Source organism: Drosophila innubila, assembly GCF_004354385.1.
Source record: "Drosophila innubila isolate TH190305 chromosome 3L unlocalized genomic scaffold, UK_Dinn_1.0 0_D_3L, whole genome shotgun sequence".
Taxonomy (NCBI): Eukaryota; Metazoa; Arthropoda; class Insecta; order Diptera; family Drosophilidae; genus Drosophila; species Drosophila innubila.
In genome coordinates, this window is record NW_022995376.1 from 8,867,376 (window position 1) to 8,939,464 (window position 72,089).

The 72,089-nt window shown below is 39.2% G+C and overlaps 4 protein-coding genes across 6 annotated transcripts; 3 read left to right on the forward strand and 1 right to left on the reverse strand.

Moving 5' to 3' along the window:
- The first annotated feature begins 6,490 nt into the window (after nucleotides 1–6,490).
- Nucleotides 6,491–17,617, forward strand: LOC117786746 (FK506-binding protein 4). 3 transcript variants are annotated; one of them, XM_034625107.1, is made up of 8 exons: nucleotides 6,491–6,585; nucleotides 11,244–11,482; nucleotides 11,791–11,943; nucleotides 12,008–12,298; nucleotides 12,788–12,889; nucleotides 16,123–16,366; nucleotides 16,549–17,236; nucleotides 17,332–17,617. In XM_034625107.1, the coding sequence occupies exons 2-8, from the start codon at nucleotides 11,257–11,259 to the stop codon at nucleotides 17,479–17,481; spliced, it is 1,854 nt and encodes a 617-aa protein (XP_034480998.1). In that variant the 5' UTR covers nucleotides 6,491–6,585; nucleotides 11,244–11,256; the 3' UTR covers nucleotides 17,482–17,617. The 3 variants fall into 3 exon arrangements, with proteins under 3 accessions (XP_034480998.1, XP_034480999.1, XP_034480997.1); XM_034625108.1 differs by lacking the exon at nucleotides 6,491–6,585 and adding an exon at nucleotides 6,709–6,790; XM_034625106.1 differs by lacking the exon at nucleotides 6,491–6,585 and adding an exon at nucleotides 6,715–6,894.
- Nucleotides 17,618–21,079: 3,462 nt separating this feature from the next.
- LOC117787374 lies at nucleotides 21,080–59,675 on the forward strand. The gene is made up of 8 exons (XM_034625882.1): nucleotides 21,080–21,146; nucleotides 24,533–25,019; nucleotides 50,525–50,742; nucleotides 53,044–53,254; nucleotides 54,205–54,342; nucleotides 56,403–56,530; nucleotides 56,971–57,139; nucleotides 57,660–59,675. The coding sequence occupies exons 2-8, from the start codon at nucleotides 24,983–24,985 to the stop codon at nucleotides 57,980–57,982; spliced, it is 1,224 nt and encodes a 407-aa protein (XP_034481773.1). The 5' UTR covers nucleotides 21,080–21,146; nucleotides 24,533–24,982; the 3' UTR covers nucleotides 57,983–59,675.
- LOC117786611 (antigen 5 like allergen Cul n 1) lies at nucleotides 40,242–41,321 on the forward strand. Its single transcript, XM_034624948.1, has 3 exons — nucleotides 40,242–40,448; nucleotides 40,508–40,908; nucleotides 40,968–41,321. The coding sequence occupies exons 1-3, from the start codon at nucleotides 40,242–40,244 to the stop codon at nucleotides 41,227–41,229; spliced, it is 870 nt and encodes a 289-aa protein (XP_034480839.1). The 3' UTR covers nucleotides 41,230–41,321.
- LOC117787373 (allergen Tab y 5.0101) lies at nucleotides 54,505–55,678 on the reverse strand. Its single transcript, XM_034625881.1, has 2 exons — nucleotides 55,531–55,678; nucleotides 54,505–55,474 (listed from the first exon to the last, which is right to left on the reverse strand). The coding sequence occupies exons 1-2, from the start codon at nucleotides 55,645–55,647 to the stop codon at nucleotides 54,842–54,844; spliced, it is 750 nt and encodes a 249-aa protein (XP_034481772.1). The 5' UTR covers nucleotides 55,648–55,678; the 3' UTR covers nucleotides 54,505–54,841.
- Nucleotides 59,676–72,089: the final 12,414 nt, after the last annotated feature.

Genomic DNA, 72,089 nt, shown 5'->3' on the forward strand with positions numbered 1-72,089 from the left:
AAATTCAATGAAATTGCAAATGATTGGCCAACAGATAGGCTGTAAAAATTTAAATAAAAGCAACAAAAATGTAAGCAAATAAATAATACTTTATATTAATATGATTTCTTTTTTTTTTTTAATAAATAGTAGTCAATTCAGATAAATATGCAGCTGCTTAAAGTATACCCTGCAACTCTCATTTTTTGTAGGGTATAATGAATGCTTTACATGCAAATGCGAAAGTGCCCAGCAACTTGGCCTAAAGCCATTGCGACCTAAGGCCTGTCAGTGTCAGGAGAGTCCAAGTCATGCACTGACTGGCGGGCACTTCTCCCATGGTAATTGCTGGACGGTAAATGTCTACAACAACAGACAAACGACGTCCTGTACAGCGACGTCCTGTTCTGATTTGTGTATCCACTCAAATTTCAGGCAAATATTTGCGTTATTAACATTGCGGTCCCTGCTCACGTAATTTTCACACGCCGCCCAAAAGTATGCTACAAAATGTTGAAGCCACAAGTTATGCTAATGCCTGCGTTGGACAACAGGGGGCGCGGCGAGTTTGTTGGTGTTAATTCAAATGACATTATTTAATGCACAGCGCACGCAATATGGCGTTAAATGTGTTTGTGTTTGTGTGTGTGTGCGTGAAAAGAAAGTGCTTTTAATTAAATGTGTTAAACGAATTTGGGCTTGCATAATAATTCAACGCAAAAAGTGACAAAATGTGAATTTATGTCTATTCGAAACTTTTCAATTGCGCAATGGGCCAACACGGAGCTGGCCAAGAGAGACACAATAAACAATTACTCGCATGTGTCTAATAATAGTCTGCAGTAACTGTAAGTTAATGTGTATATGGCAATTAAGTGTCTATCAACAGTATCATCAACATCACCAGAGAGACAGAGACCGAAAGGGAAATTGATAGAGATGAGCAAAACGTATACGCCATGTTGTGTGTAGTCGCTTTTGCCAACAGTTGAAAGGCAATAGTTGATAGTGCATAACAACAACAACATCAACAACATTGAGAGTGACAGAATGAACAACAATAAAACGAGCAATATTTACAATGAATATCAAAAATTTTCATGTAATTTTACACGAACAAAATTTGCATATTTATTAAATTTCGTGATTGAATTTGATAAGCTTGGATATGCAGCATGAAGGCAACAGATAACAGCATGTCGGTGTGTAACTGTGTGTGTGTGTGAAAGAGATAGAAGAAGCAGCTGCGTATACGCAATAGATTAAGGTGATGCCAAGCTCTTTCAATTGCTTGTGTGGTTTAATATCCAAGCAAATGAATTAGTAAATTGCATAACAGATCTGAATTCATTGGATTATGTTTGTCATCTGTCTTACTAAAATTAAACTATTAGTGACTAAATTTCAGTTAAACCGAAACGCCAAATTAGTCATGACAGCTGACAATGCCAATGTTAATGAGTCGACTCAAAAAAGAAACCCCAAAATGCTGCGAAATTCCACAGAAACTGTCAAATAATGAAAGTGAAAAGGCTTTAAATATGTAAATTGAGCAATTGCTTCTCAATAAATAATTCGTAATATTGTTATCATTAGAATTCTACTGAATTTTATTATTATTTTATAGCCTACAATTTCTGAGAACTAAGCACGCAAATTTAAAGCTAAGCTGACATTGATTTGAAATTTTTTCTGACATTAACAGTAGTAGATGTAGTCAAGCCGACACTTGAGTCTGACAGTTTTATGAGCAGAAATGGCATTTTGTTAAGTGTTGTAGTCGCTGTAACCACGCCCCCTGCAGCCACTGTGACGCCCAAAGCAGTCGCTGGCATTCATTTCAATGCCTTAAAGTGTCAGTTACCAAGAGACGTGGAGCGAACTGATTCTCATCCAATAATCAAATACAAATGGGTGTGTGTGTGTGTTTGTGTGTAAATTATAAATTGCTTAGAGGCAGAAACAACAACAACAACAAGTGTAGAGACACTGGCAGCAATTGGTCTATTTATTTTTTATTTGCTGTGGATGTTTATCGTTGATTTGTGCTTCCCTTTTTGTTGCTGCTGTCTGTTATTATTGTTACCTGTTGTTGTTGTTGTTGCTGTGGGTATTGCCGTTATCGGCAGTGAAAGAAAGAGAAAGTGCCGCTAGCCAGTTTTTGGTATTTTCTCGTTGTTGCTGCTTTTTTTATTTTTGGTATTTACTTATTCGAATTGCCCGTGCAGTGTGTTTGCTGTGAGAGAGGAGGCAAAAGAATGTCAATTTCTGGCTGTAATGTTCATGTAGAGGCCACAACGGACTTTTGCTTTTCTTTGAAGCTGTGAAACAAGCCTCACATTAACTCACACACACTCTCACACACTCACACTCGCACACTCTCACACTCATACAGTTGCATACAAAGTAACACGTTCGTTTACAGCTTTCCCTTCCTGTGCGAGAGTCGCTTGTTGTTGTTGTTGTTGTTTGTCGCGATGCTTCTTCCACTTCCACTTGGCTTGACTTGACATTTATTTATTTATTTATTTTGTTTTTGATAGGCTTTGTTCGGTTTTTAGTTGATTGGCTCTGATCTGTCCCAGGCACTAAAGCATGAAAGTAAAATTGGGCATCACCTAATGACGTCGTTGACAACTTTTTCTTTTGGTAGAACGATTAATATGCATATGCATATATTTAACAATGTAACAGCTACTTCTAAGCGAGACTTTCGCTAATTGAAAGAAAACGAGACAAGTTTTCAGTTAGAGCACTCTCTCTCTCTCTCTCTCTCTCTCTGTCTGTCTGTCTCTAGATATTCATTGCAATGCGGCACAATTAAGTCAGGTAGGTATTGAGATGAGCATGGTCTGGTAGCCATTGCCATAGCCATCGACTTGGCCCAACCCAAAAGTCTTCCAAGTTAACCGCACAAATTTAGAAAACTTTTTGAGGGCACTTTCATTTACCATTTTTTTTTTTCGCCGATGCGTATTGAAATTGCTTGACTCGGCTTTCGTTCGATGGCTGGGCCGCTCATTGAATGCGAAATGAGCAGCACAAAGTACAGGAAGACACTTGGAGCTTCATGCTTGCCACTTGCCACTGGCATAACGGTCAACAGAATCGCCGGCGTTGCCATTGTCGTTGTCGTTATCGTGGAGTCACTGTACGTGAATGAATTCATCAAAGAACCCCCAACAACAACAACAGCAACAACAACAGACAGTAGCTCTAGTGTTTTTTGGGCAGTGCCAATGCACAGCATGAAAAATTGAATATAATGTGCAAATGAAATTCAACAACAACGTCAAATCCAATTCCAAAGCCAAATCCGAATCCAAATACAAATACAAATACATAGACAATTGCTGCGGTTTGGCTTATGCATATTTCAATTTTCAACAAAATGAAATTGTTCGCACGCATTTCGCATATTATAGATGGCAGTAACAGATGAAGGTGCGACTAACTAACGACGGCTTTGAAAATCGATTAGTTGGCATCCACACACATTTCATTATATTGACAACTGTTGTGCCTCCCCTCTGCCACCCTCTCCATAGTTAACCCTGCTAATTATTCCGAGCACAGAGCGACGCTTTCATGCATAATCTCATATAAAACTAACTACAACGACAACACGTGTGTAGGGAGATAAACTCACTAAGGTATTTTTACTTTTATTTCGATTCAAGCAAAAGAAAAGCGAAACTTTTCAGACGTTGACTTGGCATGTACAAAAATTGCTGGTAATCAAATAATTTCTAGCATTTAATTGTCAACGTCGTTCAGTTGCCAGGGGGGAGGAATTAAATGACTTGACATGATGCGGAGACAAGTACCGTCATGAGTGTCAAATGAGCTATTTGAAATGAATTTGGATAATTTATGGTTGGGCTGCTACTTAAGTACGAAATGTAGTTTAGTATTAGACTGATTCAGAAATGAATGAAATGAAATCATCTAATTATCATAAATATTTAAAGCAACTCACAAGAAAATGTAATATTTGATATATGTTTTAAATGTATAATGTATAATAAATGTTTGATTTTTTAAACAACGTAGCAATGAATTAATTTTAAATTTAATTAAATTTTTCTATGCCAAAGTTTAATTTAAAACAATGCTTTAGCATAAGTTGCAGCCAAATAAATGTCGGCTTTGATTTTAGTTAATAAATCACAAGTTTTCTCTGATCTTAAAGTTTTCTGAAAAGTTTGTGCCGTTTGCAGTTCTACCAAGAAATCAAATCTTATAAAGATTTTCAATAATTGCGCTGAAAAATGAGCAATCAAGCAACAGCAAGCAACAAACCAGGAAAATTAATAAACTCGAAAAACTTTTGTGCTAGCTGGAAAAACTAATCAACCCAAAAAATGAGTATTTTCTGCTTTTGCCGGTTGCAAGAAACTTGTGCAAATTAATTAGTCAAACGGAACAACGTTTCCGACTTCAACACGTCTCATTTATTTGTTTATAAGGCCAACATAATAAGAGACATTTTGATTTTGATTAGCTGCAACTAAGCTTTAACTTTGTTGCCTTTTGGATGGCGAAACCCTTTTTCACGGGAATTGAGCTTTAAGTGTTTTTGTTTTTGCAGTTTTTTGACACCTGAGTGACTGTGTCAGTGAGCAAGTCAAACGGTATTTAAATTCATAACAATGTGGCTTCTGAACCGAGAAATCTACCCTCTCTGCTGCTTTGAAATTGCTTTAAAAGTCTTAAAAAATAGTTGAAGTTTTGCCAAACGAAAATTTGTTGCCTTGAATGAAAGTTTTTTTTTTTCTGTTGCGAAATGTTGTTGACGTTAGTCGAAGCTCATCTATTGTTTTCTGTTTTTTTTTTTTTTAGTAAATCTTCTGTTGCCATTTATGTTGTTGTTTTTCGGCACATTACATAAAATTTCGTAACATTCTGCGGCAAAAGTCTGAAAACGTCTGCAAGTCTCTGTCCAGTCGCTGCGTCGAGTTAAGTTTTTAAGTTGAGAAAACTCCACTGACCTGTTAACTGAAATGCTTTGCAAAGACTTGCATACTTTGACTGCTGTCTCAATAACAACGACAACAATAGCAACAACAAGTTGCGAAGAAAGTTATAGACAGTCCAGCTCTTAGCTACAGTAAAAACAACTTTTGCCCAACTAGTACAACTCGAACAATAACAACAATAACAACAACAACAACGACGATAACGACAATAACAAGAAGAGGCCGCTATAAACGAGTAGAACACGTTTTACTGTTGAATCTGCCGACTGCGCTGCCGACGCCACTGCTCTGTGTGTGTGTGTGTATTTGTGTGTGTGTGTGTATGGGAAAGCTTTGGCTTTGACAGTCAGCTAGCTCACTGGACTAACTGTCCATTTTCCTTGGCCCACTGTGTCCCGGACATTGAAAATGAAATGCAACTCAACTTAATTACATTACAACTTGTCAAAGATATGACTAACTTTTTTCTATACATATATTTCTTTTATTTTTTACACAGTTTTTTGAGTGGATTCAAAGCCAACTGCTCAATGGCTTGCGATTTCACTTTGATGTGCCACAAGAGCTCAAAAATTAGCACTTCTGTTCGATGAAGCGCGAAAAAAACGAAGAACTCATCAATAAAAGTCGCACATACATTCATACATTAATGAAAAAATACATACGTATGCAAAATATGTGTATATGTGTATATGTCACTGAATATTTATGAAGTACCAAGTGAGGAAACTGGCCAGAAGGCATGTCAGGAATGGGGTTAGGGCGCGTCAGTCAAAGTAATCACACTTGAAAGGCAAGTGCTTTATAAATATTACAAATAAATCAAACAAATATCAAGCAAGAAGTATAAGTAAATTGAATATTAAATTATATTAAAATGAATTCCTTTTATATCATCTTTTGCTCTTATTTCGTATGCATTAAGAAATGAATTTTTAAGCTAAGCAAAATGCAAATAAAAATCATTTTATATTTTGTAGATGATTTATTTCAGAGCAATAAATAAAAGCTTTTTTCTGCAGAATAATTGTTAATCAACATATACTGAATACCAAAAAAACGTCTTTATTTCCATAGCATTACCATTATTAATGGGAAATACGCTTGATAACAAGTTAAGATCTGACAGTTCCCAAGTTGATGTAGCCAGTTTTGCTGTTAACTGTTATAACGAGCCGTTTACTGTGCCAAATACTTTCCCATAGGAACCGCCCAAAGAGCGCTCAGCTCAAGTCGAAAATTGATTGAAAATCAAGTTGATTCGAGAAGGAAGACAGAGAGAGATTGAGAGAGAGAGCCACTGAGAGAGAGAAAGAGATCGAGTGGGAGAGAGAGAGAGAGAGATTGTTAACGGAAGAGAGCACAAAGAAAGCACAAAATGTAAATGAAATGCAGAGGAGGGAGTACGAGTGGGCGGAGGGAGGGAGGGGCTCTGATCGGTGTCTTCGTCTACAACTATGCTGGTAACTGAAGATTCCAGCCACGATCAGTTGCAGACGGTCAGTCGTGCGAGACAGTTGAGTGCGCGGCGGTGTGAAAATTGCCAACAACGAAGCTCGAACCATAAATAAAGCAACCAGAATCACAATCACAATCACAAACCAAAAACTCCCCCAGCGAGAAACAGGTAAAAGCAAACGTTGAAAAAAAGAAAGTCTGTCAAGAATCGCATGGAGCTAAAAACCATACGATAGAAGCTCAACCAGCGACAGTCTTCAGCGGTTACTCGAGGTGTGAGCTACGGTTACTCAAAAAAAAAAAAAAAAAACTCGAATTTTAATCGGTTATCGTTCAAAAAAAAAAAAACTGAAATATCAACATTAAATCTTACGGTGTGTGAAGCAAGCAAACTCTAACTGAACAATATATATGTACAATATACGATTATACGAATCGAATAATCGATTATCATAATCATCATACACATACATCATAGGTTAGCATTGGATTAACAGTGTTAAAAGCTGAGGATTATCTAAAGATACATATCGAATCGTATCGTAATATATCGTATCGTGTGTGTGCTTCTTCATTCTCCTTGTGTGATAAGCCCAAAGTAATTGGCATGCAAAGCGCTGACCACTGACCGCTGACCTACAAAACAATTCACATACAAATTGTAGCAGTGAAAGCCTTGGCAACATCTTAAGCAAGAACTTTTAATTGATTTTCAGAGCACACAAAGACCCAAACCAAGTCTTCAGCTCCAACTTGGACACGGACTTGGACTCGGACTCGGACTCTTAACTGGCTTGGGTCATAAATTGTATCTGCGCAGCAATTTAGAGCATTCCCCGGTCTTTTTTTTATGTGCTCTGCTCCAAATACAGCTACAGATACAGATACTTTTACAGATACAGATACAGATACAGCTACTGTCCAATGGTCATTTCAGGCCACCCGACAGAGTCTGCTCCATTTTCATGCTCATGCTCATGTGGTCAGCATCGTTGAGTAATCCCTGCTGCCTTCTCTCAGGTTCAGGTTTCTTCTTGCAAACTGACCCACATACTATACAACTATACGACTATACGACTATACCAGTGGCTAATTTAAGTGTTTCCTGGCATGGCAGTTATAGTTTACGCTGTTTACACTGCTTCTTCTGCACTTTGCTGCCAAAACAAAACATTCTCAAGTGTTGTTCCAAACAGTCACGACAACAACAACAACAGCAACAACAACAGCAACATGCACTTAAGCCAAGCAGAAGCTATTAACAGTGAAATATTCGACATCGTCATTGTGGTTTTTCTCTGAAATTTGAGTGGTCCTCCGTCCACACGTTTACGATAGAGAACGGGTTCTTCCAATTCTGTAACCCAAAAATGTTCAACATATTTTTTGTTCTACTCGTCGTCCAAGTTTATGACAACAAATGCAAAAGTTTACGTAGTTTCAAAAGCTTCGCTGTCAATGTAAGGAAAAAAGAAGTATAGAAGCATATTAAGAACAGTTGCCTAACTAAGAAATACCCTAGGAACTGTAATTATGTTCTATTACACATTTAAGTCTAAGATTTGTTCTTTTAATTTTATTTTTGAAATATTCAAATACCAAATAATCAGAAAATGAGCACACACAGCCCATTGTTCCTTGTGGGGAATTCATAAAAAAAAAAAAACTTTGACTAGACTTTGTCCATTAGTTGGTTGAGTTGCAAGTGCATTGTTGTTCCGCCAGGTGGCGCTGACGCGACGATAACAGCTCCTAATTCATGCGACGTGCAAGTGCATGCATAAGCAGAACGAGATGGCTGCATGAGATGTGCGTTTGTCAGACAAAGAGAGTGATAGGAAGGAAAAGAAAAGAGAAGCAGAGACAACTGTGGTCTTCTACTGCGGTTGCAGGTGCTTCTCTTGATGCTGTTGGGCGTGGCAGCTCAAGCGGCACGTGTAAAGCTTATTTTTCCACTTTAGTTCGTTTGCCATTGTCTTGGAAAATTAACTGCAACGGCAGCAAGGGCAACAGCCGGCAAGACAACGACGCCCTAACATATGAGCCAAGTTAAAAACAAAGACATGGCAACAAACTCCAACTGAAAGGAGATGGCAACAGCCTGATTTGCAAATCCTGAGGCACTTTAAAGGACTCGGCTTGAGGCACGTGGCCTTTTGTGTGCGTCCTTCCATATTTATTGATATGACGCTGATATGACAACGCAATAGCAAAAGCAAACGCATTTAGAGCCAAAGGCATCCCCCAAGAGAGAGCATCAAGTGCCAGGAGAGGAGCAGCAGCAGCAGCAGGAGCAGGAGCAACTGCAGCTGAAGGTTGCAGAAGCATTGGCTTCAATAATCCTCCATTGTGTGTGCGGAGCTTAAGTAATTTTGCTGGCTGTCATGCAAGTGCACAGCAAACAGACTCTTCGCAGTGCTTCTCACTCTCACCCACCCTCTTGTTTCCCCTCTCTCTAGCATTGCCATTTCTATTCCCATTCCCGTTCCCATTCACCCCCTCTTCAACACACATGAATATTAATGTAAAATGCACACACGGTTAGCTGCATTTTTCTATGGAGCATTAAAATATAGTGGCAGCAACGTTCCATATGAGTTGCTGCCTACAATGGAGCAACAACAACAACAACTATAAGAACAACCGCCAGAGCAGCAACAACTGGTTGCCATTGGTCGAGGTGGAGAGAGGGGGGCAGGAGGAGCAGTTTACTCAGACTCCTTCCTTCTTCGCTTGTCAAAAGTTTTTCCATTGCATTGTTGTTATATGTAGTTGTTGTAGAATGATGCGTAAAATATTCGTAGATAGGTGAGAAAATGAAAGAACATTGAGAGCGGCTCAAGAAGAGAGACAAAGATTGAGAGGGAGAGAGGCAAAGAGGGAGAGAAGCTCTGACAAGGCGTGTACATGGGTAAAGTAAATGCAATTTCGCAGACTTCAATAACCAGAGTTTATAAGTACCCAAGTGAAGCTGATGCCAAAATGACAACGGCAACAGTGGGCGCAATATGCTAAAAACTAGGCAAATATTCATAAATTAAAATAGACAGAAAAGTAAAAGAATAAGTTTTTATACATGGATAGTTTAATATAATATTTAATTTCTTAAATTACATAAATTTTGGTTTTGCTTTTTCGGCAATTTGCTCCACTGTGCGTGGGTCTAGCGTTGCCTAGCACGCGCCTCAGGCTAAGGCCAGGTGATGTGTTGTCGCCTGCATCCCGCTCTGCTGCCACGCCCCAAATGTCGCCCCCTTTCCCTGGATTCCCTTGCCACATGGCCGTGGGGCTTCAGAGATTTTAATAAACGCTGTTTGAGAGAGGCGCCGCGTAAAAGTTTTAATTAAGCGGAGCATCGCGATGACGCGTTCCCAGAGTCGCGTCTTCATGGCAACCACAAGGCAAGAAACCAAAGACACTTGGACGCCATAAAACTGCGTTTTCGGGGCTTATCAAGTCGCTGCTATCTTTAGCTCCCTTGTGGAGGCCCTTAACGGCAAGTCTTGCCAGCGTCAGAGCGACAGACTAACAGACGGACAGACAGTGCAGCTGCCACTGCCACTGTCACAGCCAATGCGAGTGCAACTTGGCCAACTGGCAACTTGGCCGACAGTAGGTCACTGGGTTTTCACTTTGGTTTATGGACATTTTGCTTATCAGCAGCTAAAGCTGAGCTCGATTTTCAAAAAGCGTTTTACTCATTTTTCAATAAGTGCCCGACTCGCCAGTCAGTTGGCCAACAGCAACAACAGCAACAACAGCAACAGCAACAACAGCAGACACTCAACAAATCGCTGCGGCAACGCGTTTGCCACACAAAACTTGTTCGTGGCAGCGACGTCGACGTCGACGTCGCTTTCACTTGTGGCAGCCACACTTGACAGTGTGACAATAGCAACAACAGCAACACAGACAACAACAACCACAGCAACATTGACGACAACAATAAAAGCCACAACAGCGTTAACAACAACAGCAACAATTGCTGCGGTTGTTTGTTATAGCCATTGGCTGTTGGCCATGCTGATTGTCATGGCTAAAGAGCCAGCAGCAACAGCAATTGCTATCGCAGCAACAATAGCAACAACAGCAACAAAGGCAATGTCAATGGATATGGAAAGTTCAGAATAGTCAAGTAAATGCCAAAAATACTCTATAAATAGCCGGAGAGAGAGAAGAGAGTAAGAAAGAGACAAGTGAGACTTTGACTGTACACAAGTTGGATTTTTGAACAATATTGTTGCAACAGAGGCAACACTTGCAACTGAGTAGTTGTACCTCAAGACATACACTTACTTTTGTCTGTCTCTCGCTGATGTCTTTACCTGCCACTGTGGCGACGACGACGACGACGACGACGAAGGTCTTGGCGCCTGCAGCTGTCCAAAAAGTGTTGTTGTTGCTGTTGTTGTTGTTGCTGCTGTTGCTGTTGTATGTCAAGTGCCAACAAATGGACATGTGGACAACGCCCGGCGGCAACTTTGAGGCGCAGCTCAAAAACATGTTTACACACACTCACGCCACACACTTACACACCACACTCACACACCACACTCACACACACACCAACACAGCACACACACATTTGTAGTTGCTTTCTTTGATGTCTTATTGACTGACTGAGTAACTTAGTGGCCTGACAGTTGGCTTTGTGCTCGATAAATATGTAATTTATCAGTAAAGCCATGAAAAAGAAAGTGTTGCAAGCGAGTGTTGCAAGCTAATTGGGTCAACCGCAAAAGTAAAAGTTCTGCAAAACTCGCATTTCTCATTTCTCATTTTGAACTTTTAACTCATCGCCTGTAATTTATCTGTTTGCTTTTGCAGAGACGAACCAAAAATGAAATTCGTGATTTTGCTATGCGTGCTGAGTGCGCTCCTGCTGCAGATTGAGGCCTCCCCGCTGCAGTTGCTCTCGAGGAGCGAACGCGCCGTCGCCCGACAGCAGGCGGTCAACAACGATGTGGCACCGGCGGCGGCAGCATCCAGCGATGATGATGATGACGACGATGAGGATGATGACGATGATGAGCCGGATCTGGGCGATTTGGTTGATGATGATGATGGTAGGTAGAATGAGAGTTCAAATATGCACACACACACACACGTTTATACTAAGTAAGCACTCGAGCACCCGAGCACTATGCACCACCAGCGTCACCAGCAGCACCAGCGGCACCAGCAGTTCCCAACAGCAGCACCACTTGCCACTGCAATTGCAGCCACAAATGAGGCAACCACTCGCCACCACTCGCAACTAGAAAACTACCGAAAATTTGCATATTTGTGTGATGTTATTAACGAGATTTTTGTGTGTCCTCCTTCCTCCTTCCTTCTTTGGGTAACGCAGTTATTTTGCTTTCGGGGTTTACAGATGATGACGACGATGAGGACGATGACGATGAGGAGGAGGATGACACGCCCCAGGGCCAAGCAGCGCCAGCGGCCACAGCCAGCGACGATGATGACGAAGAGGATGACGATGATGATGATTATCTGGACAGACTTTTCGATGATATTCTAGGCGGTAAGCCATTAAATCTGTCCCGAGCTGGCCTCTCAATTAAAGCCCATTTCCCGCTTCTCGACAGACGACGATGACGAGGACGATGATGATGATGAGAGACCCGCTGCCAGTCCACAGCAGAGTCCTGCTGCTGTCGCTGCTGCCCCAGTTCAGGCCCTCGAGGAGGTGGCACCTGCCGCAGCCGGCAGCTCGTTGAGTTCCGGCATCTCCGATGGCGTCGATCTGCCCGCGGAGAGTGGCAACGCTGTCGAGCCCATTGCGGCTGGCAACGCTGTCGAGGATGCGGCGGCTGCTGTGGCACCAGCACAGGCAGCCAACAACAACAACAACAACAACAACAACAACAACAACGAAGGTGAACTAAATGTTTTTTACGATGAAGATGCACTTGTAGATGGTAGTAGTGGTAGCACCCATAGTTTAAGTAGCACCAATGCAATTGACCAACAAAAACAAAACATACAACAACAAGTACAACAACAACAACAACAACAACTGCAACATGCGACACATCAAACCATAACAGCAACAAATCAAGCATCATCACATACAACCACAACAACTACAACAACAGCAACAAAGAACACTCTCATAAATAACAATAACAAAAATAATAATAACAATCATTTAGTTGTCAACACCGCCCCCGCACAGACAGCAGTTGGCGCTGTGGGCGTGGCAACGGGGCCAATTAAGGCTCCAGCGTCTCCAGCTGCTGCTGCTGCTGCTGTTGCTGGGGCAGCGTCTGATGACGAGGACGACGAGGACGATGACGATGAATATGATGATGATGGTGATGATGATGATGATGATGATATTGATGATGGAGTCGATGAAATTACAGGTGCGCTGACAGGTGACGACGAGGAGGCTGATGACGATGATGATGACGATGACGATGATGATATTATTGGCGATGACGTCATCGAGGCCAGACGCGAAGCACGTGAGTCCAAGTCAACAACAGACAGCAAAACAGCCAAAGCCAAAAAATCAACAAGTGCTTCCAAGAAGTCCAAAAAAGAGCTCAAGCATTAAAAGCAAACAACAATACAACAGTTACAACAACAGCAACAACAACAACAACAACTGCCACAACAACTGAAAATATATATATACGACAGGGACAACATTGAAATGACTTAAAACGTTGCAAGAAGATCATTTTTTGGGTAGGACCATTTGAAATCTCGGACATTGCATAATTCTTTGCCTGCACTGACTATCCCAATCTATTCCCAAAAGCAACACAACGATCAAACAAAATACTATTTCTAATTTATTTATTTATTTATTTATTTTTGAGTTAGAGTTACAAGCTTAAATACAAATTGCATAATTAAGTTACGAGAAAACAAAACAAACAAATATTTTAACAAAAATATCCTCGAAATGAGTTGATTGAGAGTTTGGTGCTAGTCAAACTATCTGCAAAATGACAAATGAAAACAATAATAATAACAAAGAGCAACAACACAACAAGAATGCAAATTTTTTAAGCTGCACGCGCACTTCCCCCCTTACTTTCTCTTACACCTCACAATTCACAATTCACAATTGTTATGATTTTTATGCCAAGTTATTTTACGCACGGACTGTTTATACACGACCACAAAAACAAAAACAACAACAACAACTGTAAACAACAAACGCACAACAACAACAACAGCTACCAAATGTTGTTTAATGCCGAAGCACAAATTGTTGAAACAATCCAAAATAATCCAAGAAAAAAATGAGTAAAAAAAGAATATGCTAAATTCAGAAGTTCAGAAATTTAGAGTGTGAAACGCAGCACACGACAAAGGCAACGGGAAATGGCTGAGCTGAATGGCCGAGCCGCCATTTTGGCAGCCATTTTTATTGCTAGCCGTGTGACGCACTCACACTCGCACACATATACATACACACTCACACTCACACACATAGCTAAATTTATGTAAACAACAAGATGAAGAAGAAGAAGGAAAAGGAGAAGAAGAAGAAGAACTACAACTACAGCAAGGATAATTGTTTACTTAGTGTAATCTATTTATTTATATTTATAATTTTCTTGCTTCACATTTACTTTGTAATTAATTTATTTACTGTTCACAAGCAACAACAACGACAAATAATTATCTCAATTATTATCGAAACGTAAACAAATGGAATGCATATTTGTAGCGCATTTCCAAAGTCCTTCACTCCACACACTATCTATTTATAACAGTTTTTATATGTGTATTCTCTGTCTCTGTCGCTCACTTTCCCTTTCACTCACGCTTTCACACATTTTGGCTTACAATTGACATCAATCAATTAATCGTTTGACTATTTTTTGGCTTCTTTTCTGGCTTGCATAACTTTTCCGTAAACAAAACGTAAATAACGCAAATTGTAAAAATAAAAACAAAACAACAACAAATTAAATTAAACAATTCTGTAAATTGTAGCTGAAAGTTGAACGCTTGAAAGGCAGCGCACAATTTGCCAATATTTTTCTAGAAAAAAAAAAAGATAGAAAAGAGAATGAAAATAATGAAAGTGTCATTGATTCCATTTACATTGCACAAATTGTTAAACTTTGCATTTTAGGTTCATTTATTTTGTAATTTATTATTTATTTATTTATTTATTATTTATTGTAAAAACAACCACAACAACAACAAGAACAACAAAAGCAAAGCTGCACACACACACGAAATGAGAAATTTGCTTAAATAAATTTTAAATGAAATTTGTGTACAACTTTTTGACAAATCTATTGAAAAAACAAAACTGAATTTGTGTTTTATTTAATGAATATATCCCTAGCATACTTTCAAGCGTCAGTACTCGTAGAGGTAATGGGTATAATCTTTCTATATATCTTTCTCTCTCTTTCAATTACTGACTCTCTCCTGCATTTACTTATAATTTCTGGTCTCACTCATTGCTCTTTATTATTCATCTGATTATGTATGTATTATAGCAGTCTCATTTCCAGTAACTAATTTGCCCTTTATTGCTTACACACACACACTTTCACACACACACATAGAGGTGCTGGTTATCTAATTATACAATTATCTATTTTCTATATTCTATTTTAAATATGTCAAATGTACAACGAGCGCTATGAACTTAAGCAGAAATCCGCTTCAATTAACTATTACAAAAAGGGCAAAGTTAAAATTATCAGTTTAAGCTATCGAACTAATTCGCCGTTATGTTTGCGAGTCTATACTTGTTCTGTACTTAACAAAACAGGCAATAGTAAGAGAGGTAGAGAGAGAGAGACATTTAGTTGTAGAGTGAGAGAGAAAAAGAGAGAGAGAGAGGAAAACGAGACATGTAAAAAGCACATTAGTAGCTCATTATTTCCAACGATTGCTGTACAATGTACATTCTATACAACTATGGGAATGTGTTTGGTTAAGGGATGGAAAAACAATTACTGTACATTGCTAAAAATAGCTCTACGAAGCATAAAGTTACAATAAATTCAGGGATTTCATTCAGAAATTGTTCTTTGGGAAAGCATTATCCACTTATATCTCTCTCTAAAGCTAAAAGAAATTTGCAATTCACTTACAAAAAAGAATGTCTTATTTTCTGTCCATCTTAATAAACACTAATTATCAATTGTCATGCCCATCCCTGGTTTAGTTGTTTGAGGTATGAGTATGGCTTTCATTTATATAAGAGTTTATGGCTGCTCTGCTTCAATGTCAATGCTTTTTATAACATTTTTGTTGCTAATCTCAGCATGTTTCCGCCTCCCTGCCTCTCTCCCTCCCTCCCTCTCTTTCCCTTTTACTCTCACATTTACTGACATGGTCACAAAGCCACACAGTAATCACTGTGTGAGTGTGTGCTTATGTGTGAGTATTTGTGGTGGGCGCAAGCAGCAGCTTATAAACACGCCTACACACACACACACATACGTACTCAGACACAGGTTGACACTCACACATATGTAATTAGAGACACAGTTGTGCACACTACATGAAAAAGCATGCTGGGAAATTAACCGCACACGGCAATAGAGCCGCAAAGTTCCCTTCATCCAAAAACCAATACACGCTCTCACACACACACACCCAAACACACCCAGACACACTCACATAATATACACACACATAGAACCACAAAATGAACTTCTATGCGATGTGCATGCAAGCGTATTAACATGACATCTTTTACGTGGTGGGTTAGGTGATCTGAAAAACAACGTCATCGACATGTCGACGGATGCATTCCAGGCACGTCACAATCATTTCATCGACGCCATCTTCTCTCGCATCAATCGCATCGTTGCGGACAATTATGATCCGTTTGTGGTGCGTTTGGCGGGCCGTGCGGCTGCCACGCCCACTTATGGAGCAGGAGGAGCTGTCTCGAAGACCACAACAAAGACCAAGGGAAATGGCAGTCACAAGACAACAGCGCATAAGAAACTGTAAGTGAAACCAAGAGGTAGAAAGAATTGTAAGATAAGCAAAGGAATATTAAGTATACGACCTGTTCAACCTTCTGACATAACAGACAGTTGAAATCCCAGTAAGAGTATTTCTTCCGACTGAAAATCAGTGCAAAGCTCAAAGTAAATGTTGCAAATTTGTTCATCTCTGTGACTTGCAGCAAAAACACTCGCTCGGAGCCGCGTGCTGCCACAAATGGAGGCTCCATCGAGTCTGTCAAATTGCAGGAGCAATTGACGCAATTACAGACAGAGCTTGGCCTCAAAGCCATCGAACAGCGGAAGGTGGAGGCATCGAAATCAGAGTCCGAGTCAGAGGCCGTAGCTTCCGATTCGGGCAAAGCGGAAACTCGCACCGTGTTCAATGGCGAGCAGCTGCCGGCAGCCGGTAAGGCCAACCAAAAGAAATCCACAACAGGACAGCAGCAGCATCAGACTGGCCACAAGCACAACACAAAAAAGGCAGCGTCTGCGGCATCGTTGAAGGCGGGAAGCGGCAGTTACAATCAGCCAGCGGCTGTGGCGGGGTCAACAAAGGCGGGTGCAGGAGCGGCTGGAGAAGTGGAGAAGCTGCAAAAGGCCGAGGGCAGTCTGTCCGGACTGGCGTCGTTGAAGCGCGTGGGCAATGTGAAGGTGATCAGCGATGCGGAAGGTCGCAATTCGACCATTAAGGCCAAATTCACACTGGGCCCATTGACACTGCGCGTGGAAAAGTCCTTTAAGCGCGGCAGTGTGCGCAGCGTGAAAAGTGCCACGGCCAGGACCAATGAGATGATCGGACGCATCAAGTTTAGTGTGCTGGATGATCGGGCCACCTTGATGTCAATCAAGGTGCAGCAGCCCAAACAGGTAAAGTCTCAGCTAACTAACTAACTGCAATTCACCTTTGGCTTTGTGTTTTGTGCTTTGTGCAATTAGCCTTAATCCTTTCGTTCTGTCTCCAGGTGGAGGTGGAGAGCAAGGACAATCACGACCGTACACGCGAATTTGTCTGGCGTCGCACGCCCAAAATTGCCAAATTGGTCAATGAGAAACTCAAATTGGCTGCCGAGTCGCTCTTTGCGCCGCAGGGCGTTGAAGTTGTCCGACTTTAAAGGATTACTTTGTTTCCATTTCCCTTCGCACAGCCAGCTAAATGTAGTCTACTCTTAATTATAATATCTAATTTATTTATTTAATTTATTTGCTATCTCTATCGACAATAAATGTATCTCTGTCGCAAATTGCAAAGTTTTTGTTTGAGAAATGGGAAGAGGCAAAATAATAGAGGAGATTATTTATTTTTATTTATTTTTTTTTATGGAATACATTTTACATTAGTTTAAAATATGGGATCAACTGAAATGATATTCAATTAACTTAACTAATTTTAGCGGTTCATAAAAGACACAGCTGTAATTTTATTTAATTTTATTTTCATAGGGAATATCATCAACCTGTTAGCTTATTGTAAAAGTGAGTACTCAATTGCTTTTTCATTTATTTAATGCTATTTAAGTGGTTTTCCTTTTGCAACAGAGCGAACTCAATTTCGCAATGAAGTCAATTTGAAGCGCATTTAATGAGTTGACAATTGTTTCAGCTGCAGCTTTAGATTTAAACTACAGCTATGCACATAAGTGTACATATATGTGGGACACTAAATAGCTGTCCACTTTGGCAGCCTCCCGATGAGCACACAGAGGTGCGGCAATTGTCCTGCAGTTGTCGAGCTGCAGTTGCAATGGGGACCCCAAAGTGCCACTCCCATTGAAAATGTGAGTCGTATCTGTGTCAGCTCGCTTACAGTTTTCATTAATGCTGTAGCGTGGCAAAGGGAGGGGAAGGGGACTGCCCTTAACCCACTGATCCCCTCCCTTTTTACCTGACAAAGTAAATATGAGTGCGTTTATTGTGTTGCATCTAAGGCGGAAGGACATGCAATTTGTTGCTGTTTGCCTTTGTTGTTATGTGAGTTGGTGGTAGCTGTCGTCCTTTCTGATAGCTTTCTCCCCGCCCCCCCTTCCCCTCTCATCTATCTGTTGCCTCACTCTCTTGACTTCTTTGTCAGCATCATGCATGCTGTTTGTTTTGTTTTCTCTTGTCTGACGCTGCTCGTTGTTGTTCTTTGTTGCACCTAAATTGACAACAATATCGTTTCATTTGCTCAGTGAAGTGAACTCATCAGTACCGAGATCCCCTCATCCCTCCTGGCCACCTCTAACATGTCGTCTACACATTGCCACTTCATTTTTTGTCATTTTGCAACAGCTGCTGTGGCCAGCTTGATTATATTGACTGGTAGGACGACAGGACGACAGGACTTGAGGACAGTGTGTGTATGTGCTTAGCTTTAATTTTGACTCATATCTGTGTTACATTACATTGTGCTATAGAATTGCTTCTTATTTATATCGCAAATGTATTCTTGCAAAAGAGTAAACCAATTCAGTTGGTCAACTGGGAAGGGAAAGGAGGAAGGCAGAAGGCAGAAGGACTGTCAAGGACTGTTGCAAAAACTCATTTGTGCATTTGTCTGTCAGAGCGAAAAATACGAAAATTTTAGTAACTAAATTTCTTGAGCATTCATTTGCATTTGTTATTACTTCGTTGGTTTCCCTAGTTGCAATTGTTGAATATGCAACAATGCCCCAAACAAACCCCATACAATCCCAGCCAAATCTCCTTCCAGCATCTTGCCCCACAAACTCTGTTAGCAGATTTAATTTAACGCTGAAGCTGATTGCATTACCAAAGTGGGCGGGGCTGCAACGCCCAAATATATTTGTGGCAAGCTCCGAATATTTTCATAAATCATAAAATGTAAGTTGCAAAAGTAGAGAATTGGGCGATTTGTTTGGCTAACAGGAAGAATATAAGGACAGACAATATTCTTTATGAATTTGCAATAATTTTGTAGTCTTTTCACAGTTTACAAAATATTTTTAGTATAGCATAAATTGATACGAGAAACTTTGAAAGCAAACTTATTTGCTGGCAGGCATTTTGAACAGTTTAATACCTCCGATTTGCCACATGCTGCATATTAAACTTATTCAACCGCCCACATGACAATTTCTGTGTGTGGAGAGAAAAATAAGTTGGTAAGTTCATTAAAGAGAAGGCCTGGTCAAAAGTTATCATAACTATGCACAAGTTTGGTAGAACTTATCATTGGCAACTTGGAAACTTAAGAGGCTCAAGGTCAACTGGCGGCAGAATTAATCAACTTGTTTAATTAGCTCGCTAAGCTCTCTGGATGGGATCTGGATGGGCTTTACCTGCTGTCAAGACAACAAAAGCGACAACTAATTGCCACATAATCAACAAGAACAACAACAACAAACCGCAACGATTGTGGCAAGTCGGCTGGCTGTTTGTCCTGTGTGAATCGGCGCGGAATTGAGGCACTTGCGCTTTTTACCAACTCAATTTACGCTAATTACTGATTTGCGCTACGACGATAACATGGCTGCACAGTATTTGTTTAGTACTCGGCCATCCCAAGAGATACTCAACTATATACCCACCTATATCTTTGTGGACATAGCCTGCAGTTGTTGCTGCTAACGGGTAGCATAGACAACGTCAGCGCTCGTTGCCCATCTGCAGCAGATTTCCACACGCCATGTGAATTTATATTGTCATTAGCTCTCTTTATGTAAAGTCGCCACGTAAATTTCATTAAATTTACCAATTCGCCGCAAAAGAGAAACATTCGATGAGAGCGACTGAGAGAGTGAGAGAGCGTGCTGTGTTGCACATGCGCGCTCTGGAATTGCCTCTCTTCATTTGCTTCTAGCACTGACCTATAGCCACATTTTGTGGCGGATGCTGTTGTCCAAGTCGACAACGGATTTATTTGATGATTTCTAGAAAGTAATATAATTGATATATGTATGAGTGATTCCTATAGCCAATTATTCAAAAAATAAAATGTAGTGTAATTCAAAAAAATTACATTTCAAATTAAAATTACAATAAAATAAAGCAATAAGCAAAAAAAAAAATAATTACAAATTTTTCCAATCTAAATTATTGTTTATTCTGTAATTACTTTATTTATGGACTTAAAAAATTTATAGATTTTATACCTAAATTAGCTCATAGTTTTATTTTAATTTGCAATCAAACAGAAATAAGTTCCTCATTTAGATTTTAAAAAATTTATAATTTTTATACCTTAATTATCTCATAGTTTTATTTTAATTTGCAATTAAACAGAAATAAGTTCCTCTTCTAGATTTTAAAAAATTTATAGTTTTTATACCTTAATAATCTCATTGTTTTATTTTAGTTTGCAATTAAACATACATAAGTTTCTCAACTAGATCTTAAAAAATTTATAGTCTTTATACCTTAATAACCTCATAGTTTTATTTCAATTTGCAATAAATAAGTTCTCTCCTAGATCTACATTCTAGATCTAACAACCTAATGGTTAGATGCTGAAAGAGCACAAGTCAAAGAGTGTTTGTGAACTAAGAGAGAATGCTTGCGGCGAATTCAGATGGGGAATCGGCTTGCCACACGACGACGTTGTTGACGATGCCACACAAAACACGATGTTGGCAGCAACAGCAACAGCAACAACAACAACAACAACAACAACCGACCATCGACAGCCGACAACCAACAACGACAACATCGCGAGACCCCATCCTGATAATGGAGGAGACTCAGGCTCGTCTGTCTGGCCAAAATTGGTTTCAGTTTCAGTGCGACAGCGACGGTGAACGCATGTGATTGATAAACGCAGCGGTTGACGTGTTTGAATCTAGTAAAGTCTCGATTTCGTCAACAAATCCAAGCTCGATAACAAGTTTGATAACCCACAAAATCAGCGGCAACTAACAAACAAATGCAATTCGAATGCCCAAAAAAATATAAAACGTGAGAAGCGAATTTACTTGCAATTGCACTTGTATAGATGTGTGCGTGCGTGTGTGTGTGTGTGTGTGTGTGTGCTTATGTGTGTAAAACAAAAGTTGAGAACAAGTTTCTGAGAACGACTAAAAAAAGTGTCAGAGTCGTAAATTTTGAACGTGTGAAAACGCAGGAAAAGCCTCATTGCCTCATTGCCGGCTTGGCAGGAGATGAAATTGAATGTGCCCTTTGTTGTTGCCAATGGTCTTGCCAATTTTGTTGCCATTGTTGTTGCTATTGTTATAGCTGCCGTTAGCCGTATGCCTTTTGGGGCAGTTTAGTAAAACGCGCGACGCACGCGAATATTTTATGACATCGTTTCGAATTATATGCGATTTTACTTTTTTTTTTCTTTTTGCTGTTCGCCGCGTGTTCGCAACTTGTTAGCAATGGCAGGCGACAAAAGACGAAACTAATAAAATAAAAACAGCAAAACGCACACAAAACAAATAAAAATGTGTTTACGCCCACACAACGTCTCGCCGCCTTGCCTCCCCCCTTTGATGCCCTTCTAGACTCCACTAATGCTTCCTATTGGTAGCACTCTGTTTCATTAGCAGGCAGCAAATTATGTTGTTCTATATTTAGATCAACATTTCTACAACGCTCGGAATAAATTAACAAATTTAAAATAGAGAAAAGCTAAGCAAAACAAATGTACTAAATCGTCTTTGATCTTTAGCAGTGCCGATAAATGGAATAACGCGTCAAAACAAATTGTGTACACAAACTGTCTTCGAACAGCAATATTTTGTAATTCAATATTCTCACAGCCTTCGCCCAGACGCGGGTCCAAAAGTGACAAAAATTAATAGAAAACACATAAAAAATTAACACAAAAATGTGCCAGAGGCAGAGACACCAGATAAATGATCAACAACGAGCGGGAGGACAGTGCGTATGCGCATTGCGTAAACGAATTTGTTACACATACGTCATGTTGTACAATGCTGTAAAGCTGAAATCTGCCATACAAGCATTGTTGTTGCAAAAAAAAGGGGAAAACTTTGTCCTTGATTGTTGCACTAAGTAGTTGAGGACAGGCGAGAAAAGTTTCGCTCAGTTTTGCAAAATAAGCGAACATATCAACAAAAGTAGAGAAAAAGCTGGTAAAAAGGCAAAGTGCAAAGTTTCATTTTACCATTTTTATCTTTATTTAAGTTGCCACAATACATTCAATATCAAACACTTCAAACATTGCCAGTTTCAATGCGAGAATGTAATGATTATGGTATATAAAATAAAGTCCACATTGTTTTCAACTTACAGAAACTTTTTTGGTTATCTGTATATTTTAAATGGATTTTTGGCAATACAAATAGTTTCTTTCAACTGGCAAAATTCGACAATTCCCAACTGCCAATTGAAGAAAGCCCATAATCATTAGCCTAAATGCAGGCAAAATCTGCGTAAATTGCTTTCAATTTAGCTAAACAAGCCAGCGAAATGGATACTAAACTAAAGTAAGCACAAAATACTGTTGTATCAATAAAATATTCATGAACAATGCGAAGCAATGTCGCACAGGGAATCACTGAAACGCAGCATTGCGGAAATGGCCAAAATGAGGGAACTGGGTATGTCATCTAATCACGGCTACTAAGCATAATGGCAAGCGTCGCCAAAGGGGGCAGAATAGAGCTCAAGTGCTGAGCAACAAACTGCAGACGTTTACAATTACACCTACACACACTGGCACACAGACACAATGAACGGCTAAAAGGAGGAAGAGTGCAGAGGAGCACAGAGAGTGAGAGAGCGACAAGTGGACTTCAGTTGAGCTTTCAGTGCCTTAGGCAACAATTACCAAGCCACACACACACACCCACACACACACACACATGTACAGAAACAATACACAACGAAGTTGAGTGCGTTAACACTTTTGAGAGACATGAAAACAACGACAATGTCCTGTGCCTTTCTGCCTATCTGCTGTCTCGTGGCAGTCTTCTGACTGCTGTCTGCCAGCTGTCTCTAATTCCATTACGGAAGCAACAGTGACAAGTGGCCCACACAGGGCGCCAGTCTGAGCGGGCTAAGAAGCCCTCTGATTGAAGCCAGGCAAAGGGTAACCTGAGTTACTTTGGCCGCTGTCAGTCATTGTACCTTTAAGTTGAACCCTTAACCGGAAGCAGCATTTGCAGTTTGTAATTAGTTGCTGACACTCTTGCAAATTTGCAATTAATTATATTTTAATTAATTTTTTACGCTAGCGACAAATTTGCAAGTGCTGTGAACAAATTACCGAAGTACTCGTATTCTGTGCAACTTATACTTATCGAGCAGGAAGTGTGGCACAAAAAAGTTTGGCCAAATTGATTGATGTCCAACTAAGTAAAATGGAATACATAAAAATGACTGACAGCCTTAAGGATATGCCAAGGTTTTTAGCCAGACAGTTAGAGGCGGATTGCTGCCAGCATTTGCCGGGTTTCAGTTTTGAGGCGTGACAAGCCCTCAGGGCTAGTCATAATCCAATTCCCGCCCTTAGCTTGTCCTGCCAATAATATAAATATATATTTATGTATAGGCATATAAATTTATATTTTACTATGCTTAAGAGTGATTTATTTTTGGGTCTCATTTGTGGGTTGGGTCTCCCATCAATTTTCCATAGACATGCGTGTCAGTTGTTCTCATCAAATATGCGCCATGAAAATTATAGTCAAAGTTTCTGTTAATTATACATTGGCATTATTTCAGTGGGATGTTGCTCACAGCCTAATTTGAAGATGGTAGCAGTTCAATTGATTTTTTATTTAGAAGTGTTTAAAACTGAAAGTGAGCAGGTTAAATTCTAAGGTCAACTGCGATAATTTTACATGTCTCTAGATATTACATATTTATTTAGATTAAAATATTTATAAATAAAGAACAAAGTTTTATATATAATTTTTACTTTTGTTTGGTTTCGATTAGATGTAACTTTATTTATTTTACATGATTTCGTGCTGACAAACTTGAATCTTAATGGCTTTATAAGTGCCTTTCCGCAATTTTATTTTGATCAATTGATGGCTTTCATTAGGTGCAAATGCGCACACACAAGGATACATAAACGAGCCTTATAAAAACAATGACAAATTTAATCAATTTAAGTTCAGAGCGCTGACAAAATCAATTTGGTCGGAAAATGACAGCAAAAAAGCGAGGAAACTGCGTGGCAAAAAGCAAAGCAACAGCAAAATGGTATAAATAAAAGGTTAACAGAATCAAAACAAATAATATTTGGCCTAGAACGAAGACCGAAAAACAACAACAACAACGAGAACAACGAGAACAATTCGAGAGTGGCGAAAAAAAAGGTTAACAAACGAACTTTAAAAGATTAAATTGTCTGCCGATGGAATTAAGTGTTTTAAATGTCATGGCAAGTGTTTAATTCATTGTGAGGCGGTGTTGTTGTGTGTACAATGCGCAATGAAAATATCATTTACAGTGACAACAACAACCACAACAACTACGGAAAGAAAAACAAGTTAAAAAACCTGCTAAAAGTGCAGCTATAAAAACCATTTAAAGCAAATAAAGTGCAAATCGATAGCATAAATAAAGCAAAGAGTAAGGTGAAAAGTGAAAGTGTGAAGGAGCAAGTGATAGAAAGAGAGAGAGAGAGAGAGACAGAGAAGAGAGAGAGACAGAGAAAAAGGAAGCACTTGGCGCTGGGCGCCCCAACAACAAATCAAAATGTTGACCCTTTCGACGCTGCTGTGCTGCATGATGGGTAAGTCACAAAGCGGACCCGACCAGGACACTTGAACGTTGTCCTAGACCCATTCATATGTGTGTACATTGTACATAACTGTATCCTGTTTAAGCATGCATAAGATTATCAGCGACAACGAACTCAAACGACCCCCAAGTTATTTTTTGTTGTTGTTTTTGGTTTTTTTCTGCGGCTCAGCCCCCACAGCGAATCCTTTTAAAAACATTTGTGGCCCAGGCTGCGAAAATCCTGATTTATGTCTGCCTGCTGCGTTGCTGTTGCTCTCGTTGTCCTTGCCAGCGACATGGCCAATGCCAACCGCAGGGAGTGAGAGCTGAAAACAGTCGGGCTGGCAAACAAAAATGCGGTCGATCCGCCTCAGTTCGCTTCGGGCATATCACATAACTGAAGCGCATGAAGTAGAGGAGATTTGACTGAGGTGGGAAAGGAGGGAGTGGGGTGGGGGAGGTGCTGTTGCACTTTAAATTTTAAACGGCAAAACACAAATTGCTCTCTGCACATAATTATGCATAATTGAAAAGTGTAATTATGCCCACGACACGGCAGCGCGTTTTTATGAGGCGCAACTTCAAGCTCAATCAAGCACAACGGCAGAATCAACGCCTGGAGAGGCACCAAGTGGCAACAACAATGTTTATGACTCGCAGGTCCTTTTAATTGCTGCCAGATGCAGGATGTGCTTAGATCCTTGAGCAGAAGAAAAGGCCGCAAAGCCAACTCTGAAAGAAAGTAGAGAATTTTAAGCTTTGAGAATGCACTTAATCTATTGCTCTTCTCAAAAGCTGTTTAGTAGAAATTTAGAAATATGTTAAAATCTTTCTACGCTAACGAATCTAATTATCAAGATCTGTTCACCTCAGATTTATCAACTTCATCTGGCATTATTTATAAAGACTCTGCTGACTCTATGAACAAGTTATTGTGGCGTTCCTATGTTTCCACTTAATATAGAAGTACTTTCTTCCTTATCGGTTGTAAGTTTGTTTTTTTTTTTTTTGTGCTGTTCTTGGCTTTGTTTCGGTTTTCTTTTCTCTTCAACTTTGTTCCGTTCTCAGCGCTGTTTTAGCTGCCTCTTGTGCCATGTGTTTTTATTGCATTAATTTTTATGGTCGCTTTCGTTTGTTGTAGTTGTTGTTGCTTTTGCTGTGGCTGTTGGTGCTTTTGTTTTACTTTGCGTATGCCCCAAAGTAATAAAGTGAATTGGTTTTCTCAAATAATTTCCATTTTAAATCCAGTCAGCAAATCCGCACAAGCTATGCCCCTGCCTCCTTCCCCCTGCTCCCGGATCCCTGCTCCTGTCCCCTGTCCAGGCTCTTAGCCGATTTTGTATGTTCCTCATGGTTGTTTCTGTTGCTGTTGTTGTGCGAAAAGTGGCTTCATTTTCTCGCATAAAATTGTTTTGTAAAGTTTGTTGAGATTTGTTTGGCGACAGCATTTGCAATTGTTTTTGTTGCCCTATATATTCCTTTAGCTGTGGCTGTTGTCATTGTTGTTGCTGTTTCTTATTCCGCTTTGGATTTTGACTGCTATTTGCATTTGCTACCAATGCGGCTGGTGCTGTCAATGTCAACGAGGCCTCAAAATTTAATTGAAATTTAGTGTAAACACAATGACAGCCTGTCGATTATCCTGTGCACACACACCACCCACTTGTATGCGACTATATATATATATTTCGATGTCGATATTTCCGCGTAATCCTTTGGCACGGAAATCCTGTCAACTTTAGCCTGGCTTCCAATTTGCCAAGCGCCTTTTCCATGTCAAAAACTCGAGCCAAAACACGGCAAACATTTCACGCGTGTCACTGAAGTCAGTAAAGTTGTTGGCCTGCCTTCAGTTAAGGATGTGCCTATACCCCAACCCTTCCCCCAGTCACAACTCACTCAAACTTGTCTGTCAAGGCAAACGCAACACCAATGTCTCAACCCCAACACACACACACACACACACACACACACACACTCCCACTCGCACACTTCTGTGTTTGCAAAAAAACTCCAATTGTTTACTTATTTGCTTTGTGCATATGGAAATGAAATGGCAAATAAGCCTTGAAAAGGGAAAGAAAAATTACGTTGACTTACCCAAATGTACATAAATGACACATACGAACATATACACATATCCATACACTCTCAAACAAACACATTTGCTTATATAGAAACATATTCCAGGAATGCCAAACAGTAACAGCAACAACAACAACAACAGCAACAACAACAACAACATCTCAGCTGTGATTGTGAATTGTTCCCTTAGCCATTCATCTCTGTCGCACTTTCTCATCATTATAACGCAACAGTTTCTTGATCTGACTTTCTATCTCGTTTCTGCATAATATACTGACGCTAAGCGACCTCTTAACCTTGGCTTTAATAACTTAACCAAAAAAAGATACTTTTATCTGTAACAAATTAAATGCAAAATAATGTATATTTTTGACAATATTGTTTTTTGATTTTTAAATATTGCAAGTTATATAAAAATTTAGCTAAATAATTTTATTAAATAGATATTTAAACATTATAATACTTGTGTTTTAATTTCACATTTATTGTGTTCTATTTCATATTTATTTGACATGCTTTTTTTTTATAATCATCTTTCATTCTGCCTTAATCCTTTTAAAGCTGACAGTATATTCTCCATTTCCATCTCCTGTTTAATTGCTAACCCTATGAAATCTCAAAATCCAATTGCCACTTTCTACACAACGTTTAACCATTTTATGGCTTTTATTTTATTTCCACTCGCTTTTCTTTCCTTTCCTTGTTTTTCTGTTTTTTTTTTATGTGCAACATTTTCAATTTCTCTGTTCATTACTTTATTTTGCTTATCAAAAAAGCAACGCATTCAAATAAACACAAAGAAGACATAACAGAGTGGCAAAATAAAAAAAAAACAAGCAACAACAACGAAAGAAAAGGGAGGAAAAAAAAGGGGCATGAACAAATTGTTTACGGATGTGTTTGTGTCCCTTTTTTAATATTTTTTGTTGTTGCTATTGCTATTGCTGTCGTTGGCATTGCAAGAAGGAAGTAAATCGGAGCAAAAGAAGCAAACCAAAAACGAAAAAGGATGTAACAAAAATTCATAACAAAGTACATTTCATGCTATTGCGAGCAAGTCGTTCATCCTGTTTTGGTTTCTCTCTCTGTATGTGTCTGTTTGTGTGTATGTGTGTGTGCGTATGTGTGTCGCTTTTTATTGTGTGTGTTTGTAAGCTTGGCCTGCAAAGAAAATTCACTTGACTTTTGGCTACAATCCTTTTTTTTACACTTGCTGCAGCTTCTTCCATACTTGTTGTTGTTACTGTTGTTATTATGTATTATTGTTGATGCTGCTGAGGTTGCCCAAAGGCATAAATAAGCTCTGAGACTACTGCAGTTGTCGCCGCTTGGCTGCTTCACTGCGTTTTGGCCATGGCCAACAAAAAAGGAAGAAATGCCAGTAGGCAGATTACACACACTCACATAAACACGTTAAAAAGAGAATTGTACTTATTTATGGCAAATTTTTCGTAAGTGCTTGCCAGAAACAGTGTTTCTATATTTATTGTGGAATAAAAGATTTACCCAAAACATTTAAAAATGAAATAGGAACTGAAAATTTGATATGAACAATGTTGTCCAATGATTATACATTTAATTTTTTAAGAACTTCACACTGTATTATATTTTTGGAATTTTTCTGAGTTTAATCGTTACATCTTTTATAAATAAATCAGCATGTTTTCACCACAACTCTAGCTGTGTCGTTTGTTGAATGTGGCACAAACATATACACTTAATTTCAGAGCCATGAAATTTCCTTTCATAACACATCTTTGCACATTGAATACGAAACTGACTGTCACATGGCCAATTGTTGACATAATTGCAGCAATAGCGCTCATAATGGCAACCAACAACAACAAAAACAGCCGAAAACAACAATAACAATGAATAGAGAGTGCTGCCACACCCAGAACCGCCCCTAATTCCATTTCGCATTCCCATTGACGAAGCAAATTATGGTGACCCTGGTTCGTTTTTATTATTCCGCTAAATTGATTTTGAATTTAGTTCAATGTTTATGGTCAAATGGTTGCGTTTTTGTGTCACCAGCCATCGTGTGGAAATAGCTACAAATTCTGGTAAATGCATATAGTATCTATGGGTTGGCATAGGAATAGCTTCCGCTCCTCCTTCCCCTGCCCCATCCCGTTTAATTCCATCCCATCGTTTTCTACACCCTTGGAAAGTTTTTGAGGCCAGTCAGCTAGGTGCGGCAACAATTTTTGTTGTGTCTACCTTATAAATCATTTGTGCTTCGATGCGTAAGCGACAGTATAGTCCCTACTTAGAGGCAACCACCTTCATAAGGGATAAGCCGCTGGGGCCAAAAATAAATACTTCTATGCCCGAGAATGCCCGAAACGAGGTAAAAATGAAAAGCATTCGAGAGTAATCCCCAATCGATTTTCAAGTCCATTCAATGAGTTTCTGGCCGCCATTTTGTGACTTTAAGGTGCCTTTTTGTGGCCACCTTTTCTCTCATTTCTTTTTTCTTTTTTTGCATATTACTCATGCATATGCTTATGTTGGGAGTAAGTGAGTTTATACATTTTTATACATCTTTTTACTTATTCCATATCCATTAAGTTCAAAGCGAAATGTGTCAGAGTAGCAGTCTAATGTATTGGCTGGTCTCAGGCCGGATCATGTCGAGTTGGGTACGGTCGGGGACTGGAATGAGGGTCTAGGGATGCGTTGCGGATTGCTCTCTGGGTACACATTGATTGCCTGGTTTGCTCTGACTCCGGCCCTGACTCTGGCCCTGGTCTGATGGGGTGTCTGGTCTGATGGTTCCAGACTTGAAATTTCAATTACTCAAGCAAATGATAAATGAACATGCAGCCGCAAATTTTCTCGCCTTTTGTCTGCCCGGGCAGAGCATCCATTATGAAGACACACACCGCAAACCGCCCACTAAGTGTGTGGGCGTGTCACTCACATCTCACATGTGCTTATAGTCATGCTCATGGGTAAAAAGTGCAGCCTCTGAAATGATTGCGAAAAACTTGCGCAACTTTTGCCAACAGGCCAAGAGTTTGCTTTAACCAAATATGCAAAGTCTCGACGGGGTCAACAGAAGGAAGAAGTTGGGTGTTGGGAGCTGGAAATGGGGTGACAGGCCTTCTGAGCCGGAAGAGTATTTAATGCTATTTGCTGGCAAAGTTGTCGTGACTTTGCAGCTTTTAGTTGGAGCAGCTGTTGGCAGCCAATTCCTTGGTAAGTCACGTTGGCATTCGCTTAATTAAGAGCTAAAATATGTGAGAGCAAGTCGTATGCATGCTTTAAATTAACTTAATTAAGTGACGCATCTGGCATGTCAACTGGGCATTACATCTACACGAGTACACTCAGTAATCCACTCAAAAGTGTTGCCCACTTGCCATTTGAAAATTCATTTCCGCTTCCCAATTCACACAGCACTCAACATAGGAATCAATAGAAGAGGTGTTGTTGCTCTGCACTACAATGCATCAATATGGCTTTGTCAGTCAGTCAGTCAGTCAATCAATCAGTCAATCAGGCAGTCAGCCACTACTCTAAACATGCATCGACATCAACTTAATTGCATTTCATTCATTGCTAAGCAGCAGCAGCAGCAGCTGCTCCGTTTTCTAGTGTCAAGGTGGAAATGGGAATGGGAGTGGAAATTGGAATGGGAATGGGAATGGGAATGTGCCAAATGGTGTGAAGTTTCATTTCGCTTCAGTTCCATCCGTCGATGCGGGTGCTAAAGAAAAGGCAAACAGAAAACAACAAAACAAAATAAAACAATAAACAAAAAAAAAACTGAAACGAAAAAAAGAAAAACCACACACAAAACTGAAATGCAATGCCGAAGCGAGAAATCGGTGGAGATGGAGGCGCTCAGGAATGCGAAGTAAGACCGAGGGAAGCTGCCACTCAGAAAAGCAGCGAACGGATACCCCCAACACTCAACAAACAACAAACAATGGAAGCAATCGGCAAAAAAAGGGCTAAACATCAACATCACATTACGAAAACAAAAACTTCCTTATTGTCTATTTCGTTTTTGAAGTCATGTTCAAGTGGAACTTCAGGAATGTTGAGTGACTTGCAAACAATTTTGAAAAAATGTATTTATTTAATAAGAAAAATATACGCAAACGATTTAAATATGATCAACAATATTATAAAAAATTATTTTGACTTATTTAATATTATTTTAATACAGAATGAATTAAGAGGCCAAACCAATATCAAAATGACATTCCGCTTGCAAATCGGTCCAGTTTTGACAAAGTTATGAAAGTTTGAAGTTGGTCAAACCTTTGACCTAGCAATTTTACAAGTCAAAATAATTGTTTGATTTGACATGATTTTTTACAGAAAAATGAAAGGTCCCAGAATCAAATTTAAAGTGTTGTTTTATACTAATTGCGATATAAGGATTCCATTAAAAGTGATAACTTGAGATTTAAAATTTTCAATTTTCAAAATTTCAAAGGGAGGACCATTAGCATCGAAATCTTGTTTTTGAGAAAAATAATTTTTTTTCCAAAATTATTTAAATTTAAATGCAGAATGAATAAAGAGGCAAAACCAATATCAAAATGACATTCCGCTTGAAAATCGGTCCAGTTTTGACAAAGTTATTGAAAATGTTCGAGCCTTTGACCTAGCTACTTAACAAGCCAAAATTTTTGTAGAATTTGACAAGATTTTTACAGAAAAATGAAAGGTCCCAGAATCAAATTTAAAGTATTGTTTTATACTAATTGCGATATAAGGAGTCGATTAAATGTGTTAACTTGAGATTTAAAATTTTCAATTTTCAAAATTTCAAAGGGGGGACCCTTAGCATCAAACCCATGATTTGGGGGAAAATAATTTTTTTTACAAAATTATTTAAATTGAAATGCAGGATGAATTAAGAGGCCAAACCAATATCAAAATGGCATTCCGCTTGAAAATCGGTCCAGTTTTGATAAAGTTATGAAAGTTTGAAGTTGGTCAAACCTTTGACCTAGCAACTTTACAAGTCAAAATTTTGTTTGATTTGACATGATTTTTTACAGAAAAATGAAAGGTCCCAGAATCAAATTTAAAGTATTGTTTTATACTAATTGCGATATAAGGAGTCGATTAAAAGTGTTAACTTGAGATTTAAAATTTTCAATTTTCAAAATTTCAAAGGGGGGACCATTAGCATCGAAATCTTGTTTTTGAGAAAAATTATTTTTTTTCCAAAATTATTTAAATTTAAATGCAGAATGAATAAAGAGGCAAAACCAATATCAAAATGACATTCCGCTTGAAAATCGGTCCAGTTTTGACAAAGTTATTGAAAATGTTCGAGCCTTTGACCTAGCTACTTAACAAGCCAAAATTTTTGTAGAATTTGACAAGATTTTACAGAAAAATGAAAGGTCCCAGAATCAAATTTAAAGTATTGTTTTATACTAATTGCGATATAAGGAGTCGATTAAATGTGTTAACTTGAGATTTAAAATTTTCAATTTTCAAAATTTCAAAGGGGGGACCCTTAGCATCAAACCCATGATTTGGGGGAAAATAATTTTTTTTACAAAATTATTTAAATTGAAATGCAGGATGAATTAAGAGGCCAAACCAATATCAAAATGGCATTCCGCTTGAAAATCGGTCCAGTTTTGATAAAGTTATGAAAGTTTGAAGTTGGTCAAACCTTTGACCTAGCAACTTTACAAGTCAAAATTTTTGTTTGATTTGACATGATTTTTTACAGAAAAATGAAAGGTCCCAGAATCAAATTTAAAGTATTGTTTTATACTAATTGCGATATAAGGAGTCGATTAAAAGTGTTAACTTGAGATTTAAAATTTTCAATTTTCAAAATTTCAAAGGGGGGACCCTTAGCATCGAAATCTTGTTTTTGAGGAAAATAATTTTTTTTTCAAAATTATTTAAATTGAAATGCAGAATGAATAAAGAGCCAAAACCAATATCAAAATGACATTCCGCTTGAAAATCGGTCCATTTTTGAAAAAGTTATGAAAGTTTGAAGTTGGTCAAACCTTTGACCTAGCAACTTTACAAGCCAAAATTGTTGCACAAATTTGTTGTTAATTTTCATATATATATATCAAATAATTATTTTGATATAAGGATTCGATTAGAAGTGAGAACTTGTTATTTTTAATTGCAACTTTTTAAGACTTTAAAGGGGGAGTCTTTGCATAAGAGTTGAAACCGAAACATTAAAGAAAAAATTATTAGCGAAACTAATTATGTATCAAATGGTTTTAAATTCGCATTCACTTTTCCGCTCATTATGATTGTTTTCTCATTTTCCAGAACTCCCAGTTTTTCCCATGGTAGCACTCACTTCTCACTAGGCACTTACATCTGTTGTCTCCTTCATTCCACTTTCTACCTCTCTCTCTCTCTCTCTCTAATTCTCTCTGCTTTATCAGGGAACGTTGCTCATTGCTTTTGGCTTTTAGTGTGCGGCATTGCTCGAATAGCAAAAATTGAGACGTCACGGACATTTTACCGCATCGAGAGCGCAGACGGCGAAAAGGATAAAAAAAGGAAAGTTTTTTAATTGAATTGTGTGTTGCAGAGCTTCAATTGCAAGCACGGTTTAGTTTAGGGTAGGGTTCGAATCTGTACCAAATCTTAAGGGTTTGGCTTTTGGGTTTTTAGCGACATTGTCCATGTTTTGGCTATCAAGAGCGAGTTGCAGCTGAAGCTACGGCGTCTGATTTAGCGTTTTGGCACGTTTTACTTGTTATTTAGTGCCCATCCCAACATCTGCTGCTCCATTTGGGGATGCCACATCCGCATACGTCTAAATGCGCGTGCTTGGATCCAAACAAGAAATGTAAACACTTACGACCACACAGCTGCTGCCGGAATGGGCTGACTGGGAACAGCTAAGCATTGACAGTGTTTTTTGGCCATGGTTGTTGCTGCTGGCCCTGCTTTTATTAACACAAATATTAATTTTTGCGGCGCTGCATGTGGCAGTCTTGTTTACACTGACGCCATCGGCAAACGTCTACTCCTCCTCCTTCTTTTACTCCTCCTTCTTCGTATTCTGCTGCCTCGTATTCATCCTTGGCACGCCCCGCTCGTTTATGTTTTTGTTGTTTGCTTGTATCTCATTAAAGTCAAAGGCGCCCAACACGCACTTCAATTTGCATGAACAAAGCTTTGAGATGTCCCTTGTTTTGGCCTGGGAACGGACATAACAACTTTTGCCATGGCTCTGGCTATGGCTTTATTTTGGCTATTCTTTGTATAACTTAACAGTGGCAAAGTAAGAAAATCTCATCATAAAACCGATGGCGTTGTGGTGAAATGCATTTGGGTCCCTGTTGATTATCAGCAGAGCATCAGGTACAGTGAAAATAACGATGTCCATCAGCACAGGAAGGCGGCCAAACAGGAAAGAGAAAACTTTACAGTAACGACAAATTGCATGGACATTGACAAGGGAAGTGGAAAGGGGGGGGGGGGGGGGGGGGATGTGTACAAAGTATGCCAATCACACCTGACCCAATTCAACGATGAATTCACTGAGCAACTGAAAGAGCAGCTGTTGTGAAGTGAAACTGGCCTTAAACCAAGGCTGTGCAACACATTGAGATACTTTAACATAATACTAAGATCCAATGAGAAGACAAATAAAAAAGAATGCTTTATTTAATGTATAAGTCTTAACAAAAATAATATAATAATAATAATTTAGTTTAATAAAGTTTGAAGAACCAATAAGAAGACAAATAAAAATGAGCTTCATTTAACTAAGGTTATTAACAAAATTAATTTTGTTTTGAAAATTTATAGTATCTTAATGTAATTTCACTTTCAGCTATTGTCATTGTGGTTTAGTTAAATAGTTCAGCGACTTTCTGCGAGAGTGTTAGAGAAGGCTGTCATATACGAGAGTCGAGCTGAATGTTCCTTTTATTCATATACTGTTTCTTTTTGCTGGGCTTCATCTACAACTTGCTCTTGGCACACAATCGCTGGAGAAATGTGTTGTGCTGTGCCTCTCTTCCTCTCTCTCTCTCTCTCTCTCTCTCATTCTCTTCTCATTCCGAGAGGCAATCTCAGCAGGAGACCCTGCCATATAGGAGCATGCGGTCCGTTGCACGCCTGACTGACTCTTTGTCCGCATCCTTTTTGCTGTCCTGGCTCCGAGCAGGCTTCTTCTTCTGCCTTCCTTGGCAGTGGCATTTCCTGCAGTATTTGAAACGCATTTTTGCCATTTTCCATTTGCAACGTTAGTTTGCCATGCGATTGCTTGGCAAATATTTTCTTAATTAGTTGGCACCGAGCTGCCTGAGAGCCTTCACATTTTATCCCTCTCGCTCCCATGCTGGTCAGTGGCAACGGGTGCCACTCTGTTGACCAACTGTCAAGTGTGAAAAATTGCAACTCAAATTGTTGTACAAAATGGCTTTAAGAGCTCGTTAAAAGTCACGCAGCGAATTGTTTAATTTATGCGTACGAAAACAGAAATTATATTAATTACGACTGCAATGAAGGAGCAACAACACGACACTGCAACGAGCTTGACAACAACAACAACAACAACAACAACCACAACCACAACAACAGCAGGCACCACAACAGCACAACTCAAACGACCCTCAACTCTGACTTCCGAGCAACTTTTCCCCCAAGTACGACATAAAAAACTGCATAAAATTTGCATGTCAAAAGTGCGTCGACGTCGTCCTCCATTCCCACAGCGATTTGTCCTGATCCCCAAGCTTGCTCCTCTCACTCGCATACTCCTCTTGGCTCCCCATCGCCATTCTGAGGGGTATTCTGGGGTCTACGAGTGCGAGTACAAGCGGTAAAAATTTTGCAATCAACATAACAATTATGTGGTGATATCAGAGGGGCGGCAACAGATTGTCAAATTGTTAAACGGAAACAAGTCGCAGCACAGATTTCTCTTGTTTGCATATTAAAAATCCCCCCGTGTCGTATGTTTTACTAGTGCATTTAAAATTTTTAAAGCCCACACAGCTAATTACGTGGGCTGTTTATACGATTCACGAACGATCCACGACGATTCGTTCCTGCCACGGGGTGTTTAATGCCGTCGCATAAATGTCGAAATGTTGCCACATGTTTGATTTTTATGTAGACGGAGGTGGACAGGGAGTAGGTAGGGACTGTGCACATAATAGGGACAGGGAATGTTTCATTGTCTCGTTTCTCTCTGTGTGTATGTGTGTGTGTGTGTGTGTGTCTGGCTGCCTTCCGTCTAAATAAGATAAGCAAAATGTGAGCAACATGCACAGCGAATGTCAAAGCGTATTTAATGAGCACCCTCCCTGCCAGACTCCCTCCGTTGCCTCGTGCTCCACTCTCATCCCTATAGCGAATGTGGCTGCGATTTTCTGCGAAAATCACAAAATCAGTTGGCAAGAAATCAGATTGTGGCTTGGGTCGACAAGGCAACATCGACAATGTTGTGGCAAACGCTGATGTTGCGCCCAACAGGAGAGTGGGGGGAGGGGGGAGTGTGAGGCGTGTCGACATGGCGACATGGCGATAACAACAACAACAAGGGGCTGTCGTTGAAGCTAAAGCCAAAGCCAAAGCATATGCCGCGATGCGTGCCACCGATTGACGACCGAAGAGTGTCTCTTTATTCTGGGTGCTGCATATCGAGCGTGGCAGACACAGAGGGAGACGCCACCGCTGATGGTGTCTATGCCAAGACGACGACTACAACTTGGTGGCATAAACAATGCTCTCGGCCACATGCCAAGCGAAACAAATTGCTCAGGTTGAGACCCTGTATCTCTGTTTCGCCCTGAATGTCTGTATGTGTGTGGTCTTTGCTAGATAATGTCATCAGTACAGTAGACAATATTTGAGAACTGCGACCTTGAACTGTGCTCGAATGAAAACCAAATTAGTGAGTAGATGGAATTGTATTTACCTTTCGTAATGGAATCCCATAAAACAATGCGAAAGACTGCTAAACATACGCATACAAAAGCCATCAAGTAAACAGACAGTCTACGATTAAATAACATTATATGCCACATATTATTACATCTTTCATAACTTTTTTATTCATAGTCAAATTCGCCTGGCCCACAAAAGTCTTTATATATTTTGGCCACTTGCTTGTTTGTCTCCTTCTCTTAAGGCCACACTCTGCACACTTTTCTTAACCACAAGACTTTTCATTAGTGCAAGTGCTGCATACACACTCACACACACTCACACACACTCAGACACACACATGAGCATTCTGCACGCGCTTCAAGCATTGCAGAACGTGCCAAAAAGCATTGCATAAGCGCAGGCGAACGACAACGCAAAATAAATAAGGTAAAGAGAAATTGCGAGCACAATATTTTCCGTTTTTTTCCCAGCTCCCCAACGACAAACAAATCTCAGCTTTTGTTGAGCAGAAAAAAATGAGAAAAACGTGTAGAAGAAGATGAAGTTTAAATACTCTTACAGACAATTGAATGACTTTACTGTTCACACAATCAAATTAGTTGGAGTTTACTCTATAAACACACAAGCTCAACTGCACTTCATTTAGAAGTAGGTAAGCTTCTTGGTATGCCACGAGAGAGTGGAAGAGAAGGGCAACATTTAAGGATCCTTTGTTAGGGTATTAGAATAACTGTGGACAGCACACATCCTGTAAAGCAATGCGTTTAGCAATCAACTCACGAGTCTGCAGTAGAAGTCGCTGTCCATGTCCATGTCCCTATTGCTATCCCTGACGAAGCACTGCTGGGACTGTCGCTTAGCATTGCGCATACGCCGCGTTGCACATGTGGCTGCTGCAACCAGTTGGCAGCCGTCTATGGGGCGTGTGTTAATAATGCGTGACATAAACTGAAGCTCAGGCAGTTTCTCAGTTGGCTGACTGCTCGATGCGACGTGGACGTGACAAAACGAATTGAGTTGAGCATTTTAAGTGACAGGAGGCAAGCAAATGTCGAAGTCGATGCTAAAGAAATGCGCAATGCGAGTTGAGATTGCGACATTGTCATTGTCATTGTTTTATTGACATCCCAATGCGAAGTCACAAATATACACTCAGATATACACATATCCAGACGATATGTTTACGCCTCGTTCGCTTTTACATGCATAACATTTAAATTTGTGCCTTTTAAATATGTAAATAAATGTTGGATGAAGGCAACAAATTCAAAACTCACTCTACATAATGTCGGTGTGTGAATGTGTGAGAATTTCAATTTCCGCTTTCGCACACAGTGGTACAGAGAAGTATGTGTATACTAAGCACACTGCCAATTGCCGCCAATCAAAAGAAAACCAAAGTCGAAGGACGCTGCTGGCAACGCGTTGCTGATTTTTGAGGAAATTAAATGAAATTGATTTTAACCCCAAGTGTGAGAGTTCACCAGTTTGTGTGAATGAGTGTGTCATATCCGTTGGGGCATACAAAATTACTTTGTGTATATATATTTTACTATTTAAATATTCGAATAAAATTGTAAATTGAAATTGACATTTTAAAGCAATCACAAGAGAGAGATATATAATCTTAGATAGCCGGAGGGAGTAAGTGAGAGATAGATAGTGAGCGGAACCTGTTCAGGAGCTACATTTAAGCCGCTGTCCTTTGCAGCACTTAATCCCTTTAAAAATAATTACAAACTGCAATTATTAGCCCTGAACGAAGGTGGGACAGAAAACGCGATGCCAAAGCGAATCCAATTAAGTGAAAAGCAAGTGTAAGCCGAAGCTTTTCCTCCACAATTTTCCTTCACTTCCTGTTCCTCTTCCTGTTCTTGTGCCTGTGCCTGTTCTTGTGCCTGTCCCTGTTCAGCTGCTCAGTTAATGCGCGCTAAATGGCAAGAACTTGGCCAGGAAAATTGCAGTAGCTGCCACTGACACGTCTTGCACCGGCTGCTGATTTTTCCAGGCTTCCAGGGCTCAGGTTTCCCTCTCTCCCTCTCTCCCTCTCTCCCTATCTCTGTTTCTTTTTCTTCAACTTGTTGTTATTTCTTTTTTGTTTTTATGATAACTTTACATTTTATTTTATTTGCTGCTCGACAATAAAGCATGAAATTAAATTGGCAACAGTAATAATAATAATAACACAGCTAACAGTCCAGTATCTAAGATATGTAGAGAGTTTTTGCGATTGTTGTAAGTAGCTTTTGCTTTGTTATTGCTGTCATCAAGCTGGAACAGCTGGCCAGGATAAAACTTGTAGACAGCTTTCTCGATTTGGTCATTGGTGTGCCTAACTTTTACCTGATGCTTTGTATTGTCCTTGCTGTTCCTTTGCGATTGCTTTGGGAGGCACTGAAAAACTCAGAAAGAGCAATGCGAGGGTTGCTTCAATTTATATTGCAATTTATATTACTTTTTTATTTCTTTACAAAATATAAAATTCAAGTATTATTTACATTATTCCATTACTTTGTTATATTACATTTGTTTTTCCAAACTTTGCCGACTCTTTGGGTGACCCTCGTCATCGTAAGTGCTTGAAAATATTGCGGCATGTAATGAAAGTGAAAAATTGTTGCAGGTGAATGTCCATTCGGTGCCTGTAGTTGGGCAAAAAACTATTTCAATTGAGGTAGAAAATGAACGACAAGGACACGGCGGCATTTTCCTTTTTCTTCCTTCCATTACAAGTTTTTTTCCTCCCTTTGTGTGTGTGTTTTTTCAAGAATTGCAGCAGAGATTCACAGAGAATTCATTCTTTCTTTTTGTGTTTTTGTGTTTGCTGTTTAAATTGCAGCATGAAAAGAATTTTTGCTTTCACATTTCAGCTCTCATCTTTCTTTGATTTTTTGTTTTTCAGTTTTTCAGTTTTTCAGTTTTCATTTTGTTTTCTCTGTCAAGTGTGGCAAGTCGAGGTGGCAAGCTCTTCACTTGAACAGTTTGTATACCTTTGGCATTGATAGCCCCTGAACAAGAGTCAGCTTCATTCGCATGACATTTGAACCAATAAAGATTTGTTAGCTTAATTTCCCCTCTGTGTATGTGTGTGTGTGTGCTATTGTGTTGTTGTGTGAGTGTCTGCTTTTGGGCTAGATTAAGTGTATGTGTCAGTAAGTGCTAAGCTGAGAGTAGGCATGAGTAAGCCGAAGTCAAGTGTTCAATGCAACAGCTGTTCTTGACCAATATAAAGCAGTTGTCATAACACTGACTGAGCTGGCCAACTGACAATGACTAGATGCCCAGAAGCACCTATAAATGCCACAGTCCAATACCAAACAAGCAACAAACAGTGAGCAGCATGCAACAGTATTGTAAGCATCTTTTGGCCACAACTTTGCTGCTTTTGCTGCAGCAGGTCTATGGCCAAAATGCAACTACCAATTATTGCCAGCCAGGATTGTGTTCCATGCTCAAAAAACACATTGCCTGCAGGAACAATGGCGTGAGTACAAGTGTTGGGATCGGTTACAATCAACACCTCATTGTTTGATAAATCCACAGGAATTGGCCAAAGCCTGTCCACCAAATGCTCAGCTGTTGAATCTCACCCAGCATCAGCCTCTGATTCTCAACGAGCACAATCTTCTGCGCAATTTGCTGGCCTCTGGTAAAGTGGAGAACTTGCCGTTGCCAGAGAAGATGGCCACCATGCAATGGAGTGAGGAACTGGAGCAGCTGGCCACACTGAATGTCAAGCAGTGTGCCCTGATCTATGATCCCTGTCACAACACACTCGAGTTTCGCAATTCTGGCCAGAATCTGGCACTGCAGAACATTAGCACTGCAGTTGAGGTGACGGATGAGGAGCTGCTCAAGGAGAACATAGATCGCTGGTGGGAACAGCATAATAATGTCACCCGACAGCGAGTAGCCAAGTATCCCAAGGAGACCAAGATCAGCGAGTGCGTCTGGAATTGAAGTGATCTATTGTTACTTTTAATAATCCTTATCCTGTTAATAGTTTTATACGCAACTTTGCTCTCATGGCTCGGGATAACAACACCTACGTGGGCTGTGCTGCCATGAGATACACCAAGAATTTTCTCCAGCACTTCCTGCTGGCCTGCAATTACGCCAGCAACCCAGTTGCCGAGTATCCAATTTACAGAATCAAGAGTCGTGGCTGCCAGAACGGACATGACAAGTTTTACCCGGCACTTTGCAAGGCAGGCGAACAGTACAGAGAGGTTGAGCCCCTGGAGCCCAACAAGTGGCCCAAATAGGGGAAATACTTTTGCATATGTGCATGAAATATTTATGAATAAAGTGCAGCCTGCTATTGACGGCAAACATTACTCTTAAAGGCAACAAACAAGCTTCGTTTTGGTTTATTTAACATGTTGATTTTAGTGTCACAATCATATATCATCGGCATTATGACAAGCCGCCTGCATATGGAACTTAACATATCCCATCATTTTATTAGGCCATCATCATTATCATCAGCATCAGCATTACGTAGACAACAGCTAAAATATGATACTTGTTGTTTCTTGGCCTGAAGAGAGACGAGACTCTGGCGACGACGTCGACAACTTGGCATCTAATTTTAACGTCAATATATGAAACGTAAAAACGTGTCTTCATCAACGCGCCACGGCTCGTAATCTGTCGCGTCCGTCCTTGCATACTCCACCCAACCCCCCTCCCCCTCCTATTTTCCTCTGCTCCACCCTCTCTGGTATACGTAGTGCCTAGTTTGCCCCCACACACTTTTAAGTGCCTATTAATAATGTTGGCCTGGCTGAGGCAATTTTTTTCCTCATCGTCGTTGCTGTTGTCGTCTTCTTCAGGTTTTGCTTTATTTTTAGTGTACATCGTTAGCGTCCTCCGGCGTTCTTCTTCTGCGTTTAATATGCCGTTATGTCGTCAAATCTTGGGATCATTAAAAACAAAAGCAAAAGCAAGAGCTCTCCAAAAGTGATTTCACTGTGCTTTTGCCACATTTACAGATAATTAATAGACACCCTAATGCCGGCCACATAAAATGTGATCAAATTAAATACGAGCTATCCAGGTAGAAAAGCGTAAACTGTACACTCACATATTCACAGCTGCATACAAAAATTACTTTATTACCGAATTTCATATAATTATGTACACTTGTTAATTGTGTTCAAAATTTAAAAAGTTCACTTAGCAAAAAAAAATTAAATGTATAAAATATATATTTTGTGATGGCAACGCGCTCATTAAAATCATGTAAAACCATGGCCAGCATATTTTCTGATGTGTATAAACGTATAAAAGCATTAAAATAATAAAATTATTAAATACGAGCATGTGTGATGCCTTGCTCACATAAACTATATTGGTTATTTCTGTGGGCAGATAATATTGCAATTTCGACTAATTTTAGACCATGTTTTGGATAATTAGTATTTAACGAATCTTTCATAAAATATTAAATATACATCAATAAAAAAACTAAAATAAATTCTTTTCTAAATTGCGGCCATATTAAATAGGCACATTAAGTAAAAAGGCAGGAGAATAAAATATTTCTTAGATCATTTTATATTTTATGATTTATATTTAAAGGGTATATGCTGGTCGAGTAATTTCCCTTGCTTATAAAGAATTATTTAAATAATAAAGTCAAATTGTGTGAGGCATAAAGAGCCCACATTTAACGTGGTGTATATATTTATACGATTTAAATGGGTCTCCCTCGACGGCCCCTTCACACATTTTATTGTTGACGTGATATTTGGGGCCTTTTGGCTCGTGAAAGCTCATAAAATCGAAATTAATGCGCGAATTATGGCAAAACAAAATATGGCATTGGTTTAATTTGGGTTTTTTGTTGCGTAAAATGTGGCCGGTCGAGTTTAAACAAGTTAATATAATATTAGATCGAAATGAGCATAAATTACGGAAGTGTGCATAGAGCTGAGAACAAAGCATACATGATTTAGCATCGTCACAGTGAACGCCATTTGAATGTTTAATGAGCACTCAAATGTGTCAACAGGCTAAATGAAAATTTATTTAATTATGAGTCAGACAGATAGACGAGCAGACAGAAGGATAGACACTTAGAGAAATGAAATGTGAGCAATCATAACTTTTAAACTAACAACGCAATGAATGTATCTTTGAAGTTTTTTGTGCCTGGCATGCAAAGTAGTCCTAGCGAATGTTAGAAATTTTCTAAAAAGGCAATCAAAAGTTGCCCAAAGAAATTCGTCGAGGACAACCAAACTTTTGATTTATGAAATTTACGCTAAAAATACAAATGCCATTTGATGACATTTGCTGTTGTTAGCAGTCAAATCGTAAACAAATTCCCGAACAAGTCCAATAAAAAGCGAAAAGGTCTTTGATTTATCATCCAACTAGAATTCCCAGACTGCTGCGACATTAAAGCGACCACAAATGTGATTTGGCCGGTCCTTGCAAATCTCATATAAGGCATAATAAATAAGCCAAATGTAACTTGGGTCCCTTACGTCTTAACGTCCTTATGTAAGGCGATCAGCAAAAAGGATTGTCAACTTTTTCATCTAGAACTTTTTGGCAATGCAAATTACCAAGAAATTTGGCCAACTCCAAGGATAGTTGGGCTAGTGCATAGGCGTATGTAAGCGTGTGGGATACAAAGCATAACATAACATTTGAGCCATAAAACATCCCATTGCTGGCTCATTTATTTTATGGGCCCAACGCTTTAAGTTATTTCTCTTCATTATATTTTATATGAGCACAACAAAAACAACAACAGCAACCGACGGCATTTGGCAATCAGCGCAAATGCTACGTTTGTTTGCACATACTATTTGTATACTAGTATGTGTGCGTGTCTGTGTAATGTATGCGCAAAATGTCAAATGGTCGCCAAAGCTGGCCATCACACATACGACGCGTTGTACGGCCTATCGCCCGCTCATTTGCAGTTCGTCAGTTCATTTCTTGGGGCTTAGCGCACAGTTCATTAGCGCCTTGCCAAACTTGGCTTAATAATCCTCAAAAGAGCGGGCCAAGACCTCGACCAAGAGCAAACTGATGTCCGACGCGTCAGCCGCCTTCATCTGGCGACTGCCGACAGTTATCATTAGGTTCTGGCATAAACAGCAAATTAAGTTTTACTGTTTTATATATATTTGGCACTCGGCTGTCGACAGTTGGCAGTTAGCTTGACTACCAATTTGCGGTTGTAGTTTTGTGTGGGAGAAAAACTCTTCACATTTGGGCTTCTTGCGTATGACGCGTGTAATTTCAGAGCTTCATATTGACATTTGATTGTTTGTAATGAGCTCGCCAGTCGCTTGAATAAAACATTGCTTATTAGGGTTAATAAGATCATCAACAGGCAATTTTAAAATGTGAAAATAATTAAAATGAATTATTAATAAATAGGCACTAATTATTTTACAAATCAATAGACTCGAACAAAGTCATTTATTAATATTCTAAAAATACTAAATAAGTTCATTTTGATTTCCCAATATAATTGTTTCAGTTTAATCGAATTGAATTCCCTTTGTGTTTGCATATGTCAAGAAGCAGTTTGAGTTATGTTTGACTTGCTTCCTGTGATTCAATCCAAGGGATTGTTATTGTTGTTACAGCGCTTGCAGCGTCAATTGTGCGGCAAACATAATTCAATTAACGCCTGGTCAGTGGATTCGCAGAAAACACAAAAACACAAACACAAAACTCACAACTCTATACAATCACTCATACGCCCATATGTACGACCCGTGGGCCAATAGCCGGGCTAACTGGCTAACTGACTGACTGACTGAATGGCTGACGGTCAATCTCTGGGTCTGGGCCTGTACTCGGCCTGGCTGGATGGCCATGCAAATGGCCGGAAAGTGGCGTTTTACAATTTTGCAATTTCCGCCGCCGCACAACATCAAACAGAAAACTCTTGACGCATTTAACCAACTCTCTCTTTCCCTCGTAGTCTGTCTCACTTACTCCCCCCTTTTTAAACGTCTGTCTCTTTTTTTTTTGATATGTGAATTGTGTAAATATTTTTGTTACAAATTGTGAATTTCACGCCTGGCAATGTATAAAATATGAGTGTGAGTTTGAATATGAGTCTACAAGTATTCACACATTTTTTTCGAGTGTATTTGTATAAGGTAAATTGAATGCAAACATAGAATAAATTTGGAAATAATGCGATTAGTGTTTATCTTATTTATTTTTTTTGTCTCTTGACCACAATTGTCAATTGAGGCTTAATTAAAGGCGAAATAATTTTAAATAACAAATTTAATTGACAGTTGAAATTGTTGTTGCTGCGACTCGCTGTTGCCTCTTGTTGTGGCATGTCATGCGAATATTGAATTGAAATGCATGTCTATTAAAAAAGAGTCGTCTCAATTCTCATTCATGCACGGATAATTTTAAAATCTAATTATCATATTTCCTGCTCACACTGCCACGCCCACAGATGTTACGCCCACAGACCACAGATGCCATGTCAAGAAATAATAATTGCTTAAATAAATACGACGACGAAAGTACATTAATAAACATCAGCAAAAAAAAAAAAAAAAAAAAGAGAAATGAAATATTTACAATTATGGATATGTGTGTTCGTTTTAAAAGTCGACATGCAATGAAGCGCACACATAGCGGCAGCGCAGCCAACTTCACTTGGAGGCGGCACACTGCCCCTTAACATTCACTTCCGCTTCCGCTCGGCTCCGTTCCGTTCCGTCCGTTCCGTCCGTTCGTTGCCTGTACACATTATTCACATGTTGTCGTGCTGTTGTTGTGACCGGCTCTCAGTTGCATGCACTTAATAATAGCCGAGTTCTGGTCATCGACTTTAACATCGCCATCGACATCGACATCGACCTCATCGTCATCATCACCATCTTCATTATAGAGTCATAGACAATGCGTGGAGTCCTTTAGTTTGCAGTGGTAAATATGCATATTTGATCAGGTGCCAAGTTCCTGGAAATGTTTAGCCTATTGATTTTCCGCGTATTTGCGCAGCTGTGACACATATTTCTCCTAGATGGAAGCCAATTAACTGTCTGCTTATTGCAATATTTTAATAAATCAAGTATCAAATATGCCATTAAATGATAAGTTTACTCAGTTGACTTTTTTAGCTTCTTCTCTTCGTCTGCTCTTGAGATTTGCATACAAATTTTAGCTGCTTCAATATGACCCACATAAGTACATGTACTAAGAATTTGCTTAACAATCTCTTACTTCAGTCAACGGTTTTTCAACATCGTAGGGAAAGAGGTAGAGAGAGAGAAGGAGAGAGAGACAGGATTGCGGTACACACAACTTCAATTACAATTTGATTTGCAAATGACTCGGGAAACATGACAAGCAACTCAAGTTGAAAACTTGGCTAAAGACTCAAGTGAAATCTGAAAAGTTGTCAAATGCAAAAAGTGGATATTCACGAGTATTTGCTAGCTGAGCTTGCAATAATATTCAATTTGTAAATGTTTACTTTAAATTCTAATATTTAAGACGTCAACAACTGTAGCAATTTCAGTCTAGACAAATAATTAGCTTGTTATTACGAGTATGATAACTATGCAATTTAATGTAATAAAAAGCCAAATTCTGACCTAAACAAACAACATTCCGCAGCAATATCCCTTTTAATAACTTATGAAAGGCTCAACAACTTATGACGTAGGCAAATAAAGGTTATGTGTAGTTACATTTTAATAATTAATATATTAAAATAAAATATACGCTTAAACTAAACTTGCAGTCCACCTCTTGAGTGCTGCGGGAGTTAAGTTGGCTTTAAGTAGATTAAATGTCAGTTGGCAATAAAAATGTGCAACATTAAATAGGCGTTTCACATAAATAAAAAAGAGCTGAAAATTGGGTTAAAAATTAACTACCCCAAATTTAAATCAACTGCGTGGTGCCCACAGGGGAAGAAGCCGGCCAGCGTAGTTGATGCCAGTCCTGTCAGCGAGTCCTGTTGCCGTCGGGACTCGTAAAAAATCGACTCGATGCCTTTGGCAATGCCTTTGGCATTGCCGTGGCCAATGCCTGCCTGCAAGCCGTAAATAAAGCGCCACAAACATTAATAACTCCCATTGGGTGTGTTAACAGGCAATGACCAAAAGAGGGCAGGCCTGGCATGGATTTGGTCTACGTTTTTGTTGTTCCCCTTGCTGTTTCTCCACTCCAATTCCTCTTGCCCCTTGCCTGTCCCCCTTCAATCATGGCCTCCAGTGTGCATAAATTGCAGTGAAAATGGCACAAAAATAACTGGCTATGTTGTCGTGGCAATTGTTGTTGCTGTTGTTGTTGTTGCTGCTGCTGCTGCTGTCTATGAAAAACGATGTGCAACAAAAGTAACAAGCAAAGAGCAGGTAAAAAATTGCGCATACGTCAGGTGCGCCCGTTGCCACTGAGTGCTGCGGGGCAAGCAACGTGTGTAATGCATGTAAGACAATCATTTTGACAAGGCGGCAGTGGCAACGGCAAGCAGCCAACACCGCACAGTGTTTACCTTGTGCCACGCCCAACAACCTAGACTTTGTCTGGCCCCGATCCTTGGTACCTCTACCTCTACCCTACCCAGGCACTAAGAGTTACTCATTGGCCCGTCGCTCGCCTGGCTGCCTTTTGATTATTATGCACTTTGATACTTATCTTTAATTGAGGTAACATTTTCCCACTTTCCCATTTTCCCAGAGAGCAGCTGAAAGCGCTCGTCTTACACTTTCCTCCATTTTGTGCTTCACGCTACACTTAGCTGAAATTCATTTCACTCTGCTCCAATTTCTCGAATATATTCGAAATTCACCTAAGAAATTCACAAGTTGTCAAGTTGTCATCAGTTTCATATTAATTTTCGGATATTTAGCAGTTATTTGCTGGCCTAGTTTTCTAACTGAAAACATTATTGATAAGTGCACCCATTTATTGAATATAAAATATTCACTAAAGAGTATTTTAGATTCGTTGTAATTAATATGAAATGGCCCCAGGTTATTTACATTCACTTGCCACGTTTGCATTTTTGCTTTTCACTTTTGCGGTCGCTTTGAGTTTGCATTTTAAATATTGAAGACCATTAAACAGACAGACCATTTACACACACTCACATAAACATGGCCACATACAATGGGATCCATTGTTAACAGACAGAGCCACTAAGTGCTGAGCTCATAGTTCTGGCATGGGTTTGGCTATGGCTTTGCTCTTGACTAATCCCCGAGCCCTATTGTAATCGTGTGCACCTTGCAGAGAGCAGAGTGCATGGTACGAATTGTTTTGTCGCTAGACGTCTGCAACGGATGCCAAGGCTAATTTTGCGTAAAATGAGTCCCCAAGCTATGCGCCAATGATTCATTATCCAGTTTGGAATACAGAGTCCAGAGTGCAGAGTGCAGAGTTCAGTCCGGTAGGCTCAACACACAGGAAAAGCCACAAACTGCACAACATGGCATATGCAAATGAGCAATGAGTGCGGCTTGACTCGGCTCTCGGTTTGGGGCTCACTCGGTTCCGGTTCTGACTGGTTATGATTCTCTCTGACTCGGTTGTTGTTCTGACCATCGATGGGTCGTAAACCGAATCAATCATAAATGTCAACGGCTGCGTGCTGGCTCCGCCCAACTGCTACCCCACAAGCTGTACGCGGTGTCGTATGCGTAATATTCAAGCTGCTTTTGTTTTAATTCCCAAGGCGCGTGTTTGACAGCAGATTTAATTGATTTATTGCTGAAATTAAATCTCGTCAATGCTTGTGCTTTAACACTATAGAAATATGACGCATACGCAGCGTAGGCTTTAATTGTTTCCCTTTAATTTCTGTCATAAATGGTCTTTATTGTGCTGTGACCTTTACTGCGTTAGCAATTACTGGGATATTAGGCAATTTGTGTTTGCATAGTCTACTTTTAAGCGCTTTGAAGCCAACTGTCAACTGTTAGAGCTTTGGTCAGTCTATGGACCGATTTGAATAGACTTTTGGCTGGCATGACTGACTGCATTTCTATTTGTGTTGTTGGAGAGTTGATTACGTAGCTGCTGGGCCAGCACCTGTCAGTTGTTTGCTGTTCTATAAAAGCAATACGCAAACGCCAAACAGACCTTGCTCTTGTATTTGCATTTACTTTGGTGCACTGTTTGCCTGCTCAGCCGCACACTCACACACTCACTCACACTCCCACATGCATTCACACACACTCACCTGGCTGGCTTGGACAATTTTAATCCTGTCAAAGAAGCTTGTAGTGCTTCAGGCTGGCACTCTTAAAGTTTCATGGAATTTTCTACAAGAGTTGGCCTGCCCAGGGCTCGTTGGCTAAACGACACTTGGTTGCTTGAGTAAACAAGACTCTTGGTGCAGGAAAACCGGCACAATTTCATTGGCAACGGACTTGAGCAAAAATAGAAACGAGCCTCAAATTTAAATGTGAAAACTTTAAATTCTTCAAAGCAATGCAATTTGTGGTTCTCCATTCAATTGGCAATACTCGTACAAGAGACTTAAAGTGTTTTATAATTTGTATACAAAGTTCTTAATAATCTTTTCTATCTATCTCTCTTATTGAGTGTTTTCTTAATTTACTAATAGTTTGGTTGCAGTATTTGTAAATTTGATTCCATTTTGTAGATTCCTTTGCGAATTTTCGGCTTGTTGATTTTCAATTGAAAAGAGTACAACACAAAATTTGCTGGTGCAAACTTTGTTCATTTGTTATTCTTGTTTCAGTTGTTCAGTTGATATTGTTGCTAAAATTACTTCAGCACCACAAAAACTTTCAGTCAGTTTTACCCTTTTTACGACGCCTTTCAACTTGACATGGGCCCCACAATTTGGCAGTTGCCTTTTTTTTTTTTATTTGCTAGCTCTTTTTGCCTTTGGCCGGAAATGAAATTTTCTGTTTACAGTGTTTTGTTGCTGTTTTTTTGTTATTTTTTTTATGCTTGTATTATAGCAGAGCAATAACATTAGACCACTTGAAGCTCAGCACTCTCAGAGAAACATCATAAAAGGCACTCCGTTTTCATTTCACAAATGCCCGGCGAAGTCATTGAAAGTCGACGCGTCGAGTAATTACAAAATTAGCCCCTTCTAGGGGTACATACTATGAATGAAATGGCAGCAACTGAAACAACAACGACAACTTTAACTGGCACACTCCATGAGAGGCACACTTGACGAGCCAACGAGGCACATGCAGCTGCCATAGCCACTTGAGTCCTGGCACAATGAGTTTGTCATTTGCGCAATTTTAGTTTTAGTTTCACAAGAAGCTAGCACCGAAAAGGGAGCAGAGAGAGATACAATTTGTGTGTGTGTGTGTGTGTGACAGAGTGTCGCTTGTGTCATGCTTATAATTAAAGTACAATTAGTTTGTATTAAGGTGCAGTTATGGCGTTGCCACTTCCTGTTTCCTGTCGCAGCTGACGCCATTGGCGATGTGTCCTTGACGGGGGCATTAACTAGGTGTCTTGTCCCTAATTTATGAAAGTTTCCACAGATAATAGAAAATTACGCATGATGTGATTTCATTTTTCATTATTCTCTATTTTATTTGTATTGTTTTGCAGGGCTAACATTGTGCTACCAGCGGCAATCAGTGAATAACAACAACAACAATCATAATAATGCAGATTCAAAGCCAACACATTTGCCGCCATTACATTATCCGCATGGCCACAAATGGAATGAGCCATATTTCGATCTGACAATGCCAAGGAATATCACATCCCTTGTGGGCAAATCCGCATATTTGGGCTGTCGAGTCAAGCATCTCGGCAACAAGACGGTGAGTACAAGATACATTTACAGATACATTCACAGATACAGATACTGATTCAGATATAGATAAGCATAAATACAAATCAAGAGATGGCAATTTAGAAGCAGCTTGGTCAAATACAAGCAGAGTGAAAGAGAGTGGCATATTGTCGTCTGTTTCCGTGGGCGTCTGTTTTAATAATGTTTATTTTTATTTACATTTAATAAACAAAATTGTAGCGACAAGTGTTGGCAATATGCCGGCCATCTCAGTTAGTTGGAATATTGGTCTAGGACACATGTGTGCGAGTGTGCGTGTGTTTGGGCTATAATGGCAGTTGCTTATTAAATTTGCTGTCAGTTTATTATGTAGTACGTGACATTGAAACAATGAACCCAACAAAAAAGGCGCACAACACACGCCAACAAAACACAACACAACACAACACAACATATGTTGCCCATGTCCGAGTATCCTGTCCAGATATTGTCATTATTTTTATGGCGTCACTTGATTTTCTACGGCCTACAGAAACTAAAACTAAATGCCCAACTCTGACAACATCTGAGACATGTTTTTGGGGGCCAAATTAAGCGAGCCGCAAGGGAATACTTAGTTTTTCTGTGAGGCAATTAACATCTCGTTTTTCCTCAAACTTTTCTGTCCACAGCAGGGCAATTGTATATTGAATTTCAGCAATCCAATTAAATTGGTTGCCATAACTGCAACACAAGTACAATACAATACTGCTGAGGCGGCAGTTCTCGAAAGTTGCCACGCAACACAATACTATACATCAGTTCGAGGGACTGGACATTTGTCAGTGCGTTTGTCAGGCTGACACTGCAGCACAATCTGTCGCAGAGCACAGAGCATAAGTCCAGCATTTAACGTAAATTCGATGAGGTTTAACACTGACATTCTATATACTTGTGTGTGTGTGTGTGTGTGTGTGTTTGTAGTTCACACTTCGGCAATGCGGAATTATTTGAACGCATCCCAAAGTACATGTGCGGCCTGCATGCAATCGTGAGAAACTTTGCAGGTGTTCTGGCAACTCGACTCTGGTAACTGTTTTCTGGTTTGGGCCAGCGTTGATTACGTTAAGCGATTTAGCGACGGACTTGGCACCCTTTGCTGGGTCATGTTCGTAGCGAAGGGAGGGGAAGTGGGCTCATAGATTTCCACATAACCAAATCCGCTTCCGCAATCAGTAAACTACACACACTGCGAGAGACAGGCAGAGAGAGAGAGAGAGAGAGGCAGGCTTCTCTAGTTAACTGGCGGCTCGTTTTTGGCCAACGTTAAAATTTATGTTGCCAGTGCGGCAAAAACTCTGACGGGAAAAAGTTTTTCTTTTTTCCCCTCCACCTTCCCTCTGTTGGCCTGTTATTGCAGAATTAGACAGACGGCAACTGGAACTGCACAGATGGATGCCTGGCACAGTTGGCTGGGCTCTGACGCAGTGTCTGTTCTGTCTATATGTGTGTCTGTTGGTCTGTCTGTCTGTACGTCTGTCTGTCTGTCTGTTGGTCTGCCCGCCTGTATGTGTTTGTGTGTATTGGTTTTACAGTTGGCCGCCGCATAAACAAGGCGCCCGAAAAACTTGCCAAAAACAGTGGCAGGCTCCACTTGAAAAAAATTATATAAAAAATTTAGAAAATGTAGTGGCCAATGCGGAAAAGGAATGACGAGTTTAAGAGAGCTCGGAAGTATCATTTTCCGGCTCTCTCATGCGTGCTGCACACTAATTTTAAGTTATTTAATATTTAGATTGCCAGCTGCATAAATTTTGTTGGCTTGCGGCTCAGAATAAGGCTCACATTATGGCCGAGACTGGGTCCGAGGCTGGCCCACGCATTGGCCAGCAAATTGACACAAGTTTTGGCTTAGCGCAATCAAAATGTAAATCAACGCTTGATGAATGCAAAATCTCAACAAAAGACGCCAAATGATTTATTCAAATAATTTTTACTTTTCTCATTGAATTGCGGTTATATTTCAATCTTTTATTGGTATACTCTTCGAAGGTTTACCCAATATGTTTCTTACTTCGATCAGCTTTTTTTGGTTTTTTTTTTAAGCTGTGTCTTTCAAAAGTGGTTCAGAAATAGTAAAAGCTTGGTTTTATTCAAACCGAATAAAATTTTAAAATATGATATTAGAAGTTGATTAAAACTTGATGTTTTAGAAAACAAAACTATCCAGTTTTGTTAAGGTATTATTGCCTGGTTTTAAAATCAATAATATACTAAAGTTTAGATTGTTTGAAATACAGTTTTGTCTACTGAATTAATTTCCTATTCATATTTTGCTGTATTTTAACAGGTGGCCTGGATACGACATCGTGATCTTCACATCCTCACAGTTGGCACATATACGTATACAACTGATCAGCGTTTTCAGACCTCCTATCATCGGGATATTGATGAGTGGACATTGCAAATCAAATACGCCCAACAGCGGGATGCCGGAGTCTACGAATGCCAAATATCAACGCAGCCGGTGCGCAGCTATTCGGTCAACTTAAATATTGTGGGTGAGTTGTAGCCAAAAACTGTGCCATTGAACATATATATATAGTAAACATATAGACATAGATACATATATATAAGAAAATATAATAATAAGAACGATATATAGTGTACGAGGATAGCTGACGAGCCTTTAGCCGTAGGGCTTTTGCATACATATTTCAGCTGCTGATGCTGGTCATGGAGCTGCTGGTGCTCGGAGCGTATACGTAATATTTCAACATGTTAAAAAAAAAAGCATGATGCACGATGGGTATTCGCATTTTTATTATTTGCATATTCATGCAATTTGCAAAAGTGTAAATTATGCACACTTGACAATCTCGCTACAAAAATAACAATAACAAAAACATACAAATAAAAATAATAACAACAACCAGCGGCAGCATCAACAGCTGCAAGTATAAAACAACAGTACATCAGCGGCACAGCAGAGGGAGACAGAAAGAAAGGGGCAACTATTTTATTCGGTTTTTGAAAAATATGTGAAATATTGACGTGGAGAAAAGCTAACGTGGTCAGAGATATCGCCGAAATTGAATACAATGTGTACATCTATAATGAAATAAAATCCCTTTTTGGTCGAACGGGCAGCTGTATAAACTCTGCAAACTTTGTAAAAGCTGTGAAAACTATTCACAATCTGCTTTATCATTTAATACGACACACAAACTCAAAAAAATCTGTTAGATGCGTTGACGTGAAAAGAATAACATGTTGAATGAGTTTTCATACATATGGCTGGAGGCGAATAGTATATCTGTTTTACTTTTTATAATATTTTTAACATAATTTTGTTAGAGTTTAATTCGTTAATCAGCTGTGGTTGCATGCGCAAAAACTAGAAATTATTTTAATATAATTAAAATTATTTAATATTATTTTGTATGATTTATTTATTTAATTTAATTTTTAATTTTTTATACTTTTTTGGTTTCATTTACCCTTTAATCAGATATTATCGATGAGGAGACGAGCAATACGATGCAACAATATTTCAACGATGATGCCTTCTATATAGCCGCCGATCGGGTATATCAGTCGAGTGACGATGAGTTCGCTGGCATGTTTGGACCCATCCAGACAGTTGCGGGTTTGTAGTCTAGTGAAATATGCCATATGCAGTGCATACTCTTAGGTTCAGTTAACTGACAACCAGTTACCGTTACTGCAGATACTAACGGAGAGAAAGAAGAGCAAAAGGGGTGTGCTGTCAAGTATGAATATTATTTTTTAATATTTTTCTCACATATTCCGTGTCAGTTTTGCGCAGGTCCTCCGAATGTAAAGAAGTAGTCGAGTGCCTTGTGGCAGGAGCAGCGCTTTTCTGGCTCATGACGAACAAATTGCTTTAGAAAATACTTCTTCGAAGTAACTTTGCCAGCTTGTTACTTTATTTTTTACATTTTACATTTTACCTCGCACATTTTATTCTTTGTGTGTGTGCAAAGCAATTTTAATGGAAAATATTGTAGCACAAATGTTTTCATTTCTCAAGCTGTTGTCACATTTAATTAGACACCAAAATGACAAAAGGGTTGTGTGTGGTTGGTTAAATTGTAATACTCGAAATAGTTTATTTATTAATTTCCCTAGTCCTCGATGTCTTTATAGGGCTTGCACAAATGTGCATAGTTATCGCTGCGATTGCGAGGACAATTTATTGGTAGAAAAGTGCCTTTCTGATAGACGGGTGTTCCCCACTCATATTTCGCACCATAGTAACAGATCAACACAAAGCGGCTGTTACGCCGATCATAATCCTCAGCCGCCGCACAGCCCAAGAAGAAGTTTCTATCGTTCAGTATATTTCTGATCTCATAAACCTCTTCATCGTACGGTGTTGGGTTTGCCAGACTATATACCTGATGCATCCATTGATCTACTTGCAGCGTGATCTTATTTGAGTTAATTCTTGGACGGTAATTGCTATTCGATTCAACATTTAGCCAATTCAATCCATAATTGACCCCCGGTTCGGTGAAATTCGTGAGGGACACGCAATAGTTGGTTAACATATTGAGACAGCGTTTTACATGGTATTCGGCCAACAGGGCAAGTTTTGAGTGCCACAGCAACTCCGGCATTTGTTGAGCCTTGGGTAGACCCCGAATTATACCCGAGGCAACATCATTCCGATATTTATTGTGTATCTTCACCAGATAGTCCTCATATATCTGCATATTGACAAGCACATGCGTACGCATGCAGCTTCTATGAAAGGTCTAAGAAAATAATAACTTTTAGAAAAGATTTGTAGATAGATAGTTTTAGATCTTACCAAATCATTGTTGCAGCCCAAATGCGGCTTTTCCTTGCACTCCGTCATATTACAAAAGTCTACGGCCAAGACATATCTCAGCCAAAACAAAAGCAAAACTATCCGCAATTGAAACATTTCCGAAGCGTTGACTGCGACTTACTAAAGCTACCCGACGATTGCCAGTTGCTTATATGGGAAATGTAAATGAACAAGTGTGACAAGTGTTTCTCCAAATGAGTGGAAAATCTGTTTATAGATATTCAAAAAATGTACAAAATATCTGATATCCAAATAGGAGAATTTTACTCGCCAGGTTGGTCAATGAAATTTAAAACTAGCCTTGAATTAGACGAGAAGACCTAATCAGCTGCCTTGCAGTTGCTCATTTCGTAGTCAGCAAGCGAGTGACGTGAATTCTGCTGACGTTCCTATTTGCCACTGATTTGATGCACTCACACACACAAACTCACAAACTTGCAACCAGAGCGTGAACAATGCCAGCCGCAACAAAGAGAGCAGCAGAGAAAGAGAAGCTTCGTTCTGTTTGATGGCTGAAACCCGACCAGCTTCGAACTTAACCCACAACAGACCCACACACACACCCACACACACATACACACACACACACACACACATTGAGACAACTCGTTGGGTCAACTGGGCAGGTAATTCAGTCATGATGAGTCAACTAGGGACTGGTGCTAGTAGTAAATTCCAACTGGTTAGAAAGTATGCACGTTGTGAAGGAAGTTTGCTGATTGAAAACAGTCACGTGAACTGTTAAATTTCAGCACTGATTTGGACATTCGATTGGAGAAGGGCAAGAAAAAGCGAAGGAGCATTCATTCATACACTCACATGACTCATGAACAATGCCAACTCTTTTGCAGTGCCAACAGCCACGATCCTGGGCGGACCCGATCTCTATGTGGACAAAGGCAGCACCATAAATCTTACGTGCATCATCAAGTTCAGTCCGGAGCCGCCAACACACATCTTCTGGTACCATCAGGATAAGGTGAGTATTGAGAGCATTGTTTAATTTAAAAACATAAAAGAAAACGAATTTAAAAGTCTTTTGTGCGCGTCAAATTATCTTGCAATAATTGAGTTTTGTGCGCGTACAAAAAGTTGTTGAAAGAAATATAATGAAAATCACAGTGACCACGCCCACAGCAGGCTTCAGGCGCATAGCAGGCTTTCAAAAAGGAACTCATTCTCAATTGCCGTTGGATAAACGTTTTCAACTTTTACGAGCTGGGCTGAGACTGGGCGCGAATCGTGCTTCTGCCTTTGTTAACGCTGCGTATACGCAATGTATTTAATTTTGGCTTTTATGATTATGAGAAAACATGCTTTTGCATTTAGCTGCCAGCCTGACTGCCATCCATAAAAATTTTCATTTTCAAATATGTTAATAACACACACACTCACACACTCATACACTTATACACACAGGTGCTCAGCGAGGAGACAGCGGGCGGTCGCTTGAAATTTAAGACCATAAAATCGGAGGAAACCAAATCAATTCTACTTATCTACGATGCGGATTTATTGCACTCTGGCAAATACTCGTGCTATCCATCGAATACCGAAATAGCCAGCATACGCGTTCATGTTCTGCAAGGTGAGTTCAACTTTATAATGGGAGGGAATCTTAGTCTTTAGACTGTTTTTGACTGTTGAAGCAAGCCTTAAACGAGCTTAAATGCGCAATAATTGGATGAGCGATGGTAAGCAACTCAAGAAGAAATCGTAAAATGGCATAAAAACCAGGTGCATAACTTGCAAATGCAGTTGAAGGGCTTTCAAGTCTGATAACTGCATACTTGACCTTTTTGCCCATGCATGGAGCTTGCAATCAAACAAACTCAACTAAAGGACGAAGGACACACTCAACACAGCGTTGAGGGGAGAAAATGTTGTGCAATTTTTCGACAAAGCTCGACAAAGTTTATGCATTTTTGAACAACAACTCGAACCACAACAGCAATAAGTACTTTAGGGGCAGCTTGGTGGTTGTATGTGTGTGCTTATGCGGTGTGTGTGTTTGTTTGTTTGTGTGTGGAATGGTCCAACAAATTGTAACTCATTTATGGCATGTCTGCATTAATTTTTTTTCTTCTCTGTTTGCTCACTTCACACAGGCGAGCGACCCGAAGCCATGCAAACGAATGCGGCGCCGGCTGCTGTCGCCCTGGCCTGGGCCTGTCACACCAAACAGGCCACGCAGGCAGTCAAAGTAATTAGCACAATGGTCGCGGCATTTGTATTGTTGGAAGCCTGCTGCACTCTGCTGCTCCAGGGGACAGGCGGTCATGGTGGTGGAGTGGGAGACGAAGACGAAGGGGGAACAAGGCCAACCCAAAGTCAAATGGCACAAGCAAACAGAAGGAGAAGCTGCAGCTGTGGTAATGGCCAGCAGACGACGTCTGACCATGTCAATACAAGTGGGACAACTGCACGGTGATAAATTAAAGCCGCACTGTTGGAAGCGCCACAGAAACGCCACCGCCAATGCAACAGCCAAGTGAACGAATGTAACTAAGTGGTCAGTACACTGGAGAGCAATCAAGATGTGAAACTTGGCTGTCGCACAAATGATGCAGTGCTGCAGCAGCTTTACAAGAGGAGCGAGGTGGCATTAGCAGTTGCAGTTGCCACATAATGATTACACACAAAAAACTGGTTAGCTAATTATGGTAATACTCTCTCTCCTCTTTGCTGCTGCTGCCGCTGCTGCTCTTGGTATACTCTTTAAGTTGTAAGTAAATGCGTGTGAAATTAAGCGAATTAGAGATAAGCCACGCCCTCCGAGGGGCAATACGAGCTATGTACATAGTACTCTAACCAAAACTCATATGCCAGCACTACAGACATTAGCGATATGGACAGCAAATGGCCGTAATACTCAAGTGAGAGCATTTAAAATATATAGTAATCATAATATTTAGTGTATTCATATTATATTTAAATAATTATCTGGGGGAATTCTTAGTTTATAATCGGGCTTGTGGCAATAACTTGTTATACTCAATAGTTTATTCAGATTTCTTTTTCCTCATTGGCACATAAATCGATAGTTACTTGGGTTTCTTTCGAATGTCTAGTTCATCAGCTAGTTCAATAATAATCACTGCTATTAATATAGCCTAGCTTTTAAGTCATGTAAATAGTAAGTTAAACTTAAGGGAGTTTGCTTCAGAGATACATTTCTTATGGTCTACTTGAGTATGAATATACATTTATTTCTATTTCTTTTTAAAATGTTCCTAATGCAGCTTTTGTCTAAGCGATTCCTTAACCCTTCAGTACAAAAACTATCTCTTGCTTTAGCTCTTCCTCAACTATCGAAAAAAGCCATTTGTTTTCACAGGAATTTTTAAGTAAGCAAATATATATGAAAGGAAAGATATGGCATGCTTATCTGTTTTCTTCGACATACCATTGCCTGTCTGCGAGTATCTCATAAAATAGCCAGGATATGTGTCTTAACCGTAACAACTTTACAGTTTGCCTGGCTCCTGGAACTTCCATTTCAGCATGTCCGGCTGTATTTCCCAAGAAAACTCCAAGTCACATTGCCATTGCCTGTCAACAAAATATTTGCATTTCCATTTCCATTTGCCATTTGCCATTTGCCAAGCTGCCCACTCAAGTGTTGCGCCCGAAATATCAGCCCGTAAGCATTTCGACCGCCTTTTCGACCGGGTCGATAACTATATGCTCGTCCAGGTACTCCCTCATCCTGTCAGTTCCCCACTTCCCACAGGGCTCAGCGTCGTTTAATGTGTCACATTGAAAAATGCATGCGACTGTCCACTGTCCAGAGTCCATTTTAATGGTTGGTCGACTATTAAATGTTATGACCATTCTGCTGGCAGGGCATTTAACTGATCAAAATTGTAAATAAAACTGCATGCGAGTATATGGTACTAATAAATTTAACAATACAACTATATTTGTATGTGTATATGTGTGTGGTAGCTATAGTATACAGTTTCACAGAGAGAAACAAATATATTAATAATAATATTAATAATTGAAAATTATAAGTGTGCGCCATGAAAATTAGTCGCGACATTTAAATGAATGTTTAATGAGTAAATGAATGTTGCTACAAACAGAAAACAAACAAACAAACAAACAGAAACAAAAATAATAAAAACTTTAAATAAACAACAATAATTGCAGTTAAGTGCAAAGAATACATACTTATATACTTATGTATGTACATATATGTATAAATTAAGTTGAGTATTATAATCGGACATATGTAATAACAATAAAAACAATAGCTACCCATATATTTGTCACAAGGGTCAACATGATGATGATGATGATGATGACAATGGTGACTGGGATGATGATTATATTTTGTTGAAAACAAAATGAAAACGCATTATAATGGATTATAAAGTTGTTTTAATATTTAAGTGAGTGGCGCCAGCTGAGCGTTAATAAGCATTAGGATTAACTATATATACATACTATATATGAACACAAAACATTTAAATAAAGTTTTTTAGTTATTATGACAATGATAAATATAACAACAAAAGCTCACGTCTTTAACTTTCCATGACATACTCTCAGGCAAGGGATAAAAAAGTTGTAATAAATTGCATACACATTGCGTATGAGTAATATAAACAAAATACAGAAACGACTGAAAAGATTTATGCAAATATTTGGCACACAACCATTGGAATTCATGCATTTACCCTGAGAATTTTAACGGGCACACACAATAGACACACACACACACACACACATACAGTGAATTCGAGACGAAGGGATTCTACTTTTGGGGCTGGTGGCATTTTCATTTTTCAGCCTAATAAAGAAGCAACCAAAAAGTATGAAAACTGTTGGCTGGACTCAGCAGGAGACCTCGGCTGCTTCCTGCCCAGGACATGTGTGCGTCCTGTAAGGCTGGCTGTAAGGCATCAAAAGCCGTTAGCATAAAACTTTATTATATGACAAGTAAGTACATATATTTGTATTCAGCTATGTGCTGAGCTGTAGTCCTCTTTCCTCCCTCGGAATCTCCCTCTCTCCCGGATTCCGAAATAACGGCAATATCATGCCAAAAAGTTTAATAGCGCAAAACGCGTCAAGGCGAATTGGCTGGAAGGCATAAGGAAAAACCAGGAGTAACACTCAGCGTATATGAAGCGTAAAGTTTTGCCGCAGCCAACAGGAAAACGGAAACATGAAATTAAACGATATACGAAAATAGTATACTCTATTATTCAGTTGACTGACGGCCTAAAAATGAATTTGCAGCATTATTAAGAGAGAGGTGAGAATGCCTGTGTCATAAAATAGCATACATATGAAAAAGAGAGAAATTTATAATGATTATTTACATATTTTTCAATAACATTGTAGCTTAACCTTCTAAAATAAATATTATAACTTCTTTAATTAAGCCCAAATTTGAATAGCTTTTAAATGAAAGCGCATTAAAGTTTGAAGCCTCCTTTCAAGCAAATTCCTCCATTTGAATTTTACAAAAATAATAAATCTTTATTTTTATTCCATTTAAGGCACTCAAAAGGTACTTTTAAGTAATAGGTAAGCGCACATTTTTCACGCAGATTAGATTCGAAATTTTCTGGGAATCCATCAATAGATTTTCCAGGAATTTTGTTGGCACATAGATCTAAGGAAGAGCATACGGCTTTTATGTCCAACACCTGCTGGTTAGTCTGGACTGGCAATTGGTAAAAGTTACTTACATTTAATTGCTCGTGGCTAAGGCTTTGATCGCGAGGTTTGGGGCACAGCTGTTAGTTGCCACATGTATGACGGTTGAAAAATTTCAAATGAAAGCGGGAGGAATGTCTGAGGAATGTTTTGTCAGCTGGCGCGACTGACAATTGACAAAGGCAAAATAAATTATCATCATTGTGACATTTTCATTTGTCAACGTAATTTGCTTTGAGTCGCATTCTTTTTTCTCTCGATGAAACGCGGCCGCGCCTAAAAGCTCACTACACTTTTACACTTTGTGCACCTTTGAGAAGGCAACAGAAAAAAAAAGAAAGGCAATTTGGCGAGGAATTTGCTTTGCTGTCTGCTGCCGGCTGGTAAATGGCCTGGGTCACCATCCAAGCTGCTTTTTTCACTGGGTGGATGTCAAAGCGGAGTGATGAGAGTGCTGGTAATGTGCCGGGTGGCCAGGATATTGCTCTTATTATTGCTGTATGTATTTTTAATGTGGAAATATGATTTGATTTTTTACATTTATTTGTTTGCATTTGTCGTTCTCAATCTGCAATTTATTGAACCTGCTGCCACAACCAAAATATTCTGCATTCGAGCGTGTATTCGTATATGTTCGAGTTCGAGTTCGAATTTGTCCTTTGATTCCCTTTGAAGCTGTGCGCATATATTGAACATAAATCAGGCGACTTATGTGCCACATGTTAAAATAACATACACACATACCTATACAGCAGGTGTGTGAGTTCAGATTTGTGTTTATATTTGTGAGAGTGTGTGTGTGTGTGTGTGTATGTCGCTGAAAATCCACTACATAATTTATTGACATGGCATTGAAGTACTCCCCGGCAAGCACTCGCTCTGTGTACTCCATCCTTCAGCCGTCAGTTGGAATATTGTGCCATATTTGTGTCTCTTCCTATTTTTCTCGTTTTGTCTTGAACGAGCTGTCAAAGCAAATGCCTCCATCGTAAGCTGTAAGCTCCATGACGCTTGCAAGTAAGTGCAGCCATGAGCATTTCAATGAATCCGTAAAGTGGTTTTATTAAATGATTTCGGCAATGACTGCGAAGTTTAAATGATTTTAGAGAGTACTTTTAAATTACAAAATAACTTATATACTTAAGAACACTCAGGAAAAAATAGTAAATGGAGCAAATATATAATATTCTACACCCAATCGATATATACCTTTAATTTGCTGTGATTATTTAACATAACCTACTACATATATGTAATTTAATTTTTGATAATTATATATGATACCAGTTATAAAATACTTGTTTTTATTAGTATACCCGAAATGTTTTATCCGATTTTATTGAAATTGTTTGTAGTCTTTTTATCTATTTTAATTAATTTTATTGTATTTGAATTATGGTTAGCTTGTTTGTTTCCACGTTGCTTCATTAACATGCTTATATACACACATACATACAGACTCACAGACATATTCATGAAATATTAGAATAATTATTTTAGCTTCTGCTTGGCCACTTCCCCGCCCCTCTTAGAATTTTCTTCGTTTCATTTTTTGGTAAATTGTTTCGTATATAATTTACACATGTAATGAAATTTCAGTGGTTATTCGTGCATGCACAACCTGCTCCACCTACCTTAAAGAATCCAAAGAAAAAAGGAAATTTGGCGCCACATATTCAGTAATTTTTCATTTCTCATATTAATTATTTTTTACGCAGCAGGAAAAAAAGATTAAGTGGAAAGTAAAACTTTGTGGTTTTCGCATAATTAAATTTGAACATCGAATACACTCGTATTTAGGCCAACACAATGTGTATTTGACCTTAGGCCATGCTGTAATGCGTTTTGATTAGAAAATCGTTTTAAAATTGTTGTCATTCTGTTGTTTTTGTTGTGTTTTTGGTGTTGTTTGTTTGCTGTTTGCTTTTGTTTTCATTTGCAACGCACCAAATGTGTTCAGACCGTTGTACTGCTGACCAAATCCTCATTTGGCTGAGTGTGTATGTAGTTGGGATTACACACACACTCTGACACTCACACACATAGCAGCACAAATCCTTCTAGCCAAGAATTGCTTTTTGAATATGTGCTACAATGTTGTTGCTGCTCTCGTTATTGTTTGTATACCCCGTAATAGATTTAGAAAAGGGTATAAAAAATCTATTTAATTATTATGACTATAGAATAGAGCAAAGGAAAAAAGAAGCATTTAATCATCATCTATCTATCTATCATAATCTATACTCTGGCTACACTTTATTATTCAGTATTACATTGTTCTTTCTAATCAAGAAAATATCAATAAAAAGCCATAGTTGCTAGATTATTATACTATGTATTTAAGCTATAGGGTATCGCACAGTCGATCAGTGTTTAGTAATTGTTTGTTGATGTTATTGTGTCTCCATATATGATCATAAATGGGCGCCTAGAACCGAAATTGTTGCTTACTTTTTGCACACTTTGTGCTGTCATTTTTGCGGTCATTCTTGCTTTATTGTTGTTGTTGCTGATGTTGTTGTTGTTATTATGGTTGCTGTTGTTGCTGAAACCCTAATGCAATTTGTCATTTTCAATTTTTGGCTCTGTGGCCTTTGTCTCAAATGGAATTTTTGCAGGCATTTAAACGTTATAAATAAAATTCGCATTTAAATTGTAGTATAAATATAGTTTAGTTAATACATTTATATATTCATATGCAAATTGTTTATATTTCAAGCTATTAAAAATTCTCTTTGCTATCTACAGACGGGCTAATTGGATCGTTTACTTGCCTCGTTCACTTTCACACACTGCAGTTCGATGCAGATGCATAAAATGCAATTACTTGCAATATGTGCGCATGCATTTAATGAAATTTAAGCTGACCACGCCTCCTTGCCTCCGAGTCAACAGGGAAGGGAGCGTCCAGTTTCGTTGCCAGCCACTTAACTCAAATACGCATTTATGGCTTACACGCTTCGCACTCTTCTGGCGTCAAGTGAAGCAGAAAAGAAAATCCTTTTGTTATATCTCTTGTTATTATTGTGTGAAGCGCTTTTCGTTGCATACTTTTGTGCGCTCTTATTGTGACTTTTCGCACATCCTCTGTGACATGCTTGCGACTGCATAATTTTCTGAAATATTCGCTTGGTTATATTTTGCATGATTTACTCTGATTTCACTCTCCCCAGTTCGACCCCCGCAGCCTCCCACACACACTTCTCTTCTCGCTTGTCTCTCAGCTGTCGGTGTTAGGATGTTTTAGTGTGTTCGTGTGCTGTCTGTGTTATGCTCGTCTTTGTAGTTTTATCACACACTTGACCCATAAATCAAACATGTGTAAATGTTTTCACTTTATATGCACACTTATACATATCAAATATTTTCGACTCGTATTTGAGTCGATGCCGAAACAGGAGCAGCAGGTCTAGGACGAGTGCCGAGCGAAGAGGACCTTGCTTCTTATTCGTGCGTGTGAATGAAGTTGAGGAGCGTGTAAAATATGCCGCAAATAGCTGACAGCCTTTAACATTCACATTCTATACATTTAGCTATTTACTTCACATTCGTTGTTTTTGTTGTTGGTTGTTGTTGTTTCTTCCTATCTCTGCCTGGCAGCCTGCCAATCCCTTTTGACGAGTGCCTGACATTTTGGCGGCTTGTCATTCTATTTTGTGTGATTTTTATTGGCTTAGCAAGTGAGACCTCAATAAGGCTGCAATCACTCAAGCTTTCCAAATCGTTTTCAACCGCATTTGCAAAAAAAATCTCTACCACAACTTTAACTGATACATATTTAACATATTTTATTCAGATTGGTTTAATAAAGTTAAAGAATTTTCTTTGAAACTGAATTATTTATTCATGTGATGATTAACAATGTGCAGTTTGTCAGAGTCTTATAAAAACGTTAAAATTAATAGCTTTTAGAGGCTTTTTATTTTAATTAGTGTGCCGTTTGAATCTTAAATATTTAAACATTCAATCAAATAGGATGTTAATTGAAGAAATTCGTTTAAATGCATAATCATTAATATCAAAGAGAGTTCACAGAACACCAAATTTTCACTCTGAACTATCACTTATTTATTTTTTTTTAAATTAAACAATAGTTTCAAAATTGCGAGACAATTACTAAAATGAAACCCTATATGGCATACGTGAAGTACTCTATCAACTACTTCACCCTCTTGTCCACTCGGTATGCCCCTCACTGTCCGACATAGTTCGGTAAACTGGTACTCTGCAAAATCTGCAAAAGCACGTTTATGTCATATTCATTATAGCAGACGTTGTAGTTGCAGGCACTAAAAGTTATGAGCACTCCGCTTGATGACCTCCTGCTGTCTGCCAGCAAGAGGAAATTGGGCTGTGAGGGTGAAAGTAGGGGAAGATAGAGATATAAGTGCGTTGGCTGGGGGGAATCTGAGAGACAGATGAGAGTTCTGGTTTCAACTTTTTCCATTTTACGCTTGAAAGCCTTTTAAAATGTAATTTTTGCCTAATTAGCAACAAACAAAGACAACACTTTGTTACCCGCTCCGCTCTCTTTCTCACTCCCTCTCACCGACTGCAAGGCTCTCTCTCCGTGTACTTTTCTCTGCTTGTGAGTCACTGGCGTTCGTCCAAATCTAATTTGCGCCTTTGCAGCTGAGGCCAAGGATAAGAAAGCTGACACGTCAGACAACAGACAACAGACAGATTTTTGTGACCTTGAAAGTGAATGCCTTAAGTGGTCTTAACTTGAGGCATTAGCCGCGACAAAGTGCCGGCACTCCCGTTAAGGCACCAACTCACAGAATGATATATTAGAGGGTTGCCTCCGTCACTTGTTACTGTATGGTATTCATAATCCTTTGAGGCGTATCTCGCATGCGTAGCCATAACATCATTGAGAATTCGCACGTAAAGAACACATTGAGTGGCGACCTCTTTGCTTCCCTTTCTTCCTTTTTAGGCCACGCCCACACTGCCCAGTGCCGACTGTTAATCCTCGACCAGCTTGCAGGAGCATGCCTTTGGCCACTCTTCTTACTGGGGAACCAACTAATATTGTGCTGTGTTAAATAAAAGTAAACATTTCTTTCCGCGTGACTAAATACCTTTCACTTGCTGTCAGTGCCACGCCCACAGCTCACACTGCCCACCGCCCACCGCCCACCGCCCACCACTTGGCTATGTCCTTTTTTATTAATCGCGTGTCGAGTTTCATGCGTTGGTAACACAAGTATGAAATAGAGTTTTAGTCGCTTATGTTTTGTTTTATTCTTCCCTGCTTCAGTCTATTTTTCTTCTTTCTTCATTGTATTTGTATTCCTTTGCTATTGTTGTTGTTGAGCTAATTAAAAATTATAATTAATTGCATTTGTTGTGCGCACAAGTCGCGTGTGTGTGTGTGTATGTGTTTGTGTCTTACGGGTGTGTCCCAGCATATCTTGGGAAATTCATCTAAGTTCTTGCCGTTTGCTTCCCTTCATTCCGCTGAGTTCCGTTCGCCGTTCCGTTTGGCGTTCGGGTCCGTTCCGGGAGCAGCACATTAAGCTTATTAAATTCACAGAGCTGAAAACAAAAACAACAAGCGAGAGAAATAAAAACGACTTTTACCGTTTGTACACACATGCATTAAGTTATTAAATGCTTGTTGACTATGTAAAAGCCAAGAATCAACAACGAGGCTTACTTTATTCCACAAGTCGAGATGCTAAGCGGCGATTAGTTGATTTAACTGCTTATTAAAAAACATAATTAAAATGCTGAATGCCGACTGCCGACTGCAATCATTGAATGAAGGTTTAGGCCTTTCCATATCGTTGGCTATACATCTTGGCCGAGCCATAAATATCCATTAATTGCCTCTGTTGCTGCATAACTCATTTTACCTGCCATTTAGTGGGCAGAGAAGTATTTTTGTAATTAATATGAAACACTGACAACAAATTAATATAAGAGAATTGATGATGATAGTTGATAGCGCTTAATACCCTAGAAAAGCTATAACATAAAGTTAACACTAGCTAACTAGGTTAAATATTAAAGCTTTAAACGGCTTCAGTTCTTTGAAAACGTAATTGACTAATTTATTTTAAATCAAATTGATTTAAGTAAAATAACTGATATAATTTGAAAGCTTTCGACAAAACCAATAAGTGTTCGGTTTCTTACCTTATCAGTACATTGGATATAATACAAATACTTATGACTCGACTTTTATTATTTTTTAATTAAACGTCCTTTCAACTCATGTCATTGGATGTTAACTAATGTAAAAACAACTTATTACTTCTCACCATTTTAAATGAGAATTATACAATGTCAGCATTTATATAAAATGCAGCAAAATATAATTAAATGGAATGGTAAAAAATAATATAATTTCGCATTGATTTATGCTGCGTGAAAGTTTGCTGATCAATGGCAAATAATAAATAAAATTACTTTAATTACGCATTACTTGGACAGCTGCAGCATTAATGAGAGCCATAAAATATGAGATACAATTTACAATTTCAATGCAAATTGAATGACGGCTGCTAAAGACAGTTCTCGTTCTTTGCTTGCCTTAAATACTACATGATTTTCAGGTGGAAAACAACCGCAAATTCATTAATTCCAATTTATTATTATTATTTGCTATTGTTATTGAAGTGCGAAAAAGTGCTGACTGCGAAATGTGCGCCAAGGCATTGCCTTTTCCATTTCCCATTAACATCATTATTATTATTACGGTGATGATGATCATTGCCCAGGAATAACTGAGAAAGTGCTTACAGGGCCTTTCTGGTTGCCTCGCACCGTGTTAATTATTTCCGCTGAGGCTGTAAGTTTTATTTATTGTATTATGCGTGAAGTGTTTTTGCTAAGAAAGGGCAGGAGAAATAGGGAAAAGGGGGGAAACTGACAGGAAAACTGCTGCCATGAAATATGCATACACTTTGCTCAAATTTTGACATAAATTGTATTTAATTGAAATAAACTGTTTCACTCAATTCTTATGAATTTCTCTAATAAATACAAATATGTCTGCAAGTCGAAACATGGCGGATATCTTGGCAATTTAATGTTACTCTCACCGGTATGTGTATAAATTAATTAATAGAACAGTGTAGGACATTAAATGGAAATTCGTGGAAAATCAATACAAAGACTGATTATCATTTCTTCAGCCTACTCAATATATTCAAATTTAAACTTGAAATATATTTGTTCATAAATCAGCGACTCGACTTCACAGATCTAAGAAGAAGAAGTTGACTCGCCCAGCTGTTTCCTGATTGATATGCATATAATTTACATGCCCAGGACCGGGATTTGTTGGCAATCATCTTGCGAACTGAAAGAAAATACATATAATATAAGCGAGTAATGACATGAAAAAAAGAAGTTGCCAATTCCCGTTTTCGTGAGCCAGCTAATTGACATTGATCGACAGTTGCCATTTTTGTGCTGCCTTGAAATAATTTATGACATCGCCCTGGGCTTAAGATTGCCTGGATTGCTGCCTGCTGAATGTTGAATGCTGACTGCCGAATGCTGCCAGGCCAATCATTTATTCATTCATTAATTTTTGTTTGTTTTATGTTAATTTATTTATTGCTGACTGCCCCTGGCCACCTGGTGAGCTAATTACCCATGCCTCCCTCTTGCCCGAGTGCGCATAATTTGTTTGTTGGCCAAAGCGGAGAGAGAAATATGAGAAAGGAGCAGCAAAAGAAATTAGCTGATACTCGTTTGTGACATTTGACATGTTGCTTTTTGATTGGCGCACGCAATAAATGTATTGTTATACTTTTAATATCCTTCATATTCACAGCTCTTTTGCTTAATTATGCCAAGCATTTGCCTTTGCCAACGCATTCGTATTTATTCACCTTATGAAATTGAACACTCGCAAAGTTATCATTACGGGTAAAGGCTTTCGCTTTTTTTCTATAGCGTATTTTAATTAAAACACGTACGCTTCACCAAAAAGGTTCAGCGAGGCGACATATTGGGCCAAGGGGCATGTGGCATGAGGCGGGTCAACATGCATGCAGCAATTAAAGGCAAATAATGGCAACCAACAACGCATACAAAATGGAAATGAATGGCGCGCAAAAGGCTAACAAGACGACGACAATGGACCCTGGCAATAGCACATTGCGTATACGCCTCGTGCTGCCTGCTGCTTCTTTTTTTCCGCCCATTATTTTCTACTTTTGCATTGCTGCTGTCCTTCCATTGTTGCCTTTGCCTTTGCACGGCTGGTCACGCGCTTAAAGGTCGCGGCATGTGCCCCAAAAAAATGTTGCGCAATTGCTTCGACACTTGCATGAATATATAAGACAATTTACTTGTACTTTCTACAGATTTTTGACAGTGCCAGTGATAGAGAGAGAGAGTGAGCGGGAGAGGGTGTCAGGGAGATAGAAGGAACTTCAGTCAACCTTGCTTAATTATGCTAATTTATGCAAACAATCACTGTGCGCAATAGGCAGACAAGTGTCAATGAGAGAAAGAGAGAGAGTATAGCAACAAGCAAGTACTGGGCGTGCCCGGTGCAAAGATAAGGCACTCACACATACACAGACACACACGCATATGCGACACAATTGACTTTAGCTAACACACAAAAAAGATACAAGATACATTCAAACAGGCAGACACAGATACAATTGGGCCCATTGTTTTACAACTGCAGACAAGAGCATCAAATTTAACTTATTTCGTGTGCGAGTGTGAGTGTGAGTGAGTGTGTGTGCGTGTGTTAAGTGACTTGTTTTACAACGACAATGATAACACATGCACAGGCGCAGAGAAACATGTATTCAAACAAACAAACAAACAAACTAAACATCTTGATAAAACAAGCGGCAGCTCAGAATGTCAAAGTGCTGTTGTTGCATTTGTTGCGATTGTTGCTTTTCTAGTTGCTTGTAGTTATTGTTGCTACTATCTGCGGCCTGTCTGAAATTTTGTAATTGAAATTTTGTTGCAGCCTACTTTCAGGCGCAGATTACAATTTGCAGTCGCAGTTGTATTAAGCTGTAGCTGTAGTTGTGGTCGTGGTCGTGGTCGCAGTCATCGCACTCCGAATCCACATTCCACATACGCCACGTGTGCACTTAAACAAATTAAACTAACTATTTTACGCTCAACTGCGTGTGTCTGGTTTATGTTTTTATATAACATACTCATCATTGCATGTACAAGTGTGTGTGTGTGTGAGCGGTGAAAAACGCCATTTTAGAAATTAAAAAATATGTTGAAGCATGACATTGGCTTCATTATGTCAACGCACACACACACAGCACCACTCAACACAAAATTAGATTTATGATTTATTTACAAAACCAATGAACAAAAGTTATGAGTGTAATAAACACATATTTAAGCGATTGTCATGTTAAGCTCAGGGGAATAGCTAAAGCCAAAGCAAATATAAATATTATTTATCAAACATAAAAAAATATATATTTATTCATTTGAATTTATGCTAAAAATGCATTGTGGAATATATATCACATTATGATTATATAAATATAAATAAAACACAGCTTAATCAGTGCAACTGAAACTTGGTATTTTGTGTAATTTATTATGTTGTATAGTTTAGATTTATATGACCAAGTGCTACATCATGTTGTTGGCTGTTTTGGTGCGTTAACTGCCCTGATTTCTAGCATAAAAACACAGCACAAATACACACACATATACCCAGAGAGAGAGAGAGAGAACAACTTGTTGCCTGTTAGGCAGCTTTCTTGTCTGTTTCGAGGTGTTTAGTGCAGGAATTTTGAACTCAAGGTGAACGTAGAGCATATTAAAGTGCAAATTTGTTTTATTTGGCAGCGTAAGTTGCATAAAAAATGAATGAGGCCGGCCGGCTGGCTGGCAGTTGTGCTTGTTTGAAGACCTGCAGACCGAAAATTTCATTGAACCTAATCAGTTTTCAGGCCAACAAGTTGGGCACGTGGCAACCATATAGCCAAGCCACTAATCCCATAAATAATGCAAAGGACGAAGCTACTTGGCATGGCTTCTGTCTACTTCATTTGATGGACAGTGGACAACCAAAGATGCCCTCGTATTCGTAGTCTTAGTTGATGGTCAGTGGTTGGACTTAAGGCTCAGAGATATGGCCAATCATTTCAAGGACATAAATTCACGCAAATGTTTCAATCAATTTTGCGAGGCTGGGCTCAATACAAATTCAATTTGACCCACAAATTGCTGGCACAGCCCAAAGGACAACGCATTCACCCCTCATTCCGTCGATCTCGTCATGTTGTTATTGAGCCATCTTTATGCGATTACACAAACAACAGAGCACAGGACGGGCCTGGACAGGACTCTGAATGGACAGAGTGGACTGCTCGGACTGGCAATGGACACTGCACACAAAGGACCAACAGAGCGTCGCACTAAAAAGGACAGCGCACCGGAAATATCTAACGATTGAATGAAACGGAAGGCAGTCGGATGGACAGAAGGGAAGAAGGGAAAGCACCGAGGGAAAGGAGCTTGGGGGCCACATTGCAAACGGTAATAAATGACATGAAAGACAACGAGGCAAATTCCTTCTTTTGAGACAGCAGATAGCAGCTGCATGGCATTGGGTTCGACTGAGCCAAAATCGCTTACCAAATGCAAATAAGGTAACGCCCCATGCCCCCTTGTCACGCCCATAACATGTGCAGCACAGTTGCTCATTAAAAACTGACTAAATTGAGTTGTAAGCCGGGGAAAACAGTCCAAAACTAACAGTTGGCAATGCTCTTAGGCGGTAGGAGTTCCGCAATGGCTGCCACTTGCAAATGCCTGGTCGGGATTTATAATGTTGTCCTCGACATCGTCCTCGACAGCAGTTGCAGTCGCAGTTGCTGCCACAGCGACAGTTACAACGA

Excerpts from the sequence above, each read along its gene's own strand:
- LOC117786746 (XM_034625107.1), top strand. The coding sequence starts at position 11,257 with ATGAAATTCGTGATTTTGCTATGCGTGCTGAGTGCGCTCCTGCTGCAG. Across the intron at positions 12,299-12,787 it reads CAACAACAACAACAACGAAG|GTGCGCTGACAGGTGACGAC; the intron begins GTGAACTAAATG and ends ATGAAATTACAG. Across the intron at positions 17,237-17,331 it reads AGGTGCAGCAGCCCAAACAG|GTGGAGGTGGAGAGCAAGGA; the intron begins GTAAAGTCTCAG and ends TTCTGTCTCCAG.
- LOC117787374 (XM_034625882.1), top strand. The coding sequence starts at position 24,983 with ATGTTGACCCTTTCGACGCTGCTGTGCTGCATGATGG. Across the intron at positions 25,020-50,524 it reads GCTGCTGTGCTGCATGATGG|GGCTAACATTGTGCTACCAG; the intron begins GTAAGTCACAAA and ends ATTGTTTTGCAG. Across the intron at positions 53,255-54,204 it reads GGTCAACTTAAATATTGTGG|ATATTATCGATGAGGAGACG; the intron begins GTGAGTTGTAGC and ends CCCTTTAATCAG.
- LOC117786611 (XM_034624948.1), top strand. The coding sequence starts at position 40,242 with ATGCCCAGAAGCACCTATAAATGCCACAGTCCAATACCAAACAAGCAA. Across the intron at positions 40,449-40,507 it reads TTGCCTGCAGGAACAATGGC|GAATTGGCCAAAGCCTGTCC; the intron begins GTGAGTACAAGT and ends ATAAATCCACAG. Across the intron at positions 40,909-40,967 it reads AAGGAGACCAAGATCAGCGA|TTTTATACGCAACTTTGCTC; the intron begins GTGCGTCTGGAA and ends TCCTGTTAATAG.
- LOC117787373 (XM_034625881.1), bottom strand. The coding sequence starts at position 55,647 with ATGTTTCAATTGCGGATAGTTTTGCTTTTGTTTTGGCTGAGATATGTC. Across the intron at positions 55,475-55,530 it reads TGGGCTGCAACAATGATTTG|ACCTTTCATAGAAGCTGCAT; the intron begins GTAAGATCTAAA and ends TTATTTTCTTAG.